The sequence below is a fragment of the Nymphaea colorata genome, chromosome 1 (genome assembly GCF_008831285.2).
Source record: "Nymphaea colorata isolate Beijing-Zhang1983 chromosome 1, ASM883128v2, whole genome shotgun sequence".
Classification (NCBI taxonomy): domain Eukaryota; kingdom Viridiplantae; phylum Streptophyta; class Magnoliopsida; order Nymphaeales; family Nymphaeaceae; genus Nymphaea; species Nymphaea colorata.
In genome coordinates, this window is record NC_045138.2 from 11,197,730 (window position 1) to 11,269,818 (window position 72,089).

The 72,089-nt window shown below is 39.5% G+C and overlaps 2 protein-coding genes across 15 annotated transcripts; one reads left to right on the top strand and one right to left on the bottom strand.

Moving 5' to 3' along the window:
• Nucleotides 1-4,865: 4,865 nt before the first annotated feature.
• Nucleotides 4,866-13,993, top strand: LOC116261613 (pentatricopeptide repeat-containing protein At1g77405). Of its 7 annotated transcripts, none has more exons than XR_007574079.1 (3): nucleotides 4,866-6,692; nucleotides 12,996-13,092; nucleotides 13,352-13,992. XR_007574079.1 is itself a non-coding variant. In XM_031640447.2 (2 exons), the coding sequence occupies exon 1, from the start codon at nucleotides 5,205-5,207 to the stop codon at nucleotides 6,675-6,677; it is 1,473 nt and encodes a 490-aa protein (XP_031496307.1). In that variant the 5' UTR covers nucleotides 4,866-5,204; the 3' UTR covers nucleotides 6,678-6,692; nucleotides 12,996-13,993. The 7 variants fall into 7 exon arrangements, 2 of the variants coding, with proteins under 2 accessions (XP_031496307.1, XP_031496308.1); XR_004174348.2 differs by having other exon boundaries at nucleotides 12,996-13,070; XR_004174320.2 differs by having other exon boundaries at nucleotides 4,868-6,732; nucleotides 13,352-13,991.
• Nucleotides 13,994-18,748: 4,755 nt separating this feature from the next.
• On the bottom strand, nucleotides 18,749-45,977 carry LOC116253178 (nuclear transcription factor Y subunit A-1-like). Of its 8 annotated transcripts, none has more exons than XM_050076900.1 (8): nucleotides 45,604-45,744; nucleotides 38,735-38,811; nucleotides 37,941-38,114; nucleotides 24,451-24,794; nucleotides 21,682-21,797; nucleotides 21,445-21,510; nucleotides 20,688-20,852; nucleotides 18,749-19,457 (listed from the first exon to the last, which is right to left on the bottom strand). In XM_050076900.1, exons 4-8 carry the CDS (start codon nucleotides 24,731-24,733, stop codon nucleotides 19,035-19,037), a joined length of 1,053 nt encoding a protein of 350 aa, XP_049932857.1. In that variant the 5' UTR covers nucleotides 24,734-24,794; nucleotides 37,941-38,114; nucleotides 38,735-38,811; nucleotides 45,604-45,744; the 3' UTR covers nucleotides 18,749-19,034. The 8 variants fall into 8 exon arrangements, with proteins under 8 accessions (XP_049932857.1, XP_049932861.1, XP_031483812.1 ...); XM_050076904.1 differs by having other exon boundaries at nucleotides 38,735-38,816; nucleotides 45,604-45,743; XM_031627952.2 differs by lacking the exon at nucleotides 37,941-38,114.
• Between the last annotated feature and the right edge of the window lie 26,112 nt (nucleotides 45,978-72,089).

A 72,089-nucleotide genomic window follows, 5' to 3' on the forward strand; every position in this document is an offset into this window, starting at 1 on the left:
GCGAAATCTGTAGCAATCGTGGGTGTGTTTCACTCTCAGGGATATCTCAGTAGCGTCGCCCAAATCTCAGCAACCTCCCCACCAAGTTTTAGGCGAATCCAACCAGCCATCTCGGAGAAATCACTCCCAGTCAGAATTCAGCTTGCTATCGCTGGAAAACAGATCGCTGCCATTTTTCCGATCAGTTTCCGGTCAAGCCCGATCAATTCCGTTAATTCCTAAATTGCCCATGTTCAGTTTGATTCGTTATTAAAGTTATATTTAATTGGCAAGGGTAGTCCAGTCAATTGGGCTTTAATTCGAGATAAGGATAGGGCGCGGGGGTTACAATTCCTCAAGGTGTCATCCTTCTCAACCGTTCATCCTCCACGTGGCATCCATCCAGCACGCCAACGCCACCTCATCTCCAATGCATGAGCGCACCTCCTTCACTTCATTGCGCACACCACTTAACCATCATTGAGAGTTAAGGAAGTAAGTCCCCCACTCTCGTAGCTAGGAGCCTTTCGCATACCTTTACTCATTCAACTCTCGTAACTGACCCTAGCTCATTAATTCTAGCCTTAACCTCACTTACTCCCTCCACCTCGTCATTACCTATTCCCCTCGCCATTAGTGAACCCCTTCATTCGCATGACCCTTAGCTTATCCTATAGCCGTAACTGCTCCTGATCATTAGTAAGCCACCTCCCCTCATTAGTTAGCCAACTCCCTCGCACAACCCTTCACCTAGCTCTAAACCATAACCGATCCTCTAGTCATTAATCCTCCTCCCCCAAATTACCCAACCTAATCCAATACCGTTGTACCTTGATCGAGTCCATCCAAGCTCACAACTCCGACCGAGCTCGCCTAACCCACCTAGTCTATGTGGGTTCCTCACCAACTGTGAGAGAATCCAAAATAAGAAGGCCATGGAACAGACCCCAACCCTTCCAACTAGACCTAGCTCACTTACCTAACCCGAGCCTACCTAAACCTACCTCGAGCTCATCTCCTCATCCCGAGCTCGACCTTGGAGTCTAATTGCTAGGAACTTCTCCAAGGTCTTGTACGTGATCAGTCCATCGTTTCCCCTTCGGCTTCGACATCATCTTGCGGCCAGTTCTGCCGCCACTCCTGCCTACCGTAGTTGACCAGCAGCAGCAGGCGCCAAGGCGACCTCGGCCAGGCAGGCCGAGCCCCTGCCAACCACCTGAGCGCCCTTCTCACCGCTGCCCCAGCACCTGGCCAACCGAGGCCAGCCGTTTCCACCTCCTCCTGGGCGACGCGACCTTCACCTCCAGCGCTGTCGCCCCGTCCTGCCGAGACTTCTACTCGGCCTACCAGCTATCTTCATCGGCGTCCTAGTCCCGCATCGCCGAATCCTCTTCGGCCAGCACTTACTAGACGACCAAGCATCCTAGGCCAGGCGGGCCTAGCCAGCACTCCTCCTCCTTGCTGTGATATCCGAGAGTCGCTTAGCCACCAGTATTCTCTTGGATCCTTTTGTTGATTAAGTCGAATTCTCGTCGGCTAGGTAACTTCTCAACATTCTATAGAACGGGGTTACGGGTGTAATTGCTTTCTAAACTAGGCTCTAGTCATTTGCTATTGTCGGTAGTCCATTCAAGGCACCTCGCCAAGGACTTGGTTGCGAGTAGCTAGACCATCTAAGGAAAAGGGCATGGTTTGGCTGTTCTTAGGGACTGTATGAATGGTTTGTGAATGAATGCTGAGTGAGTTGTGAGAGCAAAATTTGTATCGCTCACGTTTGTACAAGTCTTGATCCCCTCGGTGTTGTAGTAGGAATTAAATGTTGGGTTCGGGGAAAACATTCTTGTATCCTTGTCCTAGGGTAATATTAAGCTGGGGTTGCTGTCCGGCGAAGGTAAGTTCTGTAAATATAATTTGTTTTTTGTTAGTCTTGGCTCCCACGAGTGATCCTGGCTTCGGGGTCTGTACTCGGGTGCGAATTTGTCAAGCCGGGTCTAGAGGTTCCCCACCAGCCCCCCTCTTGGGTGGGGTCCACTTAAAAAAACTTAAAACTTATCTTAAAATGTATATTTTGAAGGGCAAAATAATATTTTGTAAAAAGGGTTTAGTTTTAATTTGGGAGGTTCAGCACGTTTTAGACCTAGATTGAGTTTACTCTCGAAAGCGTTGTGATCAATGCCCAAGGCTCAGTTCAAGAGTTAGATGAGTGTGTTGGGCTTAAAGCATTTTTTTTTTTATTTTGAAGCAAGTTTGAGACGAAAAACAAATAGGAGACTTGTGCGTGTGTGTGCGCGTGCAGCGCTAAATAGGGTTTGAATTTATTATTTTGATCTTTACTTGGGATTTTTGAGTTGAAATTATTGATTTAGATCCAAACTTTGTTTTTAGATTTAATTTGGTCCCAAAAATGGTTTTATGGATCCATTTTCTTAATTTGGACTCGATTTCTCCCGGTAGGTTTGATTTTGACCTGTATTTCTGCTCGAGGTATGAATTTTGGATCTAGTACTTGGATTTGGATCGAGTAGGTCTGAAGTTGGATTTTGGATTTAGACCATGTATTTGGATTTGGATATGGTTTTCTAGAGGTCCATTTTGGATCTGTGTCGAGGTTTAAATTTAGATACGGATCTAGAGGGCTATTTTGGATCTAGAGTCGGGATTTGGACTTAGATACAGATCTAAAGGCCTATTTTGGGGCGAGCATGGGTCTAGTGCCCAAAGTTAAATGCAAATTGCTGTAAAAAATTATTGAAATTACTGATGTTATATTTGAATATCTGAAGTATAATCTTTCTGAAAAAATTTGGAGCGATAACAAAAGATTCAAACGTTTGTTTTGCAGTTATTTCTAATTGTTGGATTGGTTTTCTAGTTATTTCTAACTGTTGGATTGGTTCAATCCGGTCGAGTCCTCCCAAAGTGCTGATGTCTTTGAAACTTTGACATTTTGTATTACTCCTCTATCCTCCTGATTCCCTCAAAGCTTTACCGGAAGCACTTTTATGTTTGGTATGATGAAATTTGTAGATTTTTATCTAAGTCACTCGGACTTTTTTATTTTACTGTCGCACCTGAGTCGCATCGAGTCGGGTGCGCACCGGATATGAGTGCGGCTCTGACTCACACCTGAGCCTAATTAAAATGTCATATTACTAAATTACTTATATAATATATATTGTTTTGATATTTTATTATCCAATACAATTATTCAAGTATGTTATATATATTAATAACTAAATTGTAATAATAATATATACATGTTTATTCTGTTAGAATAATAATAACAAAATACTCTCACCGCCGCAGCGCGGCACTTAAATTTTTTAAGATGTGCTGCTCCAACACCCGCACTCGGGTAAAATAGATTTTCATGCTGGCCAGATGGCAGTACAAAATGAAGGATAAGCAGCTCGTTTGTGTTTGGCATCGACATTTTAAGCATGATCGTCCATGCCTTTAACGACCACGTTCACCGTCGACAGTGCTTTGCCCCACACCCAAACGCCAAGTGAGTGATGCTTTGTCTTGTGGGTTCTTTCTCACAACCAATTTTACCGTCAGCATTGCAAGTATTGACCGTGACGATCTACCGACTGTCAATAGAAATCCATTGGGGGATACTGCATGTTGTTTGTATGTTTTTTCCATATGTTAGAGTAACATTGAACTTTATAGAGTGTGAAAGCGCTTATTCAATTTCTTCAAAGATCCATCCATCAAAACAAAATTATAACAAAACACATAGGTATTATGAAAATAGAATGCTCAACCTCATTCCAAGAATAACATATATTCACTTTTTCCTTGCTCATGGTTTTATTTCTCATTCACTAGCTTATTTCTTTCTTCCAACTTGACGACCAGTTTTCTTCAACTTAAGTTGTTTGTTATAAGCCTAAAATTAAGATAGGAAAATACATGTTTGCGTTCTTGCACGAAAATGATATTTAAGTCAAAGCTATAACTTCTTCGTGATAATTATAAATAACATTAGAATATAATTTGTGGGCCCCATAGGTTTATGAAAATTTAGTTGCTAAAGCTGGTTATATACATCACTACTTCCGTTGAAGTGCTTCATTTTAATTATGATAAAAAAGAACTCATTATTAATAAAATAAACTTTTTGTATGGATAAAAGCAAAAACCACAAAAAAAAAAACGTTACATTTTTTTTTGTCTTACTTATATTGTTATTTTATTATCTCATAAATATTTTATTATCTCATACTTATGTTTAGCATTGTTTCATACATCCTTCTATTGTCTCATTGTCTCATAAATATGCTATTACTTCATAAACAATATTTTATACTTATGTTTAGTTATCTCATTATTTCATAAATTTTTTATTATCTCATAAACATTATCTCATATTTATGTTTAGCTTTTTCTTATATATGTATGTTTGTTATCTCATTGTTTCGTAAATATTATCTTATATTTATTTATTATTGTATACCTATTTATTATTTTATATTTATTTATTATTTTATATTTATTTGTAATCTCATATATGTATATGTAATATTTAAAAAATATATATATATATATATATATATATATATATATATATATAATAATGTTCAAAACCGACTTATGCTCATTGCCTATCGCCTACTTAAGAGCGACGGTGGGTCTCGTCTGCCCTGCAAGGCAACGCCATCGTCTCTCGCCGTTCAGCCGGATGATGGCCTTTTTGTTTCTTTACATATATTTTTCTGTAATGGTTCAACTGATGATGACGGCGATGTCCTGGAAGGACGACGTCATCATCCCTCACAGAGGGCGATTTTGTGTTATTCTTTTGTAATTTACTGTCTAGAAAACTTCAATATTAAGAAGCACTTTTGGTACTCAAGCGTCCCATTTTCACGCTTCCCGCTAGCAGGCCGCTGTTTGAGAATTAAGTGAAATAGTGGGCGGCGATCTGTTAATCTCTCAATTTTTGAGCGGTGTGCTGCTATTTGGTATCTTTTTCTCAATGGGTTAGATCTTGTTTCTGGTTTTCGACTTTTCGGCATTTTTGCCGCGACCTGCGTTTGACAGTATGAAGGTCTGAGTCTTTTCCCGACTTCAGACCGGGAACATTTTGAAGGTTGTTTATGAGAACTCGATTTTCTTTGTTTTGGTGTCTTAGTTGGTAGCGATGGCGTGGGTTAGCCTAGACTTTTAGGGAGATCGTTCGTTCGTACGGGGGATTTGAGTCAAACAACTGAAGTTTGATGTTGTGGAGATGCAGAGCCCAATGCCGAACCACCCATTTCATCTTCTCCGTCAGTTTCCTCAGAAGCATGACGACTTCGTGCCGGCCAATTCATACGTGTGAATCTGAAGCAGGAAGCGGTTACGGCGACTTGACACGCACCTTTCTTACAGCTCCTTCGGATTCTTGCATTTTCTCGAGGAAACTAGAGGATGTAATGGCCGTTATTGTTGATAACAAGGGTTTTGAGGGTATTAGGGCTTCCAATCTATGGAACGAGGATTTGGTTGCAGCATGTTTGCGGTCCTTTCCGAGGATTTACTTTCAGAGCGAAAGGTCGGTTGGATGCCAGAAGGGCTTCAGGAGAAGGTCTCCTTTGAAACAGAGGAATCTGTGGCAAGAATATAAGGATTCAAGCAATGGAGTTAGAATTTATGGTCCTGCTGCCTATAGAGATCAGCGGAGAGTACTCGAGGGCGTGAATAAAGCGTTGAACTTCTACACTTGGGTTGAATCAGGGGGAGGTTTCACCCACACTGACATCACTTGCAGAGAGATGGCCTACGTCTTGGCCAAAGCGAACTGCTTGAAGAAGCTGTGGCAATTTCTTCACGAAATGAGCAGAAGGGGTGCCCCAAACGAGCTGGTGAAGACGGCTACTATAACTGCTGTCATCAAGGTGCTGGGGGAGGAAGGCCTGGTGAAGGAAGCGTTGATGGCATTCTACAGAATGAAGCAATTCTGGTGCAAACCGGATGTGGTTGCATACAACACTGTGATTGTAGCACTATGCAGAATAGGAGACTTCAAGAAGGCGAAGTTTCTTGTTGATAAAATGGGGGTTCCTGGGTCTAGATGTCCGCCTGATGCATTTACTTACACAATTTTGATTGGTTCTTACTGCAAGCATAGCATGAAAACTGGTTGCCTGAAGGCGATTAAGCGGAGGCTATGGGAAGCTAACCATCTGTTCAGGATCATGCTGTCCAAAGGGCTTAAACCTGACACAGTTACCTACAATTGCTTGATTGATGGACTCTGCAAAAATTATAGGATAGGAAGGGCACTTGAACTCTTGGATTCAATGATCACTAGCGGATGTTCTCCGAATAGAGTGACCTATAACTCATTCATTAGGTACTATAGTACTGTTAATGAGATTGACAAAGCAATAGAAATGTTAGTCCTTATGACCACGAGGAACCATGGTGTACCCACTTCAAGTTCTTATACCCCAATCATCCATGCGTTATGTGAGAGTGGTCGGGTATGTGAGGCACGTGAGTTCCTGGTGAAGATGGTTAAGGGTGGATCAGTTCCTAGGGTGTATACCTATAATCTGGTAATAGATTCATTGCACTCAGCTGGTGAATCTGGATTGCCAGATGAAGTTCGTCGTACAATTGAAGATCAGATTGATATTAGATTCAGGACTATAAAGAATATAAAGCCAATAACATCAGACTACACACACTTCCAGAGGGATTCATAGAGATAATTTAGTTAGGTAGGTTGGCCGGCTTCACACCACTCCCCTTGTTTTTATGGTAGGTTCTCTTTGTCGTCTCTGTTAATATTTTCAGTTGTATTCTGTATATGTTGGTTCGATAGTTTTTATTGATGTAGCAACTGCTACGCCATGTTTGAGTTTCACTGTTTTACCTTTTCCTTTCAACACGATTGTGGCTTCAGAAATTTATTTTGTTGAAGAAAAGAATCTTGTATTCAGAATATACTTTTACACGCATTAGCTCATGGCTGTGCATATGTGCATGTGTGGATGCACATACGCAGGTGTATGTGTGCGGCATTTCCTATCATCCTATCTGATTAATTTGTCTGCCATAGAGGTTCTTGTACGCAATGACTTCAGAGGTTTTAACTTTTGTTTTATGGATATGGATGCGCCTGTATGTTATGAAATAGAACGTCAGCTTTGTTATTTAGTTTGTAAGACTCTTCTTAAGTTGTATTCGATGTTCCGCACAGAAGCTCTGATAATTTGATTTGAGAATTTCACTCGAGTGATAGAAATGCTGAGAAAATGTGTCTGTTTCTGAGTTTTCGGAGGATCCCATTGATGGCATATTGGCATTACATCATCAGTTAGCTGATTCTTTCTGGTTTGTTTATTTGGTTGCTTACACATGCATTACTAACCACCATTTTTTATTACCTGTTAGATGTTTTTATTGAAGAATTTCTCTATGTTGGAATAGTCAATGGAAATGAAAAGCATGGATTTGGTTAGCCCCTGTAATTGCCTAGCTCTTTAGTGTGAGCATTAGGGTATCTTGAGCCAGGAGTTCAGTTCCTCCTATGTGCAGACATGCAGTGGCAGTGGAGCCTTTACTTGCGATGGCATACTATGAGGGCGCATGTTGAAAGCTTTGTTACTGTTTTACAGAGCTGCGTTACATTTAATTTTGCCTGATCTGCTCGCCTGTCCTAGTTGTGTTGTAGCTCTTCTAGTTAGAAGGGCATATAATTGTGAGAATCTTCAGAAGTTCGTGTCTCTCCGAGTGAAAACAAGAATGATTGAGAAGAGATGATAGAGAAGAAGTTGATGGAGGCAAAGGTGCAGCCGGCGCTTAGTGGCCCTACAATCCTTAAACACTATTATAACATTAACCTAATCTGAATACAACAGATTGTACACAAAAGTGTAAAAAATTACAAGTGTGCCACCGCCTAGTACATTTGGGCGTGTGGATTATAAAAGAATTGGATCGGGTCTGGACAGACCCGATCCCATGCACACAAACTTAACAGCCCCCCTCAAGTTGTGCATGAGATTTGATCATGCATAACTTGTTCTTCAATTCCTAGAAGTGCTGCCCTGTGAGTCCTTTGGTGAAGAGATCAGCTATTTGTTCACTGGTGGATATATACGTAGGCAAGATCTCAGCTTCTGCAACCTTCTGACGGATGAAGTGTTGATCAATCTCTATGTGTTTGGTGCGATTATGTAGAACTGGGTTGAAGGCAATCTTTATTGCACTTTGGTTGTCACATAGTAACGATGATTGAACAATAGGAAGAGTGAGCTCGCCAAGCAAATGTCATAACCATGACGCTTCAGCTGTCCCGGCAGCCATTGCTCTATATTCTGCCTCAGTGCTCGATCTAAGGCAGAAACCTGAAACTGAGCGTCGGTCATCAGGATCTCCTGCCCAGTCTGCATCAGTATAAGTATATATGCTATGTCCAAGAGAAACATTGGGACACTTTGTATAGATCAATCCATCCCCAAGTGTAGCTTTGAGATACCGTAAGATCCGCTTAGCGGCATCCATATGTCCTTCCGTGGGTGCATGCATAAATTGAGAGATCTGATTTACAGCATAGACTATGTCTGGGCGGGTAAAGGTAAGGTATTGTAACATACCAACAATGCTGCGATAGAAGGTAGGATTTGAATAGGCAGCGGTTCCATCAGAGGCAGCCAATTTAGTGTTTAGAACACTAGGAGTAGTTATGGGTTTGCAATTAATCATACCTGCCTTGTCCAAAATATCAAGAGTATACTTATGCTGCGTAAGAGTCAATCGATCATTTGCCCTGTCAAGTTCAACACCGAAGAAGTACCGAAGTTCGCCGAGATCTTTCATCTTGAATTCTTGTTGCAACAGATCCTTAACATAAGATATATGAGAAGAAGAATTCCCAGTTATAACAATATCATCTACATAGATAAGTAACCAAGTAGTAGCTTCTTCGGTATGATACATAAACAAGGAATGATCTAGAGAGCTTCGTAGAAAACCAACTTGTTGTATATGATGAGAAAACTGATCGAACCATGATCTAGAAGCTTGCTTCAGTCCATATAAAGACTTGTGTAACTTACAAACCCATTTTTGAGGATCATGAGTATTGTAGCCGGGAGGTTGCTCCATGTATACCTCTTCCTTAAGAATCCCATGAAGAAAAGCATTTTTGACATCTAACTGATAAAGAGGCCACCCATATGAGACTGCAAGAGAAATAATCACACGTATTATGCCCATCTTGATAACCAGACTGAATGTTTCATCATAATCTTCCCCATATTGCTGTGTGAAACCGCGCGCCACAAGACGTGCTTTATGTCGATCAATGCTACCATCTGGCTTATATTTCAGTTTGTAGACCCATTTGGAGCCCACAACATTCTTATCAGTTGGACGAGGGACAATCTGCCAAGTCTGACACTCATGCAAGGCTGCCATTTCCTCATTCATAACTTCAACCCAACATTTTTCCTTACTTGCATGGTGATAGGATTTTGGTTCGACCTTCTTGCTGACTTTTGTCATAAACAATTGAAAATCTAAAGAAAAGTTGTTATAACTTACCCACCGATCAATGGGATGTCGCACACGTTGGGACTGACGTGGGGCTGCAGTAGGAGCTAATCGCCTAGAGTACACAAGGCTTGAGAACCGACTATGTATAGATGAATCATGGGGTTGTGAGGATGAGGGCATGCTGTCCAAGGAATCGCTCACAAGTGTCTCAGGCTCATTAACATCTTGCTCCTCGTGCTCAGTCAAACGGTTAGCCCCTTGTCTTAGGATTTCAGCATGCAGCCAAGTATCATAAACCTCATTTTTATCCTTGATTGAGTGTCATGCAAGTAGCCTTGGGATCTTGTAACATGTTTTCATCAAAAACAACATGCCGTGAAATATGAACACGCTCAGTTTTAGGGTTGTAATATCTATAACCCTTGTAGTTTTCTGCATACCCTATAAATCTGCACAAAATAGCACGATCCTGAAACTTGTTACGTAAGGAAACATCAACATGCACATAGCAAACACATCCAAAAACACGCAATTCCTCATAGCGTGGCTGCTCTTGATGTAATAAAAAATATGGGGATTTGCCATCAAGCAAAGCCAATGGCAGTTGATTTATAACATGGACAGCCGTATGAAAAGCCTCAGTCCACAATGTCATGGGTAAGTCTGTGTCATGCATCATGCTGAGCGCGCTTTCAACAATATGTCTATGTTTCCGTTCAACAATTCCATTTTGCTGAGGAGTATGTGGGCATGAAATCTGTCTAGTGATCCCATTATCTAGTAGATACTCAGTAAATTCATTAGAAATAAATTCACCACCATCATCACATTGAAAATGCACAATATTACTAGAGTATTTATTTCGAACCAAGGCATGGAATTGAGTAAACAAACGGAAAACTTCAGATTTGTGTTTCATGAAGTGTATCCAAGTATGTCGGGAATATGAATCTATAAAAATGACATAGTACCTACTCCCAGAAGAAGAGGGAATTGGAGCAGGCCCCCAAACATCAGAATATATGGTGTCAAAAATCCTTGAAGCTCTTTTATTAATTGACTGAAAAGGAAGGGCATGGCTTTTACAAAGATGACAACTCGAGCACATGCTGGACTCACTGACTGAACTCAGACTGGACTTATCTAAGAGTCCGTCTGCAACAAGACTTCGAACAAAAGACTGACTACAATGAGCTAACCGACCATGCCAAATGGATGGCTTATTATACTCTGCGACATTGACTTCCATTATGACTTGAAGAACATGAATCTGGAGGGTGAGGTTTGGACAGCTTTGGAGCTTCTTCAAGGACATACATATCTCATTTGCGAGTGCCCTCAGCGAATGTCTTCTTGGTTTGAGCATCCTTGACATAAACAGAAGATGGTGTGAATTCAACAGAGGAGTGTGTATCATCAATAAGTTTGGACACTGAGATAATATTTTTCTTGACACTTGGAACAACAAGGACATTCTTTAATGGAATGGAAGAAGAACCCATGGATATTTGTGCATTTCCAATGTGCGATATTGTGTGATGGGAACCATCTCCCGTGACTACTGAGCCTTGATCTAAATAAGGGGAAACACTAGAGAGATTACCTGTGTCACCAGTAACGTGGGCTGCTGCTCCGGAGTCCACATACCACTCTCCTTGCTCATTTTGCTTCAAGTTAAGTTTGGATAAGACTGTCATTAGAAGTTGTTGCACGTCTGCTGAAACCTTTGAAGTTGGATTTGATCTAGATGAGGATAGAGCTGACCCCACTGCTGTCCTGTTCTCGCGCCTGACCTGACTATTCTTGTTCTGAGGATTGTGCCAACATTCTGATTTTACATGCCCCTTCTTGTTGCAATAGAAGCATGTCGGAATTCTTCTAGATGTGGCAGAGGTAGTATTCATGTTTGGCGGTGTTGGGAGAATCCCTCTTCCCATGCCTGCCTGAGGAGTCCAAGAACGAGTGCGATTTCCTTGCAGTGCGTGAGTTCCTGTGATCAGTACATTGTGGCTGTTGGAAGGAATCATATTATGTCGTTGAACTCGACTAGCTTCATGTTGAAAAAGCTTAGCCTTTAGATCTTCAAAAGATGGGAGAACAGGTAAGACTTCCAAGGCTGTGCAAAAAATATCAAATTCTGTTCCCAATCCACCTAAGGCTTGTTGGACTTTGTCCTTGTCGCTGACGGGATGTCCAATTGCAGCAAGCTGATCACTAACACTCTTGATTTCATTCAAATACTCCAAAACTGTATGTGTCCCACGCTTGATATGCTGAAATTGCCTTCTTAATTGTAGAAAACGTGCTTCCGAGACTTGAGAATATGTTGTGGCAAGGGTAGACCACAACTCTAGGGCAGTTAAATCATCATCAATACCTCCCAATACCTCTTCAGGTAGAAGTGATATAAGCAACAAGAGACTGGTCGTGAGCCAGCCAAACTTCATATTCGGGATTGCTCTCAGGAAGAGTTTCATATTCAAAACTGATTTCACTTCCAACCGATGACCCAACACCTTTATCTCCTACGACTGTCTTCTTTACTTCACGGTTAACATACTTTGGAGGTGCTGGAGTAGTCCCATCGATGTGCCCATACAGTCTATGGCTCTTAATAAATAGGACAATTTGACGTTTCCAAGTCAAATAATTACTATGGTTCAGTTTTTGAGAGATGAGTTGTGAGAGAAAACTAGAGATAGAAGAGAGGGAGCTGGCTGGTCCATGATTGAAAGAGAGGATTAGAGCAGATGGTTTGGGCAGAAATTTTAAAGGTCACGACAGAAATTAGGGCAAACCGTGTGATTTAGGGCAAAAAACAGAATTTAGGGCAAATCGTGGGATTAAGGGCAGAAACAGAGTTTGGGGATAACCACGGCAGAAAATAAGATTTAGGGCAGAATACTCCAAGCTGAAATCACTCACCGGAGGACGATGTAACCTGGTTCTGATACCATGTGAGAATCTTCAAAAGTTCGTGTCTCTCCGGGTGAAAACAAGAATGATTGAGAAGAGAGGATAGATAAGAAGTTGATGGACGCAAAGGTGCAGCCGGCGCTTAGTGGCCCTGCAATCCTTAAACACTATTATAACATTAACCTAATCTGAATACAACAGATTGTACACAAAAGTGTAAAAAATTACAAGTGTGCCACCGCCTAGTACATTTGGGCGTGTGGATTATAAAAGAATTGGATCGGGTCTGGACAGACCCGATCCCATGCACACAAACTTAACAATAATTATTTGATGTATGCACAAGCTTTTCCAGTCGGTGCAAATGCTCATATTTTCATTATTCTCATTTTCCAATCTGTCTTTGCTTAAGAATGATGCTTTAGTTTTCATTTTGTTTCATGGTGTTTGCTTCGATCTAAAAAGAAATGCTTTCATGTCTTCAAACTGTTTCTCAATTTCCTTTATTTGGTTGATAATTTTCTAAGGAATCGTGAAGTGTGTTTTTTGATGTAAGTAACATGGGATCAGCCTGGTAATTGTATCATGTGATTTGTTCCTACTAGGTTGGATGAATAATCATGGCTGCTAACCTGCCTTATCAAGCCTCATCCGGATGACATATTAATGGCCCCTGCAAAGTAAGCAAATCATTGGTTCAAGGTAGTCCCAGGATTGATGTGCTGACCATTCTCATGTTATAACTATTGCACAACAGTTTTGTGTTTCATCAAAAGTTGAGAAAGTATGGAGGTTGTGATTTATCAATCATGGATTCTTTAAAAAACTTATTTGTTACAGGGTACATTGCAAATATCCAACGACTAGAATATTCCGCTATTTCTGTAAAATTTAAATTGTCGTTTCAAACTATGAACTTTGTGTGATCATACATACAATGCTGTCTGAATCTTTTATGCAGCAAGCTGTTTCTGCTGTCAACAGAAAAGAGTCATTTTCCAAGCCCGTCACATTGTTGTGAAGGAAAACCTGCATAGTAGCTCATTTGCAGAGGGAGCCATCAAGTTGTTATGTCTTAATCAGAAGAAGGAGTTGAGGGGAAAGCTAATGTCCTTCCATGCACGTTTAAGGTTTATGGGCTGTCTTCCTCGTAATTAGCTGGAGTCTAGGGTTTATGATGTTCATACACTAAAGGAATTACTGTGGGGCCAAACATAATTGGTGTTGCAGGCTTTCTATATCTGGCATCTGTAACATGATCATGTCTGTGTTTCAGTTTCTGGTGGTCTTATTTGTCGAATATGACATAACTTGTTGGTGCTAGCCTTGTTTTGATGCTGTCCTACACGAGCTGTTATGAAAACCTATTATACTATTCAAAATTTGAAAAGGATGTGCTAGGCCCACACTTGATCATGATTAGCTCTCTGTGGATATGCACGAACATGGATCCACATTGGTGCTCTGAATTTCTTATTGGGGTCCAGCTGTTTCATCATGAAGATTATGTAAGCTACGGTTTGGACATCTGACCTACTCTTTGCTGCCTATTTAAGTTTGTTTCCAGTGGACGAGTTTGATTCTTCACCTGATTAATTTCGTACATAATGTTTGATTTTTGTATTAGTGTCATACATCTGATTCTAAATTCAAGTGTCATATTTGTGGAACCGTCGGTTATGCAATTCCTTCTTATTTCGAGCGTGGATCTGATTATGCCAATGTGCTTATATTGGAAACTAGATTTGCTGGTTCACCTTAACTTATACCAATTGTCTAAGCCTAATCCATTAATGTTTCTCTAATTGACTGTTGAAGGTAAACCAAGTAATGATTCTACATCTTTCTGAATAGGTGGCCTATGGTGTCCCAGGTAACACATTTCATGTTCAAATGCTGTGCATGCAAATAATTATGTTTTGGCGCAAAACATTGTAAGCCTTGTGGTCTACAGAACTTAGAAATCTTTAAGTAGATTCGCCAACCCTAGGTTCACAATATTACTGTTTGAAGTGGATGTTTGGTCTGAAATGCGACTGAGGTTTGGACGTAAGGAACTGATGGTGTTAACCATTTTCGATTGGTCACATTCAGAAATCCAAAACAGCAATTTGACTTGAATCAGGTTGAGGTTCTTTGCACCAGATCTATGGATGCTCATTTTGGGGATCTTCAGAACTCTGTGTAAATAATCCAATTTGAGACTTCATGCTCTCTCCCTTTAAATGCGAAGCTGACTATTTCCAGTAAACAACTTACTAGTTGGCTGTACCAGCGTCTGGATTCGGCTCAAGTCCAATCAATATATCTCCCAAGATTATGGCCTTCTTGATGCCATATCAGGATTAACAGTTCGAAGGAGATTCTGATTCAATAAATTAACATGTTGGAAATCTCTTCCTGGCGAAAAAATGACGCAAGAAACAATTCTTTTGGATATCATTATAGTTATATGGAAATTACGGCTGGTAAACAAGCTGAATCGTAGGGTCCTTAACCTTGCCTTACTTTGATGATGGTCGAAACGACCTAGGGAAAACAAAAATCTTTTACAAGGTCAAGCCCAGAAGGGCTCTCCGTACCTGACTAGGTGGGTGATGTTAAAGCCTACAAATATTGGGGCACTGAACTCAATGTTTAAGATGCATTTTTTTTGTTATGTCCCTAAATCAATGAGGAAATTTCCCGTGGACCATCGTGGACTAACCATAGCTTCTATGCTGATAAGGGTCAACTAAAATATGCTATTTATAAATGGTCCCTTCGTTGATTCCATGATCTTCTGTACATCAAAAAAAAAATTGGAGATTTCAATTGCAAGTGCTTAATTAACTCAGTAGACAAGAAGCGTATTTCGAAGTTACTATTGTTGAGATGAAACTAACTTTGCGATTGTTGGGTTGCTAGTCAAGCCATCAATAACCAAATTCAACCGACCTCATAACTGATCTTGGCCACGTGCATTGTGAATCACATAACTTTCACAAATTTCCTTAAATTTATCCAGCATGTTTTCGCGCAGTCTCACCTTCTAGCCATGCCCAGTAACGTAGATCATATGATTTTCCTAAATATGCTGACAACCGTGGGAGGCTTGTACGTTCTTTGCGGACAACTCTCAAGAAAATGCACTAAATTTCTTTTGTGATGATGAAAGGCAGCCTAAACTTTAATAAAAAAAAAAACAAAGTGATCTGTCCATTTGTCTTGGGTTATCTTCAATCCAAATTAAATTAGCTAGGAAAAAAGAGTCATATACTTTGAATTCATTTGTGCGATATTGGATTAGTAACTAGTTTTTCAGTCTTCCCATGAGCTAGATGAGGCCCGAAGGTCTCCTCATTCCCCTTACCTTGGGATCTTGTGGTAGCATCAGCAAGGGTAATTTTGTACCCTTCAACTTACACACTGCACTCTGCCACCCATAGGACCATATTGGGCACAAGGATTGAACTAAAATTCTGCTTTCTAACAGGTCCCTACCCCAACTAGCTACTCTATGCCCCTTGAGGCACCTAGTTCTCGAGTTTACTATTTTCCTTCGACCTTTTTTTTATACACAACTCTGCTGCCCTTGTATTGGTATTTTCTAAACTTTGCCAATGCTAAATAAGTGTTTCTTTAACAATCTCATGTCACCGATGTTTTTGGTGAATATCCCTTTTTTTTTTTTCGTTTAGCAGTTAAGTAGGTTTATTTCCATAAGGACCATGTTTTACAAAATGATACCTTTGCTGTGGACTACATTTTAAAGTACTCCCCGCCTTATGTTATCTTGCAAATTTGTGCCTACAGTTATTTTCTTAATTCATTGTACTATATCCATAAATTTATGGACCTAAGAAACAGCTCCCACTCCAAAAAATATGACGTGGTAAATAGCTAATGAATGTATAGGTCGGCTTTTTTATTGTTTCCAAGTAAAATACTCCCCCTCCCCCCTTGGGGATCTCAAACCCTATATCGTGTAGGGTTAAACTGTAGCTTCTTTGAAGCATATGTTTGTCATACAGCTTTCTTGTATTACTTTTGGTGTGCTTCGATGCACATCAAGTCTTTCGCAGTATTTATGAACTTTATGACTCTCTTAATGAGATTTGAGTTGTTTTGGTATGGGTTTTATCGATCTGCAAATTTACAAAAATGTGACCCTCCTTCCTTGGAGGTACTTGGGAGTTTCCTTCTCGTAGGAGTTTTCAAAACCAAGTGTTACAAATGTTATAGAGCCAGATGCAATGGTGGTCTAACAATGTATCTTTTTCGGGCGACTTAGTTTTAGTTGCTACAGTTCAGATAGTCTTCCCAGCTATTAGATGTGGAGATCCTTACTTTGGCAGGTCACAGCAAGGAAGATGGAAGCAATCATGGAGAATCCTTGTAGTTTTGACCCTCTAGACAACATTACTCACTTGATAGGAAACAGGCATGTTTACAAAAAGGAAGAAGCATGGGTCTCATTGTTCGAGAGAATTCAATGTTCCTTTTTTGGCAAAACGACACTGGAAGGTGGTGGGGAGATTCTAGTCACGACAGGTTCGGTTGATAAACCAAAAAATTGAGCAATCATGTAAAAATTCTTGCGTTTCCATCATCCAAATAACGTACTTCCACTTGATAAGTTGGAAACAAGCATGTTTAGCAAAAGTAGGAGCTTTCCGGATGAGTGGGAAACTAATCCCACCTTGCGAATGAGAGCCGAAGCTCGTTTTTTCTCCTTGCCTGCATGGTCCAGGACTCTATCAGTAAGCGGGGGGCCGATGTGCTTTAACTCACATGTAGTGTTTCTATCCCTTTACAGCACAAGGGCATAGCACCCATTGGAGATGAATTGGAGAATCACCATCTACACGCCCCGCCCATTTGCACGAGGAAGCTTTAAGTCTAATAGTTTGAGAGAGATAAATGTTAGTTTTCGGGTGAAATAGGCTTACACGGTGATTTCAAGGCAGAAGTCACCTAGGGTTCAATTGATGAAGTGAAAAGCTATGCAATCGATCCTTATAATAAGTGGAATTGAAGAACACCAGTCCACACCTCAAGAAAGTATGTCGTAGGTACTACGTATGGTCTTCTTAGACGATTGCAAATAGTAGCTCAAGGACAGGTCACAGAACTTTGGAGGGCAAGCAACACCCCTCTCATCTCCTTTTTCCCAAAAGCGATAGAACGGTAGCGAACTGGTGCAAGTACAGCAAAGGATGGCTTGAACAGGTTCTCTAAAATTCAACAAAATTCCTTAACTATAGGTTCGAGTAATCAGATCTCACGCATGAAGTCGAATATTTTTTTTCACAAGAAAAAAAAATAAAACAGCCAAAATCACTCTGCCAGCAAACCGACACATAAACTAGTTTGTTTGTATGCATGAACGAATCCATTAATCCTAAAGCACCGCAAGCAGACCATTAAAGCACCGCAAGCAGACCATGTACCTACAAGAACAAGAGATAAAGTTTTAACTCTCTTCTCAACGCTGAGATGAAATACTCCTACTCCCCAAAAAAAAGATGGTTGTATTCTTCACTCCCATCATTGAAGATTTGGAGATTTTATCGAGTTATTACTAAGACATAAAAGTCAAAATTATATTAGTCACAAACTAAACGTTTGGTATCATGCCGTACTCGTAACCTGGCGAATGCGCCACAGTGTTTGCCAACACCACCCTGAAAGACGTCTTAGAACATTCCACTATTGGCTCATAATATCCTCAGATTACCGAAGGCTACATAACACGTAAAATTCACAGATACTCCCACACGACCCTGAAGTTAAAGGAAAATACGCCAACATAGCACACACCGAACTCCAACAACCCAAACAAGATATTTTAGCTCAGGCTGACAAAAAGACTCGAATTAAATCCTCACACAAAGCCATAGTGACCCCAAGCAAGCACAAGAAGCTTTGAGCAATTTGCACACGGTACACAGCTGTTGAAAAAGTCATCAGAAAGCAGACGCCTACGGGTATCATCTCTTCCAATTTGCATGCATTGGTTCTCATGTCCAAACCCCTAAGCATATAGGCAGAAACCTTGAGAGCAAAACATATTAAGGAATGGCAGGAGTTATAGAACCCAAAGCCTACTCGGCCAAGCTCAAAAGCATCGCTTTAAAGTCATCATATCCTCTATAATAAAAAAACTATTGGTTATAGAATCAAACACTTGAAAGTCTTAAATATTTGTCCCAATCCAACCTGACCCAATTGGATGTGTGGTGGCATTCAAACCCAAGTTGCATCTAACACAAAATGGACTAATAATTGCTAAGATCTTGGATGACCCCGCCTAAACAATCAAACAAGATTATTTATCAAGACAAAACCCAGAATCAAAAGCAAACTCAACAAGGCGAAATGCAAAAGTGGCATTTCCTTGAAAGCAAACATTCACATTCACTTCCTCCTAAAGCATACATCCACTTAAACACTACGGTCTTTGCAAAGACTAAAAATGAAAAGAAATGGGGCCACAAAGAGTAGTAGAATGTCCATGCCGTGGCCCACTTACCAACCAGTTTTGCATAGCACAAACAAAACCATACAAGCCAAGAATGAATTGCCTTTTGAAACACCAGACAACCAACGTCACAAGATAGTTGCCTTTTGTTCCTAATCCCACCCAGAACCATGTGCCAAGGTCACTGGATTGCAAGAACCTGTTGGCGAGCCATGTTCGAAAGGATTCCACCCCTCTGCACTGAGCAGTCTCCTTCATCAGCCCTCTCACCTGGAACTGAATGGAATGCTGAGTAGTGGAAACCCGTGTTCTTGTAACACCCATTGCAGTTGGAGTATGCATGCTGCTCACAAATGCCACGAACAGCTACTTGTTTGACTTCCTGCCCAGAAGAACAATTCAGATCTCCAGGTTTAGAAACCAAAAGCTCAGCACTTGATGAACCCAATGACTGCGGCAAAGTAGAAGATGCTAACGGCTCATCTTTGTTTTCAGGCTTAGAAGAAAGAGAACTTGTGTCTTGCTTCTTGGTATTAAGAAAACGACCACCACAGCCCCTCGCTCTTCTCAGTGCATGCCGATGACGTGATTCATGAAGGTAGGGCTGCAATCAAGCAACAAAAGGGGCAAGAGGTTTCACACGGCATGAAAAGACTCAAAATTCTTCAAAAATATAAACAAATGAAACTGAAACTCAGAAGGAAACATATCATGCTCAAGTGTTTTTTCTTGTACAGTTGTACTAAATCATCCAGAAAGGCAGAAACAGTTATGAAAAATTTTAGATCAGCAGATGCAACCGCATAACCCGTCTTCTGTCTAAAGCATCCTACTTCAGAATTTCACAGTGCAGAAGGCTCGATCACAAACTCCCACCCAATTACAGGCTATCAGCAGAACATGTTCAAGAGAAACCCAGACTTGCACCTGACAGCCACACTCCATCACACCATGCCAATCCATTTGTTTTATGTTAAACAAACTTAAAGAATCATTTCTAAAAAAGAGCCAGGGGCAATTTGATGCACATTGAAAAAATTCCATGACGCACTTCTCTCCAGATTTTTACCCTTTTTCCTGTGCATCAAATGCAGATAAATTTTTAATTGAATTCAGAGTTGATTCGGGAAAAGAAAAATATGGAAAAATGTCAGACGCTTCCAACAGCCACTAGTCATCAGCATTCATTTAGAAATGTGGCACCTAATAATGATTTTCTCTTGATCCACAGTTGGCTACTAATTGGAATCGATTAGAAAGGATAACCCAGTACAAAGTAATCATTCATTTGGCAAGCAAGATACATCAACTCAGAGGGTTTTAAGGACTTCCAGCCAGCTTTCCTGGTTTGAAATGAAAAGGCCTAATAGGTACTAGTATTGGAGACAACCACAGAGAGCAATAAAACAGTACTTCATAGTGATGTCTATAGTATGACGACAATAAAAATGATAAGAGATAGAAAGATGCTCAACGATGTGTGTAGGATTTCGATCACTTGAAAGTTGGAACTTGGGCAAATAAAATGAAGAAATTACTCGATGCTAATGGTTCTCATGATTCAAGCATAAGTTTCGCAAGTCGAATAGGCTTTGAAAATACATAATCAGGAGCTAACAGAATATATAACATAACAACCCCAATATCAGAAACTGTTGCAGTAGCTTGTTGCTGAATCAAGAAGACGGAAATATTAAAGGCTTAGAAATTGATTGAAAAGTGGAGCAGCCCATGAAAATTTACCTTTTTAAACATTACAAACATCATACATGTCTTATAGCCTATTGAAAAACATCAGTATCTACCGACGCAACGTATTAAAAGCCAAATCTACCTTTCGAACTTTGATCACTTTCTTGTCCAGTTCAGCCTTGGCACGTGATTGTCTTCGCCTAAGAATCCCATGATATTGCTTTGCATTGACATACACAGGCTCTTCAGCCATTTCCACTGGCAGCAGCATGCGATTCTGATGCAAACTCAGCAACTGGGGATGAACCTGAAATGGCAGAGGACAAGACAGTGCAAAGCTATTAATCATGGTCATCCTAATAATCATGCACATACATGACAGGAGGAAATATATGCAAATGTTACAATCAAGAATCTTAATGAGAACACACAATACAATGTACAATTAATGCATATGTGAGTGCAAATGTGAAAATGATTAAATAAAATAAGAAGGCATCTAACAGATATGTGCAGGCAGACCCCAAAAAAGAACTACGCAAAAACCAGGGGGTAGACTGAGTAATTTCGTGAAGTAGCCTAAGAAAAACAAACTAAATAAGCGCAACTAAAGAGAGGCAAGAGGAATCTTGAGGTGTTGAAATTCCCCTAGCACAACCACCACAACTAACATTTCTGTTTGGACCACTTAGCTGCCTTGCCCTAGGCACCTAGGTAGCCACCTGCCCATCCAGGCCCATAGCTTACCACAGAATTTGGCTAGTAAGACTAGTAATTGTATATCCTAGAAATGAAGCAACCACCTAATACAATTTGGATTAAAACATCTAAAGATCTACTAAGAAGTTCAAAGGTCCATATTATTACAAATAAGTCAACATTAAGGAACAAATACTAACCAAAGCCTGATGTCCATAAGCTGCATATACCCCTCCATAATAAGGATCATGGTATGGATAAGCTGCCTGGAAAAAATGGAGTAAAAAAAAATGATAAATTTAAAGGCTCTTAATAAATAACAGGCCTCTATCCCTTTCTATAGGGAGGAGCAATTTCCACAAAAAAAGAAGAAAGTAAAAGCTGCATTACTTGAGTGGCGATGACCTGGAAAACAATTTACTTCTTAGTAAACATACCACAGAATGACCAAGTTCCAGCTGAGTGTGTGGGGTGATGTATTCTGTTATCACTGGAGGAACTGGAGCAACGACATTCTGCAGGTGTTGCTCATGAGCAACGTTGCCATTGGAACCTGAAGGCAAATGTCGAGAGGTAAGCATATCAAAGTTGCAGGTGTAAGATGGCATGCATGCATGTACAAACACACACACAAAATATGAATATATTGAGTGTGGAGCACATGTAAAAGCTTGAAACATTTATCAGAAACAAACTCTGTAAGCCTGACAATATCTAAACAGTTAAAAAGTAGCTTGCACTTTTTCTATTCTGATATGTAGGTGGCCCCTTCAGAAGGCCTGCTGCATCCATCACAAGCATGGTAATTCAGATTAGTGATACTGGGTCCATCTCTGTGCCATCATGTAAACAAAACCAATTGTGATCTGGCTAATTTCAATTCCCCATATATATATATGTGTGTGTGTGTGTGTGTGTGTGTGTGTGTGTAATTTACAGTACATTTACACATTGTCACAAAAAACGTGTACGGGTATTATACGGTGAAGAAAAAAACGGTATAATATGGCATAGTTGTATATCTCGGGAATAAAACGGAAAAAAGACGGCATATTTTTAAAAAATAAATAAATAATCTTGATAATTATATAAAAAGAAAGTAAATGAGAAATTAAACTACACAAGATAACACACCACACATGTACAAACTACAAACTACAAACATAATACAAACTACAAAATGGAGTCAAAGACTTCACAAAGATGATGACAAGTAATTTATACTTTATAGCTATGCCTACATAGAATCTTCAGAACAAAGAACTAACATAATCCAATAAAGAAGCCAAACAACAGAACTCAAGTCTCCAATTGTCACTTCGACTAATATTTCATCTAAGCATGCATATATAAAGAACTACAGTAAAATAACAAGAGTAAGACAATCGAAGGAAGTAGAATGCCCTCCTCTTCAGCCGAATGAGAACGAGAAGGACCGCCGGTGGAGTTGAGAGAAGCCCTCGCTTGCAGAAGCACCGCCACAGGGAGGCAACTGGTTGTAATGAGATTCCGGCTGGTGGAGATCGTCTCCCCAGTCGGGCAGTGGTCCAACACTGTCGCCCGACGACAGAGAGTCGGCCTGACCGCCTGAGTACTGGGGTGGTCGGTGGTTTTCAGTGGCGCCGCCTCCTTTCAGCCGAATGAGAAAGACAAACTGAGGAAGGAAGTCAAAGACTCGAGTCTTGAATGCCATCGATTTGGTGCAAAAATTTTAACCTAGTGGTCCTAGCCCCTTTCCTATCTGAAAATACTTTTTGCCACTAAAAGGGGCGAACAAGTTTTAAAACAAACTTTTTAAACAATTTACACGCTGTGCCATTTTCGGTCGCACCTTAAAAGAAAATGGCGAGAAACACACGTTTTATACGCGTTTTTTAATTTTTTGTCGTTTTTTTGAATAAAACGCGTCTTATTCTCGTTTTATTCGCTAGAGTCATTTGGCGTATAATATGCGTTTTTTTTTTAAAAACACCGTTTTTTACGATAGAACGTATAGGTTGGCCCGACCGATAGGCGATATGATACACCTTTTACAACATTGATGTAAACAAAAAGGTGTCAGTGTTCAGTCACTACACACACACACACACACACACACACACACACACACACACACACATATATATATATATATATATATTAAAGTGTGTAAGATAAGTTGTATGCACCAGGCCAATAGTTAAATCATAATGTAAAGTTAAAAAATTCATACATTTATTTTATGAATATTGAGAAATATGCAAAAAGTCCAAAAATCTTTAGAAAATGAAGAAAAATATTCTTACTATGAAAAACATATCTTACATAAACATATAGATGAACATTCATCAGTTTAACATGCATAAGTCATATAATCAATCAAGAGATAAAGTTATTGACTCTTATACACCACGAACCAAACTTTCTACGATAATGAACATGAATAACTTTTATTCCTCAACATGGCAAGAACTCTCTCATAAAAGTCCTAAGGGTTTGCAGGAGTCTAGTATGAGAGGATTTTCATACTTAGTAAATGGGGGATGGAGGAGGCATGGATCACTTAAATTTTCCACCAAGCTTGTATCGTTAAATGCAGGCCATAACACACCATGTCACATGGTATGAGCTTCATAATGTATAAACACCCTTATACCCAAGTTTCTCAAAAAACTGCCACTCCAGAACACAAAGTGACACGGTATCCTAACTATCACAAACCACAAATATATATAAAAAATAACATTTCATAAAATTTTCTTTTGGTAGAAAGTATTTTCAATCCTCAAATTATCTATATGCATCATATTAGATTGTCACCGGCTTCTTTTCTTGTGTCACAATTCTGATACTCTTTACCAATCACACACCCAATATGATGAGAGTCAACCAAAAGATAGAATGAAACAAATTCATAGTCGTTGTTAAACCAACAGAAGATGATCAAGAAAGCAGATTCCTTTTCAAGTAAGACTTGCATTATGAATACAACATGGCAGGTACCAGCTAAATAGCAGGCCAACTCAAGAACCAAACAAATATGACTTCCTGGGATCAAAGCTCCATAAATAGAAATAACATCAAATCCCATATTCAAGGAAATGATCAAAGTAGATGTTAATATGGAAAGATAAGGTTAAAGATGATTGATTTAATCACACCAAACAAACAAGAAAAAGCATGCCAGCTTGCAGCAACCAAGACAAATGTTGGAAAAAGAGTTACACCTGTTTGTGGTTCCACCTGTTGAACTTCCCTTGCAGTACCACTCCATTCATTTAAGTTATTCAATGGGGAAGGTAGGGAATCACTGGGTGCTAACCGACTATTCCCTGACCCACCATCTGAATATTTTAAAGACGATGAATTTGTAGGGTTCTCTTGAAACCCTTCAGAAGGCGTATCAAAAACCCCAAACGTTCGCCACCATGGCTTTGGGCTAATCCTAGATCCAGGTACGGCATCTGACCCCCGCTCTACTACATTTGCACTGTCAGATTTTGACTGCATAATTTCTGTATATCTTCTCAGGAAATGACCGCCGACATAGATTTGTCAAATCCCCTACAAACTGCAAAATTGAACTCATAAAAAAAGGTATAAAATTAACAAAAAAATTACAATCACAAAAAACTTAAAGGAAAGAAATTCCAAAGAAGGGGATCTAATTTAAAACTCTGACAAAATATATGAAAAATCAAAAGAGATATGAGTTGAAGCAGAATCATGTTCTAAAATAAAAGATACCCCCCTCCTCCCAATATATATGATTAGCAGCATGCTTTCTATTAGCAAAAAGGAGAATCCTGCCCAACTACAAGTAACATATAAATCAAGCAATGAGCGAGAAAGCTTCCACCCTCATGGAAGGCAATGAAACCAAAAACAAGCGGACAATAACAAAAAAGGAGATCGAAAATATCCATGCCAAAAAACCTGATCAAACAAAGAGAGAAGGGATGCAAACAGTAACAACAATCAAAACCTAACCTTACTTTAGAGCAAAAGACCTCCACTTGGAGCAACAATCTCAAGTATAAAAGGCAAATTCACATATATCAGAAGGAGAAAGGAACAATGCATGGAAAAAATAATTGGAAGAACCAAAAAATCACCATGAAGATCTTCCAGAGACAACCAACTGAAATAAAAAAGGACAAATTGCATTTATCAACAAAACAAAAAAGGAAACTTGACATAATTATTGAAGTGAAAAATATAAAAAAGGAAAGTGCTATGTCACATACGTATGGCTAACTGGTGCCAGTAGAGGTACAGATGTGGAACAATTTCAAAAAACTTGAGTACGAGGATACAGCTGGGGAAAGCAGCCAATCACCAGAGAAGGTTGCCAGATGTTATAAATTGATGATAGCTTGGGCGCTAGAGGTTTCTGCATGCAGCATCCTGCAATAGAAGAGCCTTTGACTTCGGTCAAAGGCTGTTTACCATGTATATACACAATGGAGAAAGCCATAAATTTTGGATTATATAGACCTAATGGAAATTGTCCAGATTCCAAATTTTGACAGTTTTGGTCTATTTATGTTACTTTTTTGCTGGTTTCATTTAATTTGAACCGCAACTGCCATGATGTGTTTCTTAAAGTCCTAAATTTATATATGTTTTTTTAGTATATTTACGTTGTTTGTTTATTTTAATGATGTGATGATATGAATTTTGTTTTTATTTTATTTTTTGGAATTAAATATATATAATTATCGCCATACCGCCGTACCTGTACCCGCTTCCCCCATACCTACCCTGCCTTTTTGCAAGTGTCCATGTTACATGGGGCATCCGTGTAAGTGGGGATCATGAAAGACCTTCAGAAGAAAATAAAAAAAACCCCAAAAAAGATCATTTGAAGACCATAAAAACGCGTATATGATCGCAAAAAAAAAAGAGAGCATGAGAAACCTTGCAATTCTTTTAGGTTTGCCCTTCTTCAAATCTACTTCACTGAATTATAAGAACTAAATGAAATTTGTCAACAAGTCAAGTTAGAAGATGAAAAAGGATAATTATAGGTCCACCTTTCTCACCGACTGAAAAGGAAAAAAGTTCAATGGTTTAAAGCAAAATGAGGATTTTGATTACCTCATTTAAGACTTTTTGACAAGAATACCTAGCTCGATCTTAAACAATGACAATCACGCCCAGATTTTTCCACATTGGGTGAAAGCAGTGTCGTACGTTTCGTACGATACGAGCCCGTATCGTACGATACGTATTGAAAATACGGTACGATACACCCCCCGGGGTGTATCGTTCCTGTATCGCACGTATCGTGCGATACAGGGCCCGTATCGTACGATACAGGCTGATTTCACATAAACTCGCCCGCGACCTACTTATTCGACTTCTTTTTGAAAAATACCCTCCTTTCTTCATTTCTCACACTCAGATACTGCCGTCAAGGAGGGCGATCGTCCATTTTCATTATCAAAAAGTTGATTTTCACCGTGAAATCGAAGATTAAGGGGCCGATTTGTACGTGGGTGGTTGATTTTCGTTGGGAGGAAAGGGGTTTTCTTCATTTTTTCTTCGTAAGGTATGAAATCTCATGTTTTTACCATATATTCATATTTTTTTACCGTACAATCGTAGATTGAAAGATTTTGAATGTTTTTCATTAAGTTTACCATAGGATTTCGTTTTTTTTTTTGAAGATATGGATCCTACATGGCAATGGTGCGAAAGGGTGAAGGAGAATAACCGTTTAAAACTCAATTGTAGCTTTTGTGGGAATACATTTTCAGATTTGGCAGGAACCTCCAAAGATGCATGTCCTTGTGTTGGAGGACCAAACAAACCTTTGCCTCCATTTGTGCGTCAACAATGTTTAGATATGCTTCATGCTTTACATCAAAAGAGGATACGAAAAGAAATTAAAAAGGCAGATGTAGGCTATAATGAGCCTTTGGAAGATGAAGAAGAAGAGGAAGAAGCTTATGAATGTGATGATGATGATAGCAGCAATGTTATCCGTATCGTACGATACAGACGCGTATCGTACGATACGTATCGTATAGGTCAAGAAAACCTATACGATACGTGATTGAAACACGATACGCGTCCGTATCGTATGCGTATCGTCCGTATCGTACGATACGGGGGCCGTATCGTACGATACGAGCGATACACCCCCGTATCGTACGATACGGGAGAAAACACATATTTCTTTATTTTTTAAAAGTTTAAACACTCCTCCCCCTCTCTCTTCTTGTATTTAAAGACTCCAATAAACGTAGGAGGGAGAAATTTTGCTCATTTTCATAAAAAATAACCAAAGATTCATCAATTTGGAAGATATTATCATTGAATCAGGAAAGATGATAACTATATATTTTGAACTTATAAAATTGTGATGTAATCTAAGTCCTAAAACTCCAAGTCCTAAGACTCTAAGTCCTAAGATTCTATAAAATTTTCAAGTTTAAAATCGTGATGGATGCTTATATGTTATTCTTGAAAATTTGATTTCTTATTTTTGAATGTATCGTTAATACACATGAATGTTCCTTATGTATGATGATCTTTTTTATATTTGAATACATTTTTCTTAATTTCTGATTTTTTGTTCTTTTTTTTCAGATTTTTAATGATTTTTCTCTATTTTTTATGATTTTTAAATATTTTTTAAAATTAAAAAATTAATTTTACGATACGCTACGCTACATTTGCGATACGTTACGATACGGCGTATAGGTCAGCCCGACGGATACACGATACGCTACACCTTTTATAACATTGGATAGCAGTCTAAGAACAGATTTGGAGACCTCAAGAGGTAGAGATTGTAGAGGAAAAGGGATCATGTATGTAGGAGGTCGATCTGGCATAACGGGAAGAAAAAAAAAGGCACAGCAGATATTAGGGTCAGGCGTGGTATGCGACCACCTAGTGGTAGAGTTCCTACTGGTAGGTCTAGTGTTGGTTCTATTGAGAGTTTTTTCCGTTCATATACTAGCCCAGGTGGTCAGCCGCAGATTCGTGTTGCTATGACATCTAAAGATATGCTATATCATGCACAAAAGATGGTAGGGAAATGGTTTTATGATGCATGTAATATTTAATGCAGCTAATTCTTCTCAATTCCAAGCCATGGTAGATGCAATTGCTTCTATAGGCCCCAGATTCAAAATGTCATCATATCATCAGTTGAGGGGCAAAATTCTTCAGGATACGGTCAAAGAAGTGTATGAACATTGTGATGAGTTGAAATTATGTTGGAAGGAAACAGGTTGCTCCATTATGTTAGATGGATGGATTGATTCATGGTCAAGAACACTTGTAAATTTTCTTGTTTATTGCCCTAAAGGTACAATGTTCTTGAAATCTCTTGACTTGTCTGATGTTACTAAGACTACTGAGATTTTGTTCAATATTTTTTATAATGTCGTACAAGAAGTTGAACCTGCAAACATTGTACAGTTTAGTATATATAATGCTGCAAATTATAGAGCTGCATGAGATTTGTTATTTCAAAAGTATATAACATTTATTTGGAGTCCATGTGTCACTCATTGTATTAATCTAATGCTCCAAGATCTTAATGAGATGTATGATATGAAATCAGCCATTGACCAATGTCAAGAGGTAACAAAATTTATCTATAATCATGCATATGTATTGAGTTTGATGAGAAAGTTTACAAAACGAGTTGAATTAATACGACCGACACAAACTAGATTTGCCACAAATGTATTGACTGTGCAGAGTGTGGTGAAACAAAGAACTCCTTTGAGGCAGATGTTCGCTAGTGAAGAATGGGCTTGCATATCCCCATGCTCATAAAAGAAATGCTTCTTTAGTTGTGGATATTGTATTCAATAACGAATTTTGAGAATCATGTGTGAAGCTATTGAAGGTTTGTGTTCCATTAATTAAAGTTCTCAGGTTAGCTAACAGCGAGGATAGACCTTCCATAGGGTACTTATATGAGGCTATGGATAAAGCAAAAGAGGCAATTCGAGAAAACTTGAAAAGAAAGAAAAAGTTATATATGCTCATATGGAAGATTATAGATAAAAGGTGGACTGCACAACTTCATCAACCTCTATATGCAGCAACTTACTATCTAAATCCTGCAATTAGATTTTCTCCTACATTTAAGGACAGAGAAGTCTTAGGTGGTTTGTTGGATTGTATTAACGTGTTAGTGGCAGATTCTAAAGAACAAGATGTTGTGCACAATGAGTTGGATCTATATGATACTTGTTTTCGAAACATGGGACAACCTGTCGCCATTCGAGTCAGGACAACCATGCGTCCCGTTAAATACATAGAAATTTTTAATTTACTTTGCATTTGTTACATTTAATTCTTTTAAAACTTTCACATTGATTTGTTATATTTTCGTTTAGATTTGTGGTTGAATAGGTATGGGTTTGATTGTCCAAACCTAGCACGTTTTGCAATCAAATCCTCAGCCAGACATGCAGTGCTAGTGGATGCGAAAGGAACTGGAGTGTGTTTCAACATATCCATAGCAAAAAAAGGAATAGACTCGAATATAAAAGGTTGAATGACCTTGTCTTTGTTCGATATAATATGAAGTTGAAACAAAGGTATTACAGGCATATAGCATAATGTTTACATTTTTTGTACAATATATTTGTATGAAATTATATATTAACAAGTTTTCTCTTATTTAACGTAGAGAATTAGAAAAATCATTAGCAAGGAAGCACACATCTCAGTTCGATCCTATCAGCTTGGAAAATTTTGAAGATCTAGAGCCATGGATTGAGGAAGAACCAGCTACAATATTTGATGATGAAGATCTTGAATGCTTCAACCTTGAAGCTAAAGCAACAAAAGGCTTTGTTGATGAAGGAGAGTCTGCTACTGGCACTGCTGGTGCTCAATATGTTGGTGAGGATCTTCCAATTCTTGACGATGAAGATGAAGATGATGAAGATTATGAATGATGAATCATGAATGAGAGTCAAGTCAAGAGTGCTTTCATTTTATATGTATCGAACGACTTAAGAGTTATGAATCTATGGTTGTTGAACACTTAAATGTTTTATCACTTCATGACTTATCCTTTGTTGAATGATATTGTTATGAATTTTGATGTCTATGAATGATGAACGCGTAAGTTTATAGCAATAATAAGTCTATCATTATCTCAAACATGTTTTCTACAAAGAATTTATTATTTTTAATTTTTTCTGATTTTTTATGAATTTTCCGATTTTTTTAAATTTTTTCTGATTTATTAATAATTTTTTAAAAAAATTTACGATACGGTTACGATACGTTACGATATTTTACGATACGACGTATCTTAAAGCCCGACCGATACGGCTTACGATGCGCGTTTTACAACATTGGGTGAAAGATATTACTAGTTAAACATACAAAACTGAAGTTTTTATGAAAATGGCATTAAATTTTAGGTTGTCCTTAGATGACACCCTCAAAAGACAAAGTTTCATGAAACCAGGTTTTATAAATATCTAATTTTTTAACTATAGTTTGTGTTTTTGGGTGAAAATACCAAAATGACATTTTTGTATAAATAGAACGGTTATTCATTTCCTTCTGAAAACATCATTTTGTCAAAACTAGGTTTTCCAGAAACCCAGTTCAACAATCATCCAAACATGCCTTAAATGCTTTGTCACATCGGTACTGTAATAAAGGCAGCATACCCGTACCGGTCAACTTTGATCGAGTCCTAAATTGAATGCATACAGTTATGGGTACGTTGACCGTATCCGATACTGTTTGACCAGTACCCAAGAGGTACTCAGGAGGATTTCAGTTTTGTTCTTTACACCATTTACACTTAAGAAACACATATAGAGCTGTGTTTTCATATTTTGTTCTATAGTTTCTTCTTTAGAAACTATAAATTTGGAATAATGGATGTGTTATTTTGTTTGAATTCTTATTTTATGTTATATATATAACATAAAATAGGGGATGAGAGAGAGAAGAGAGAAAGATAGGAGAAGGAAAAAATGAAAAATAACACGAGAAAAGAAGAATGGGTGCGGTCAATAGCACCCGATTCGGTTTGACCAAGTCGGGTGCCATGTTTGGCTGCACCCAAGCCGATGCGAGTGCGCCACCATATTTGGCACACCCATGTGATTTAAATTTGAAGGCATTTTTGTACATTTTGAAAATTTGAATAGTGTATGCTTAACTGATTACTATCTGAAGTGCACCCTTATATATGTTAACTCACACCCCACACCCATGTGATAGCTTTAAATGCATTTGATCAAATGGAAGCATGTAGGAGGACTCATTACCAAAATATCTAAATTTTCACCATACCAAGCAAACTTGCTACATGAAGGCCTTGTTTTAGGCAGAAAATAAACTATTTGTGAACATAAACAAGCAGTCTCATGATGGACATTGGGTACGGCAGTATAGTATCTAATATTTGCAACAGTGTCCACGCATCAAAGTTTTGTTTTCCTAGACCATATACATGGGAAATAAAAGCATTTCAGTGGCAGTTCACTCTGAAAGTCAACAGCCATACAAGATTAATCTAATAAAGCCTTAAATTTAGTTAATTCTTAGAATAGTTTTGAAAAAAACGCACATGAAAAAAGAAAAAAAAAAATCTTTCTCATCATCTCTATGGCCAAATCTAGCTTCACTAAATTCATGATGCATTAAGTCAGAGCTCAGCCCACAAATGATCAATTACCAAAGGATCTGTTGAAATAGATTGTAATGGGGAACCGGGTCCAATTCTGGACACGGTCCCATGGGGCACGGGTACCGAGGCTGGCTCGGTACCCTAGGTGGCACTCTTTCTCTCCCTCCTATATAATCTTCACTTAAGTGTAATTGTTGAATTAAGTGAATAGATTTTCTCTCTCCTAGGGTTGCGGTGTGCAACTAGGTTAGAGCTTCCCGTGGTTTTTTTCCTCTTTCTGAGGTTTTTCCACGTATACCGTGTGTTCCTTTCTTCTTCCTTCGTGTGTTGCATGTTTCTACATGGTATCAGAGCCACGTTCGTGAGATCGTTCGGCTTCGTCTCGTGTTTCCGCCGTCGCCCCTGCGCCGCTGCTGCCTGCGCCGCTGCTGCCTGCGCCGTTGGAGTTTTCCGTGCCGCCGCCTTTGGGATCTTCTGCGCCGCCGCCGTCGGACGATCCACCGCCGCCGCCGCCATCAGACGATCCAGCGCCGCCGCCGGTTGCCGTTTGTAGCTTCCGCTGCCGTGGGTGTCTCCTGTTCCGCCGTCGAACGATCCAGCGCTGTCACGCCTCTGCGCCGCCGCCGTAGGGCGATCCAGCGCGCCGTCGCCGACACCTAGGGTTCCGTGTGGTGCTGGTGTTTCAGCTGCCGCTATGTTGTCTTGTTGCTGCTTGGTGTTGCGTCTGACTTGACTGCTTGTGATGGCGGAAGAGATCGCACCTAAAAGTGATGTGGCTTTTGACGCGGGCAGCGCTCCCAAGAGCGAGATCTTGCCGGTCCAGGTCACGCCCATTCGTCTGACTAAAGAAAACTATCTCTCCTGGTCTGCTGCTCTCGAGATTGGGATAACAAGCCGTGGTCGTCTTTCCTATATCACAGGCGACAAACCGGCGCCCAGCAAAACTGATCCTCAATGGGCGACGTGGGTGTTGGAAGACAGTCAGGTTAAGGTGTGGATCATCAGCTCTGTGTCCGCTAATATTCAGCCTCTTATTCTGCGGAAGCCGACTTCGTTTGATATGTGGACTGTGCTTGCGAGGATGTATGGTCGCAAGAAAAGGGTTCTGCGTACGTACCAGATTAAACGCAGTATTTATTCTCTGAAACAGGGTGACCTGTCTGTTGCCTCCTTCTATGCATCCCTGAAAACTAAGTGGGAGGAACTTGATTATCATGTGAATGATAACTGAGACTGTGGTTCTGATCATGCCCGGTACTGGGAAAAGGAATGGATGGACCGGACGTTCCTTTTCCTTGGAGGCTTGCGTGATGAGTTTGAATCCATTCAGAGTCAAATTCTAAACTGTGATGAGATTCCTGGAATAGAAGATGTTTATGCCAGAGTGGAATCCGAGGAACGAAGACGCCAAGTGATGCAGATTGACCCCAGTCATGGGAATGGTCCCTCGGCCTTTGTTAGCCGTTCTTCTGTGTCTGGCCAGCGCCCTGTTAGGCGATGTACACATTGTCACAAGTCAGGACATTCTGTTGACTTTTGTTGGGATCTCCACCCTGAGAAGAGACTTGTTCGTGGTCGCCCTCCGTCTAGTCGGCGAGGTTCTCTTGTGCAGGACTCAAATCAAAGTGGTTCTTCTAGTGGTGAAAAGTCGAGGCTTTCCCCGGATCAAATCAAGGAACTACAAGCTTACATCAGTCGCCTTTCTACTACGTCAGAGGACACATCTACGTCTGATGGAGCTAAGTTAGCTCAGGCTCTTGTTGCTACTAGTGATCAAGGTAATTCCCCTCCCGGTGATTGGATTGTTGACAGTGGGGCTACTCATCATATGACCGGGGACCCTAAGATGTTTCAAGAATACAAGTTGACTTCTGGGCAGCAGCGTGCATTTATGGCTGATGGTTCTTCTATTTCTGTGGCTGGAAAAGGGAGTTTATCATTACTGAACAAATATTGTCTTCATAATGCCCTGCATGTTCCTAATATTCCCGTAAATTTGTTATCTGTTAGCAGTATTACCAAAGAGCTAAACTGTAATCTAATATTCTCTGTTGATCGTTGTTTACTGCAGGACTTGGGGACGGGGCAGAAGATTGGGATTGGTTCGGCTATTGATGGGCTCTACAGAATGCCAGTACAGGTTGCCTCTGCTTTGATTTCAGCCACCAGTGGACAGTTGCCTGGCGTGGAGGACAGATCCGTTATTATGCGCTGGCACGAGAGACTTGGTCATCTTCCTTTTCAGTTGATTAAACAGTTGTTTCCTAAGATGTTTTAGTCTGTTTCTTTGGACACCTTCGCCTGTGAAGTGTGTCAGTTGTCTAAGCATGTTAGGGCCTCGTACCCTATTTCGTTCAATAAAACCAGCCGTGCATTTGCTTTGGTTCACTCTGATGTTTGGGGTCCTTCGGGAGTACCCACCTGTCGTGGTTTTCATTATTTCATGACTCTTATCGATGATTACTCTCGGTGTATGTTCGTGTATTTGTTGAAAGAACGTAGTGAAGTTCCCGGCATTGTAAAAAACTTCGTTGCATTTGTTGAAACTCAATTCCAGACCCCTGTTCAGACCCTTCGTACTGACAATGCTCGAGAGTATGTCTCCCAATCCCTTGATGACTTCTTGCGAAGCAAGGGTATTATACATGAAACATCTTGTAGCTACACACCTCCTCAGAATGGCGTGGCTAAAAGAAAGAACCGTCATTTGTTAAATGTCACCCGGGCCATCATGTTTCAACGTCATGTCCCTAAGCGGTACTGGGGTGATGCACTTGTCACTAGTGCTCATCTCATTAACCGTATGCCTAATCGTGTGTTGAATGGTCATTCCCCATATTCTGTTTTGTGGCCTACTCAGAATCCCGGGTCTTTGACCCCTCGGGTGTTTGGGTGTGTTTGCTTATGATCATAGTCCCACTCTCAAGAAACTTGATCCTCGATCCATCAAAGCGGTCTTTTTGGGGTATTCCTCCACCCATAAGGGATACAAGTGTGTTCACCCTAGCACTTCCAGAGTGTATGTCTCCAGGGATGTTACCTTTCATGAACATGAGGCATACTTTCCTGCGAATCATCTTCAGGGGGAGTGTCTAGGTGAGAGAGTGGACGAGTATTCTTCGCATCAGTTGATTCAGTTCATAGATTTCTTGGATTACACGGCTAGTTCTCCGAGTGTGAGTGTGGTAGACACAGTCAGTGAAGACAGAGACAGTCAGATGGAGGGGGCCCTGTGGAAGAACAGTCCCGTGATCATTTGTTTGGTTAGGTTTACAACAGGAAGAAGAAGGATGTGATGGAGGTTGTTGATGTTACCAATCCCGATCTTGTGAGCTCCCCGGATGATCCAAGTCCGATGAATGAAGATCTTCCTATAGCCCTACGCAAAGGCACCAGGTCATGTATTTCTCATCCTATTCAGAGATTTGTTTCGTATGCTAAACTCAGTAAAGACTATAAGTGCTTTATTACCTCTTTATCTATGGTTGTTATTCCCAGGTCAGTGGAGGATGCCAGGGAGGATCCCAAATGGCTACAGGCCATGACAGAGGAGATGGACGCCCTGGCAAAGAACAATACGTGGGAGGTTGTTGATATTCCTAATGGAACTCACTTAGTTGGTTCCAAGTGGGTGTTTACTGTGAAGTACAAACCTGATGGCACTGTTGAACGCTATAAAGCTCGTCTTGTTGCAAAGGGGTTTAGCCAGAAATATGGGATTGACTATCTTGAGACGTTCGCTCCCGTTGCTAAACTGAAGACAGTAAGGGTCATCTTAGCTCTGGCAGTACAAAAGAAGTGGAGCATGGACCAACTTGATGTCAAGAACGCCTTCTTGAATGGTCACCTTGAGGAAGAAGTCTATATGAGCATGCCGCCTGGATATGCGCAGAAAGGAAAGTGTTGTTATCTCAAGAAAGCATTGTATGGCCTCAAGCAGTCTCCTAAAGCGTGGTTTGAAAGACTAAGGGTTGTGATGAAGACTAATGGATATAAACAGGGAAATGGTCATCACACCCTCTTCATCAAGCAGAGAAATGGTCTGGTGAGCCTTCTACTAGTATATGTTGATGATATGATTGTCACAGGTGATGACGAAGAAGAAAAAAAGAAGATGAAAGAAACGTTAGCTGCTGAATTTGATCTCAAAGATCTGGGTAAATTGAGGTATTTTTTAGGAATTGAGATCGCTAGATCTGAGACTGGTCTTGTTATGAGCCAAAGGAAATAAACTTTGGATCTTCTAAAAGAGACAGGTAAACTGGGATGCAGGCCCTTTCTTACTCCAATGGAGTCTGGCACAAGGATAAGTATCAAAACTGGGACGATCTTGGATGAGGAAGGAAAAGGGAGGTATCAGCGGCTGGTTGGTAAATTCATTTATCTCACTCTTACTCCCCCGGATATTACGTATGCTGTGGGTGTGTTAAGTCAGTTTATGCATGCCCCTACTGATTGTCATTGGAAAAGTGCTGAAAGAGTATTGGGATACTTAAAGAATGACCCAGGGAAAGGACTGCTCTATACTCGACAAGGTCAACTCAGCATTAAAGGATACTCTGACGCCGACTGGGCAGGTTGCACAGATACTAGAAGGTCTACCACAGGATACTGCATCTTTCTTGGAGGTAACCTGGTGGTATGGAGAAGTAAAAGACAAGAAGTTTGTTCCAGGTCTAGTGCTGAGGCTGAATACAGGGCGGTTGCTATGGGGGTTACAGAAATGTCATGGCTCAAAATTCTGTTAGCATATATTGGGGTGAAAATGGAAGAGAAGATGAGGATGTATTGTGACAACAAGTCGGCTATTAACTTGGCAAACAATCCAGTCCTGCACGACAGAACCAAACATGTGGAGATCGATCGCCACTTCATACGAGAACGCATAGATTCTAAGGAGTTGATCCTGCCCTATATGAAGTGTGAAGATCAAGTTGCTGATGTCTTAACTAAGTCTTTATGTACATCTCAATTTGAGAAAAATGTTAGCAAGCTTGGCATGTTTGACATGTATGCCAAGCTTGAGGGGGAGTGTTGAAATAGATTGTAATGGGGAACCGGGTCCAATTTTGGACCCGGTCCCATGGGGCATGGGTACCGAGGCTGGCTCGGTACCCTAGGCGGCACTCTTTCTCTCCCTCCTATATAATCTTCACTTAAGTGTAATTGTTGAATTAAGTGAATAGATTTTCTCTCTCCTAGGGTTGCGGTGTGCACCTAGGTTAGAGCTTCCCGTGGTTTTTTTCCTTTCTGAGGTTTTTCCACGTATACCGTGTGTTCCTTTCTTCTTCCTTCGTGTGTTGCATGTTTCTACAGGATCTAACATAGGTTTCTCAAAATAACCTGGCAGAATTAGAAATGCCAAATAACCTTTGAGTTTTAACACCTCCAAACGATCGAGCTTTTCTACTGACGAAGCATATCTTTCTATACAAGGGAGTCTAAGAGCTATGTCACATAGGTACGGGTACTGGTGCGGGTACGGACCATTTTTAAAAAACTTGGGTGCGAGGGTACGGCCGTACACACATGCATATATATATATATATATATATATATATATATATATATATACACACACAAAATTTCAAACAGAATAACATATTCACATATATATATATCAAAAAATTACAAATAAAACCCCATATACATATTCAGCCATTACAACTTATATCTAAAGCACCTAGCAAGACAAAACCAAAAGACGAGAATGAGAATGTTAAATAAAATGCAGATTTAAGTGGTCATGATAAAGGTCAGAACCATGCCAAAGCACAAATATGCACTAAGCAGCACAGGGATAAAATGTCATGTAATCAAATGCCACAATCACAACACAAAGATTCACATAGATGGACTTGCAGAGAGGGACATCTAAAGGGTCTATTAGCAAATGTAACCATACACCAAGACAGCGAAAGGGGAAACAAGACAGCGAAAGAAAAATGGATAGTGGAACAAGGGAACAACAAATAGAGAACCAATATTATCGTTAAATCTTTTTTGCGACAATATGTCATGATAAAGCCAGGACGATGAAAGAAAAATGGACAGCGGCATGCCAATCAAAAGAAAATTCACCACAACGAGAAAGGGGCGAACGCCAGTAGAGAAACGCCTCCAATCGACCCCACAAACTTCTTCTTCTTCTTCTTTTTCTTCTTCTTCTTCTTCTTCCTTCTCTGAAACTCAGTTCGTCGTCTTCCCTTCGCCGCTCACCGTACACCGTTCGCTGCCTGTCGTCGCCGCTGCCGCCTGCCAGTCTTTCGGTGAAGGTTGAAGACCGAGGTGAAGGGAAGACGAAGAACGATGGTAGTTTAACTTTAAGGGTTAATAATTTTAACGTGAAATATTTAAAAAATGTTAAAAAGTAAAAAACGATAAAATTCAAAATCGGATAGATTTAGACTCGGTCAACTTTGACCGAGCCTAAAAAAGGTCGAACATGACCTTGGGTGCGTTGACCGAACCCAGTGCGGTCAACACAGCACCCATGCCGCACCCATGGGCATACCGGTACCGGTGTCGTACCGGTACCGTGCGGATCCCGTGTGACTTAGTCTAAGAGAAAGCAAAAGCCTGATATGAATCAACTCAAGTGAAAACATCAATATTTAGTTTTCACATAAGTTAACAACATAGTACGTACGCAGTATCATCTGGCAAATTGTTTTCATCAGCAATATCATGAGCAACTACAAAAAATTTCACCTACCAACAGATGTGGAATAAATCTGTGTTCCTTCAAGGAAGAGAAGGCAGTAGTCAATCTTAAACACTATTGCTACAACGACAAAGGTGCTTACTTTGATTCCAAAAAAAAAAATCCGCAAATTTGCGACCAAAAATTTTACATAGTAAAGCAACTAACTTACATAAACATCAATATCTGAACTTTCAGCTTATGAGGATCGGCTCTGTTGTTTTCCATTAGCAATTTGTCCAGCATAATCTATTCTTCAACAAGATCATCAACCATGAGATCAAGAATATCCACAACCCTAGATGAGTGCAGTAATGACATGTTTAACCCACACTATAAGATATAGTAAACAAACTCTTAAGATGACAAGTTCACAAGCTCTAAAACATGCCTACATTGCCAACATAATAAGACTCATATACAAACAATTAAAATAGATAATCACGTGTAACCATAGAGAAATGATACATGACCTCCATCTCCATGCCATTGGAAACAATCAAAGTTATCAAACTGTGCCTCCAAAATGAAGGGACTACTGAATGTGACAGCCACACTTTTCTGGGCTTAACTCTGTAGCGCAAACATGATGATTTATGATCCACTAGTTTTACTTTCATTAAAAATGAATTTTATTAGTAAATTTTAATGATGAACATTTTCCTTTGAGCTGCCTTCGTTTAGTTTCTTATTGGGAGGAGGGAGTGAACCAGGAGGCTAAACCTATCAAGTGTACTAGATTAGAATATATCTTCCAAACTATGTTGTTAAGGCGTCGTCTAGGAGACGCCTAGTTGTGGACTAGGTGCCAGTCCACACCCGTCACCTAGGTCCATCACTTAGGATGGGTATGGCGATGGCGCCAAGGATGGACTAGCACCAGCACACCTAGTCAATGGGAAGGTATATACCTGTGGTTTTATTGTATATACTATGTAGTATGTACAATCTGTTATAATGTATAATATATGTACAATCTGAAATAATGTATATTTACATATTGTATATTAATGTGTTATATATCTACATTAGTACAATCTGAAGCAACTTTTAAAGTGGTTCCATCTGCAGTTGAATCTGTTACGATGTATATTGTATGTATTGATTTGTACAATCTGTTATGATGTATATTAATGTACTGATTTGATACAATTTTTGTTTGAAATGATTCAAATGAAATAGTCTATCAGGTCTATAACTGAAATAGTCTATAAGAAATGCAAGCATTGTGTCCAATATGTAAACAATAATGACGTCTTCTTTTGTGTATCCAACAAAGGCATAAGATAGAACAGAACAGCACAGTTTTCCAGTATGTAAACAAGATGGAAATGTACTGTTGGTCTGTCATGTAAACAAGAACATAACAGTTTTCATGTTTCACTTTTTGGCTTACAAAGTGTAATCGTTCAATTAGAACAGAACGGAACAGTTTTTCAAGTTTTACTTAGAATAGAAGCTTACAAAAGGTGAAGGTGTTGCTGGATTATGGAATCTTAAGGAGGTGAATACGGCCAGTTTGGTATCCATCGCATGTAGGTGTCCTAGACCTCTTACTATAAGAATTGATCTGATACTAAAAGTATATCATGTATTCATGCAAGTAAATGATTTTTCTCTTGTTGTGTGAACCAAAGTCTCCTTTAAATGCTTTTAAGCATATAATCACAACAATCAAGAGAATTCACAAGGTTCATATTCACCAAAAAAAAGTATCATGAAACATATGTAATATCCAATAGCATAACAAAATATTTAAAAAATCTAAACATAATCATACCAATAACGATGTCTATAAATTATTATAACGAAATGAACTCAGATTATTCATATTTAGTATTGTTGTCAATAGACTTAATTTGAACTCACCACTCATGAGTTGCACAAAGTAGGGGCACATAGAAGCACGACCTACCTTAAAAATTTTACACTGTGGAACCTTCTATAATAGGTAAAAGTCTAAATCCAAAAGGTCTTTATTACAACATTTTATACAATAAGAAATAAGCATAGGAACTATCAACCAACTCTCTTCTGACAACTTATGGTCATCCTATATGAGACAAAAATATTTAAACATTGAAGCCTTTGCGCCTCTAACTAAGTCCAGCATTGCTCCTTCTATCTGCCAAGCTATCTTTGCAGCCAAAAAAAGCATCAAAGATGTGGTTTTATGGCAGCTCAAAGATGATAACAGAATTAAATTCTGGTATGTTTGAACTGGGTTGGTCCGCCTCCAGCCACTGCTCCCTGCTGTTCATCAATATACTGGCAAGATGAATGCACAGGTCTCTATTGATCAGGTGATACTCAAAACTGATTCCCGATTGCTAAATTTTCTCCATTGTATTAGACCAGAGTCACGCTCTCCGGTTATAACTAAGAACCAACCCGATCCCTTGATTTGGTCTGACTTATGAGCAACCCCATATACGGTTTCAAGGAACTCAAATTGGGAGATGATTAGGAGTAAAGGAGTTGCATAAAGATGGAGAAGTAAAATCTGGTTATTGAATAGGTATTTGTGCAGTTTGGACCCCGTCATCCCTTATATATGGTCCGGACACAAATTGCTGACAAATGCTAGGCTCAAGCCCATGGAACACCAGAATTTAAGTCCAACAATATCAAATTTGCAAACTCTATATGAAAAATTTGAAAAAAAAAAACAATGGGACTTTAGGGACAACACTGTACATACTCATTCAGCTCATTGTGAGAATAAACAATGTAACTGTGAGAAAAATCAATGTCGTTACATCAGTATGTCTGTTGTTTCACTTTTCTTGATTTTGGAAAGAAGATAAGCACGCCAAAAAAACAATGTAGTGACTTCTTAATGATAAATTCGAAAGCCTTTACCAAAAGCAGTCAGTTGGTAATCCATAAGGTAGTGTTTGCCGAGCAGGAAATATCCTGTAGCAGAGGAATAAAAATTCAAAATTTTAAAAAAATTCTGTTTATCAAACACGGAATTAATTTTGTAGCCGTTAAACCCGTTTCCGAAATAATATTTCCGGAAACATGTTTCCACCACGAGGGGTGGAAACATATTTCCTGGATTATTTTTTTGCCCGTTAGGGCTCGCGTTTTCCTCCTGCCGCAGCCTCTCGCGTCTTCCTCCTGCCGCTGCCTCTCGTGTCTTGCTCTTGCCGCTGCTTCATCCTACTACTGCGCTGCTGCTGCTTCAATCCCCTGCTTTCTGAGGAAGTTCCTCACTGCTATAGCCTTCTTCCTGCTGCCGCGACCCCACTCGAAGGATTCCCTCGTCAAGCTCCTTAACAAGGTGAGCGTTTCAACATTCTTACTGGACTCTTTGTCGTTCTAGATCTAAACGGAAGGGATAATCTCAGGCAGGGGGTTGTTCCTTTTGGTTGAATGGGTGTTGGCTCCTTTTTGGTCGTGGGGAAGGGGAGAGAAAGAGGGGTGAGGTGGGGAGCTGGTTTTTCTTTCTTTTCCTAGTCTCTTTGTCGTTGCTTTTCTTTTTCCTTTTCTGGGTTGTTGTGTGTTGTGCGAATTTGATTTGTTAAATGTGGCAATGGCAGTGATTTTGAGCTGGATGTTGTGTTTCTAGTTTGCCTCTGAGTCCTATGTCTCTCTCGCTCGCCTGTTGGGGATTCCCCTTTTTGTAGGTTTCTGCTGCGTTGGAGTTCCTTTTCTCATTTTGGCTTCCCTGTCTCTCTTTCCGTGGTTGTCCCTCTGTAGCCTTGAGCTGTTTCTGAGTTTTTCTTTCCTTTACTATTCTCTCTCTCTGGTTTATGATCCTGTTTCTTTGAAGGGTAACACCAGAACCCTGTTTCCTTTGTCTATAGATTTGATGCAAGAGCTCCTGCGGGAATGGCGAGGTTTTCGCTTATTTCTCAAGGGTCTGTTAACAAATAACATAGTGTTCCGACATAAGTGCCTTATTAAAATTACATTATGGTGTATGAGTTAAATAAGTTCAGATCGCCATCCTTTTTACCTTATTAAGTGACCTGACAACAGTTCTTGATCTGGTTGAGTTGTGGTCCAAGTTACTGGGTGACAAACTGGTGATGACTTGATCTGAGTTCATGTCAGACAGGAACTGCCTATGCGCATCTCAAGCCAGTACTGCTGTAAAGCAGCAATTTCAGCATTTTGTCTAGCTTTACTTGTTTTTTGCAGTTCTCTCGCTCTGTTTTTTTTTTTTTGGAGGTATGGCTATTGATGTCTCGGTTGGTTGCCGAGAGATTCTGCTGTTATTTATTTTTTTAGCCGATTGAGTTTCACCTCTCTTATTTGCTGCTTATCCACAATGGGTATTAATATTCCATTGATTGAGCTCATATCATAAACAAAGAGGCATGCTTTGGACGGTCAGTCTGCTTGCCCTTATTCAAGTCATGCCATGTCCAACTATCAAGAACCTGCATCTCAGCGTCTCTTGGCTTGATTTTACATATTGGAGTCTGGATAAACATATGGTTATTGCTGTTCTGTATGATCTCCATTAACATTCTAATTTGAACCTGAATTTACTTGCAGTTTTTCAGAAACAATAAAAACATTGCATTTTTGTGAAACAAGTGAGGAATCGAACTATTTGAATGCACGTTCAAATCTAATGTTGCCGATGTCCCTAATTGAGATGAAAGTTACATCTTTACCTGCATATTGTAGTTTTATTTCATTTATTTTGAGCTAGAAATCTCTACAATGCAGCAAGATAGTATATATTTCCTGTAATGTAGCTATCTGTAATGTAGCTATATCTTATATAGCATATCTTCATCCTATTAGTAATTGGTTGTGGATTTTCTTGTGGAAGCCTACTACTTGAATGTGTATTCAAATCTAATGTTGGGGACATCCATAATTGAGATGAAGGCTACATCATAATCTGAATATCATACTTCTTGATGAGGTTTTTTCTGGGATTTCTTTTCTTCTGAAGTTTTTACCTACTGCTGAATGTCAAAATTTGGAATTTGGTAGAATCTAGTAATCTACCTATCATGTGGGCGTGATATGTGTAGGTTGGACATGTGGAACTCATACAGAAATGGAACTTGTGAAATGAGCTCAATAGAAGAAGAGATTCAATACAATCATGTGTGACATTCATGGTTCCACGAGTTCAACTGTGCCACTTGTAAATTATTACTGGCAAGTTATTACTGAAAGTAGGCTGCATTAACAACTAATCAAACACATATATAACAGGATTGTTAACGAACTTGATGAAGGTGCATCTGACGATGCAAATGAGAGTACATCATTCGTCAACGAACTTGAAAGTGCGACACAAAGTATTCATCGAGGATCAAATAATGACCTGCGCAGTTCAATAACATCTCAAATGTTTATGGATTTTGAAAATCGTAGGTGCATAGGAACTTATGACACATGGAAACAATTGTGTTGATGATTATTAGTTATTCATATGTTTAGTTTGTTTATGTTTTACTTTTCTTAGTTATTGTATGTTATGACTTGATCACGCTAATCTTTATGTTTATGTTCATAGGTAATCGGAGTTGAAGCGCTGACATAAGTATTATGCCATGTTCGTGTCGTTCAAGGGACATATATGAAGAAATACAATCACCATATGTTGGAAGAACCTTTTAAACAAACACAGAAATATATTTCTGGAAACATAATTCTTAGTTATCACACACATATCAAAATGAGAATCAGAAATATTTTTCTCATTCTTCTATTCCAGGAAATATATTTCCAATTCCTAAATCCCTAACCATCAAACACTACCTAAAGAAAATAATAGTACAACCGACATAACATCTCAGATTCTCAAAACTATCTGATAGAATTAAAATCCTTAATCCTCCATTGCATTCTTCCTCAAACATATCATAAATAGATATGCTAATAGGTATGTTATTCAGTTACAAGGTAGGTTCATCAGTTCAGGTTATCATTATCCAATCATTTTTGAACCACAGAAACGCTTCTTTTTGTTCAGTTCTTTACTAATTTTCTTTGCCAATTGCATTGTAGATCAGCAATTACTTAATTTGGTGGATTTTGAAATATACCTTTACATTTTCTCTTTGGTTTGTAATTAAGCTTTTCACAACAAAACAAAGTTTTAGTTCATCTCCAATTTAGGGAAAATGTTTTTTGAAAAATTCAACGCAATAGTCAATTTTAACAACATAGGTCCTCGAAACAGCCTAGACAAAGCTAGTCAATTACATCCTACCAGCCCATAAGAATAGTCATATTCGAACTTTTTCCTACCAATCTATAAAGTACTACATAAGTTCGAACCAAAGATGTTAAAAAATTGGCAGCAAGACCACCAGGTCACCTCGATTTGAAAGCAAGAGCACTGCTAATTCAAAATGCCAAAAACATTGTGTTACTGGCCTGCGTCAACCACTTCATATATTCAAATGAAGAGAACGATGGAAAAATGTTTCTAAGCCTGGAGATATCAACCAGTTCTTGGAAAATTAGAGTTATATTTTTTTTCACAAACTTAAATGAGAGTACTGAAGGAACAAACAGAAGAAGTCGATGATCCTATACCATCCACAAGAATCATAAACCACCAGAACTTAAAAAGAGAAAACTAGATTACCTCACCTTACAGTGGAGAATAAGAACGCCAATTTTCCGATCCAATTATACGGAAGAATTAACACATCAAAGAAGTAATCCCTAATTGTCTATGTTGCAATCAGCACAAGCCAGTCGGCCCCGTCAATCATACACTCAAAAAATCATAAGAAAAAGATCTAAAACGAAAAAGGAAGTTTTCTGTATGTAAATTTCTAGTTCAGCACAAGTTCCAATATAATATATCGGCACACCAAATGCTCAAAACAGACCATAACTGCATCTCTAAAACAGCAACCAAGTGGGAGAGGCCCCACCTGGGACTCAGAGAGAGAGAGAGAGAGAGAGAGAGAGAGAGAGAGAGAGATTGCTAGCTTCTTCCTATCTGAAGTACTATAATACATGGATCAAATTAACATTCCCACTGTGCGCAAGGAACAGAAAGTTTCACAACCCCATCTTGGCATTTATAGAGAGACAGAGTATGTGTACCAAAAAGAGGTGAAGCACATCGACAGGCGGCAAACAGATACAGAGCAAGGGCAGGCGGAGAGACCACAGCGGCACGTGGAGAGGGTATTTTTCTTCTGTTGCTCGCAGTTTTGCAGAGAGAAAGAGCAAGAGAGCGGAGAGGCAGGGAGAGAGAAAAAGCGCAGCCGAAGACGGCGGGAGGCAGGTGGAGGCAATAGGGGGCGCAGCGACAGCGGCAGGCAGGTTCGTGGACGGCGGCGAGAGAGGGTTCGTCGGCGGCAGGCGTGTAGCAGACTTGCAGGGAGAAGGAGAGAGAAAACAGGGAGAACGAGAAACGGGAAACGTGAAGACGAGCCCTAATCATACAGTAGGTATGGATCCGGGTTTCCTCTTATTTGAATATGAATATGCACTATTCGTACCCGGATCCCTTCGACCTTAATCGAGTTGAGATTATAAAACTCGAATTTCGACTCGATCAAGTACTCGGGTCCCGACTTTATTTGAGTGAATGCACGAATAGCTAGGCTCGATGCTCGGACCTTAAATTTGAACTTGCTTATTTTCATAATAACCAAAGTTTCTTTTCATAAAATTTTTCACCATTTTTCCAGCATATTTTTTTGGAAGAGAGAAATTATCCCACCACCCAAATGAGGAATGAGGGAGCCCAGCTTTTTATCCTTCCTTTCCTTTGACTTCAGGGTCCAGAGCTATATCGGTATCAAAATAGCGGCAACTTGCATGTAAAACATTGTGAACAAGAACTTCGCAACACACCTAAGATACACGTAAATCAATAATGCCTATGCAGATTCTTTTATATACTTGAAAGATTAATCAGAGGTAACTGGGGTGCGAAGAGCTTTCATCTAAATGGAATGCATCACATTCTTACAAGTACAATTCTTGAAAGCTTGGCAGTTGGTTTAAAGATGAGAAAACTTGGGAAACTCGTTTCTCATTTATTAAAAGTTTGTTTGCGTTTAAAAATGGAAATCTAATTTCTTTATTAATGTATTTCCATTTCTTTATTTATTTCATTATTTCTCTACATTTTATCCTTGTCCTTAATGTGTTATGGATTGGGTCAACTCTTCATTAACTTTTATCTGGCGTTTTGCTGATTTTCATATTCTTTATTTATTTAATAATTATTGTACTAGCATCTTCACTTGTAACCCTTTTTTGTTTATATCATTGCTCTACAAACACAATTGCCTTCTTGCTTCATGGCACTTTTTAAGCATAGCAAGTTAGATGTTAGGTAGATAATATAGAGCAAGTTAACTATATTAATGCTGTGCCTCTAAATCAGTTCTCATTTGAACTGGTGAGCCCATTGATAAGAAGGCATGGATGCCTTTCAGTAATAAGACAGTGATGTCCTCTACCTGAATACTATATCCTTCTCAGACACGTTGTAGCCGCCATTACAAAGACATAAATGCACTTGAATAAATAGACATTAAACAGTTTGTGAATCCATGGGAAGATTTAATTGTCCTTCAACATAGAGACACAATTATGACCCTTTCAAGAACCCTGGGAAATTCTGAATCCTTGGACAAATTCCTCATAAAACCCCAAATAACAGATGCCTTGAGCTTTCACTAAAGTCGAAGAATTGTTAGTGCAGGTGTACCTCAAACAACCAAGTAGCATCTTGGTGTTCACTCTCGCTTACTACTTTTTGCTTACTTCGACTATTTGAGCATGTATCTTCTATTTCCAAGGTGTCTTCTTACTGCTCAACTACTCTCACAATTCTGGTAAGTTTTATTTATGACCTATAGTATCTTTCTACTCTTGTTGTAGGAATAGTTTCATTTATTGTAATATGTTAGAAATTTGTCATCCTGCAATTTCATCAAGTTATCATGTAACAAAGAACATAGCTACGCAAAAAAGCTCAATTAATACATCGCTATGTGACAGAGTGAATTTTGAATTAGCAAAAACCAAAGTGTATGTGTTGAATGATATGCACACTTAAGTTGACATAATATATTTTAGCATGTCAGAACCCAGCTTGTCAGTCTTGCTCCTTAAGCAAGTTTGTTTTTGGTATATAGACTAGCAGCTCACTGGACAATATATAAAATCAATGTAAATTGTTACTTTTTAGACAATGTCTATTGAACAACGCGTACTTCTCACCGTGCATACATTTTATAAAATCGATTCCAGTCTTGTGAGAACATGTTTGTTTTTTGTATGTATGACAGTAAATCACCAAACAATATTTGATCCCTTTAGTGCTTCACTACTTGACAAGATTGACTCTATAGAAAACATATTGAGTGCATTAGTATGTTCAACCATATAAATTTAACCTTTTCCATTTGTCAAGATTGTAGCAGCCAACTTGTCGTTCTTATTGTCAGATTTTTTGGCTAATTGCTTAACTTTCAGGTTCAATCATTCTTTATAAATGCAAAGTTTGTCACTATTGGTACACAAGTTAATCATTGTATTATACATATAGCATTGCTCCAGTCAAAAAGGCACAAACATTACATCTATGGCCACAACCAAGATGCCTTCCATGCCACTTCTACTTTGGCACGAGATTGGCAATGGATGATATGTGTGATTTATATTATGTTATGTATGGAATTCAAAGGCCAGCTGAAACTAGAAGAGTAAAAAAGAGAGGATTGAACAAGTGAGGGTTAAAGAAACAATGGTTCAACAAGTGAAGATGGAAGAAGACAACTAAGAGTAGAGAGGACAAGGGGAGAAATTTGTGAAACCTGGTAGACAAAGAATAGAAAAGGAGAGAGGATGAAAAATTGCGGTGATAGAAGTGAGGGTCGAAGAAGTGAGAGTTTTAGAAGAGAGGACTCAAGAAGTGAGTGTGAAAGAACATAGACCTAAGAGTAGGGGAAAAGAGGAGGAGGATGTGAGAAACTTGAGAGGAGAAGATGAAAATCAAGAGGATGAAATTAAAACTTGAAGTAATCAAGATTGAAGAAGCAAAGTTGAGAAAAGATTGATTAGGTGATGCTTACAAAGGTAAATATAGAAGAATACATATCTAATAGTATAGGGAAGAGTGTCTTTTTTTTTGGTGTTAGGGTAGTTGTGGGGGGTGGGGGGGTGGGGAGAGACGTGGGGAACCTAAAAGAAGGGGAAGAGAGAAGAAGCTAAGAGGAGAGGAGAGAAAGCAATGATGAGATCAAAGCAAGCAAGTGGAGAAAATAAAAGAGGATTGAACTATAAAAGAATGAATAATATGCTGAGAAGAGAGAAGGAGATAAGATTAATTTTGAGAGCATAGAAAATGAAGTTGAGAGTCAAACAAAGGGAGGGGTCCAGTGAGAGAGTGGAGGTGAGAAGAAGAGGTGATTATCTGAGAAATGGGATATAAGAGAGACGTGAAGCAAGGAAGGAAGAAGAAGCAAAGAGGAAAGTAGAGAGCGTAGCACTCTAGAGGAAAGAAGAGCAAGTCAAAAGGTGAGCAAAAGAGAGATCAACATCAACAATAAAGAGAAGTTGAAATTAGAGAAAATATTATTTAGCTCAAGAAAGAAGACAGTGTTACTGAGAAACATATGAGTGAAGAAGAGGTGGTTGTGGGGAGAGAGGGATAGAAGATGGATGTTTGAGGAGAACTTTTTTTTTTTTTTGGTGGCCGGTGGTGGGGGGGGTGTGGGGCGCGGGGTGTGGCTGTCGTTGTTGTGGGAAGAGGAAGGTGAAAGAGAAAAGAAGAGAAGGTGTAACTAATGCCCTATTTGGTTGGAAGGAAAGGGAAGGAAAGAACAACCAATCCGTTGTTTGGTTGATTAATTAAAAAGAAGGGAAAGGAAAGGAAACTCTAATGTAAATCCAATCCCTCCAAAATTGGAGGGATTGGGAAGGAAAGGAAAAGTCTATCTCCTTTTACCGTGTATACTATCGCCTACGGAAGAGATATCAACTGACCTTGTGTGGCTCTTTATCTCCCTCCTCGCCGCTGGTAAGACTCTGAGAGGCGCTCGGTCTGCCTCTCTATCCCTTTCTACCACTGCTCGAGACTTGGATGGTATTTCACAATGACCTTTTTACCAAAATCAAGTTTTTGTGATTTTTATGTCATCCAATTAATGCACCTGAAAATGGTGCTTTGTTTGATTCATATAAATTTTTATCATATTTATTACTATAGACAGAAATGTTGAGTGTAAGTGTGGTTCCTCTTTTATTGAATCAGGAAATCAAATTAAATTTTTTTTATTTGAATGATAAATTTTTTAATGTTAGGGGTATTATTGTAAATTATTATAAATTCTATCATTTCCTTTCCTTTCTATCCAAACAAGGTTTGTAATCACCTCTTTCCTTTCCTTTCCATTCCATTCCTTTTTCATTCCCTTTCCCTCCCTTTCCTTTCCATCCATCCCTTTCCCTCCATCCAAACAAAACGTAAAGAAAAAAGAATAATAGGTTAAGAGAAGATAAATTGAAGTCAAGAACATAGAAGAGGAGGTTGAGAGTATGGAAGAAACAGTAGAACTCAAGAGAGGGTACATCTCCCAAGGGGGGAAGCGTGTGTGGTGGAAGGGAAGGGGAGAGGGTTGGAGTAGAGCGAAAAGAGCAAGCTGAGAAGAAAGAAGAGCAGATAATTGAAATCAAGAGCATTGAGGAGGAGGAAATGGATAACAAAAGAAAGCTTGTGGTAGGAAAGAGAGAAGATGAATACCAAGAGAAAAGAGGAAGGGTCAAATGATGAGAAAGATGATGAGAAAGAGAAGAAGATGGATCATATACAAAGGTTTAGGGTAAGTTGGAGAAATTGATATGCATGAAGCAATTTTACTTTGTGGTTACATCTATATGCAATTATTACTTAAAAGATAGAACTAGTATATAAATTGTTTGACTAACTTGTTCATGTATTGCATAATATATTGGAGCTATAAAATTTAATGAGTGTAATACAACAACTGAAAAGAAAGGACCTTCACAACATAAGCATTTCTCTATAGTGATCCATTGTAGAAGAGACTCAAAACAATTTATTTTTGTATCTCAATATGGGCTACATTTTCAATTATGTTCAACATGAAGACATCGTCTTAACATGTGATTAACAATTTTATTATAGATTATGTAGTTCAAAATCAATTATTGTGTTCAAAGTGAAACTTTTTGGGCAATTTTTGTGAAATTAAATTCTCAATTGGTACAATTAGTTGAGCATTTTTTGGAAGGGGCAACTGAGGAGCATGCACTTCTGTAGAGATTATGAATACTGGTTATGACAAGTATGTTTATCAAGAAGTGGAACTCTTAGATAAAACACAATCCAATTTGGAGACAGTCACTATAATATTGGAAGATTTATAAGAATTATGAGACTGCAGTGCCATGGAAGTTGCGCTTGGAAGCTAAAGCTACAATGGAAGCGACAAATGTAACTTCCTAGGTTTGACATTAAAATAATAGGGCAATTATTTTTTAAATTGAGGCAATTCTATGATGATGAAGGTTCTCTCATCTACGATAGAAATGGGTCAGATGGTAATGTAATATCCCATTAGTAGCAGCAAATCAAAGGATTAGAAGTTTCACTATTTATTTTGTTTTGGTTTGTGTTTGTTTAGTGGTCATTCTGGTTGTCCAATAAGTTCAAGGTATATATCATTTATCAAAGACATTAAACAAGTGGACTCATACATTTGGAGCTACTATGCTTGCCCTTGTACACCCTACTCCACTGCATGATGGTGGGTATTGATCAATTGAGAGTTTTGACCATTTAGATATGTAAAACATATAATTTAAGCTATATTGTATTGATTTAGTTATACCATTGTGAGATGACAAAATTTAATATATGTCATTTTTTGTAGGTCTATCAGTAGGAGTATGTACCAATCATGAGTCTAGTTGGTTGTGCTTTAATGAGCGGATTCCCAAAGACTGCCATGTGGGGACTGGTGAAGCACAAGATTTATGTGGAACTTTATATTATCATTATAAATGATATATGGCCACATGAAGTACTTCAATTAAATTTGTTTTCTAGTGTTTTGTATAAGGTAAATACAATTTTTGTTGAACCATAATCTTTATATATAGGTAAAGTGAATACCATATTTGGAAGGGGGCATGAACATAGAGAGGCAGACATTAGGTCACAAAGTCGGCCTTGACTATTGGTAGAGTCACGTTATACAAAATTTTCTTGATTTACGCACAAATACTTTATTAGTTGTAATTTTTTTTACAAGTGAATGCCCTTTAAAATTTGAATTTTAAATTAATGGTGCCCCTTAGCAAAAATTTTTTGGCTCCACCACTAGCCTTAGCTGTTGTGCATGAATGAAGTAGAGATGCAACATGCTAGACCCAGCCTTAGAAGAAATGAAGAATAGTGCACATGGGTACAAAGGGATGGTATTCCATATTTGAATCAGTTGGAGAATTGGATCCAAGGAGGTGTCATGATTCCTTACTATGCCAACTAGTAGCAGAAATTGCATCATGGTACTGAAAGCAATGGTAGGATACAACTCCTACACATGCACCAAAAATGTGTATCTCGAGTCCTTTTGATGCAGATTCCCTCAGGGAAAAAGGGCAGATAACATAGTAGAGTAAAACATGTGTCTCCCACCATGATATCAACACATCACAACCACTTATGTTGACCACTATCCCGAACTTATCACCACATTCCCCAATGGCCACAACATACTATCGTCATCCTTCCCAATGGCCTTAACATACCATCTCCATCCCACCCCCACTCTCCCCTTCAGTGTCCTATCCATCACAATGGTTTCAACATTATTATCCCCTTCCTGCCAACCCCAGCCCCCCAAAAGAAAGCCTGAGTGGCCTCGTCATACTTTGGTTGAACTTCAAGATCCTTGACACACAAAAATAGACTAGGAGGAGTTGTCAAACCACCTTCCATTGTTGGATAATGCAATGGTTAAACTGGCTGACATCATTTGCCATCTAAAAATGGTGGAAAAAAGAAAGAAAGACATTTACATAATAGAAAATACTTCTTTGTAACATTTCAATTGATTCTTCCATAATATGAATTATTAATTCTTTATGCCACTAAGTTTTTGTTTCAGTTCCTTGCATCAATTCTATTGCAATGTGAACTACAAGTGCAAATTTTATACACATCACCAATACTATAGATACTTGTATTGAGAGAAATTCAACTGAGTTAATGGAAAATTGCAAGCAAAGTGCATGCAGGTTGACATAAATCACCAACTTGGTTAATGCAAGCAGCTGTTTTATTCTTATCTGACCCTATTTAAAGAAAGCAGAAATTGAAAGCAACTATAGTATGTTGCATATTGTATTCTAGAATGCATTGCATTTTGTTGTATATTGTATATTTTCTATTACATTGTGTATTATATATTGTACTTTTTTGTAATGTATTAAATTGAGTATATTATATATTGTATTACATGAATTGTATTATATTGCATATTCTATATTGTATTGTATTGTATATTGCATTAGATTGTATTGTAAATTGTAAAGTGTATGGAACTAAATATATTGTATATCATATTATACGTGCATTGTGTATTGAATTGTATTGTATATTATATGTACTATATTGTGTTGTGTCTTGTGTATTGTACTATATATTTTGTTGTGTGAGTCCTGACCTTTCAAAACAGTCCTGACCTTTCCATAACATTCAAGAAATCGTCAAAAGTGCTTTCATTGGTCTGAAATTCATGCCACGCAAGAAGGTTCTTTTGTTGTTCCTTAATTCCCCTCCGGGGAGGAAGCATGCATTGTATTGTTAACGCACAATCTGATGACAGTTACACAAAGGATGGAGAAGATCATGATGGAATTGGCAAATCAATTCAGCCAAATCCTAACAAAAAGGAAACTACATTCGTTGGACCTGAATTGATAAATCAAGAAAATCTTGACAAAAACCGTGGCAAGGACACCTTATTGAGAATGAGAGAAACAGTTACAGAGAATAGAGATTTAAGGAAGGTTTGTTCAAAATTCAAACAAACTTGTAAAATTCACTCCAGAAATCTTGTATAAATATTGGAATCAAGGGAACCTCACACCATTAAGTTTACAGTGTGAGAGATAGTGAACGTAGGATTTTATTCGAACCACTTAAAATTCCTTTTCTTTGTCTTGCTTATTTCATTTCATGGTATCAGAGCTATATTCGTGAGGAATTTTTTTTTTAGTTATCTTCTTCATGGCTTCTCCGATGTCTTCTTCTTCCATAATGGCAGCTAAGTATCCATATCCTTCCATGGCTAATGTTGCAAATTTTATCTCTATCAAAATTTCTCATAAGAATTACCTAATTTGGAAAAGCCAAATTCTTGGACGTATTGAAATCCAACACATGATGGGATTTATTGATGGACAAGTTTCCAAGCCGACCTCCACCATTGAACTCGTTGAAAATGGTGAGGCCTACTTTGTTCCAAATCTAGAATTCTTTGCCTAGAAAAAAATCAGACCGACTTCTTAGAGGGTGGATTACCAGATCACTTTATAAGAAGTACTAGGTCTTGTGGTTGGACTCCAAAGCTTTGCCGATGTTTGGAATACCCTTATAAAGGTCTTTGCTAGAGAATCAAATGACAGAGAGTTTCTTTTAAACATAAAATTATAGACGTTTCAAAAGCAAGACAAAACTATCACTGAGTATATAACATGTTTCAAAACCATATGTGATGAGTTCACAATGCCTTACGTGTTCCTCACCTTCCCTTAAACCAAGTCAGTTAGCAAGATTATGAGAGAGTTGAATTGCGAACTTATTTTTTCTACTAATCATTGTGTCTTGCAGGACTTGCTAATGGAGAAGATGATTGGGATTTGTTTGGTTTCTGAGTGGTTATATCAGTTACCCATGCATGCTGCCACAACTCTCATGATGCAGTTAACAAAACAAAGAAGAGTAGAGAGGACTTCCTTAAGCTAGTCTTGCGATGGCATGAGCACCTTGGGCATCTTTCTTTTGGAATACTTATACTGCTATTTTTTTATTTAATGTTCCAGTCTAGATGTGATTATGTTATCTTGTGATGTGTGTCATTTGGCTAAACATGTTAGGGCTTCGTACCATGTATCTACAAGTTATTTTAATGAAGTTTTTGCTTTGATCCATTCTGATGTGTGGAGAGCTTTGAGAATTTCTTCTTCTCATGGTTTTCAGTACTTTACAACTTTTATAGATGATTGCTCTCATAACTCCTTCATGTACTTGTTGAAGGTTCGTAGTGAAGTGCTTAAGGTCATAGAGGGACTTTCATCATTCTTGTGGAAACTCAGTTTGGAACTTCGGTTAAGACTTTGCTCAGACAATGTACATGATACATATGTCACTCTATTGATAGTTTCATTCGACAAAGGCAAATTGTTCATGAGACATCCTGTAGTTATACCTCTCCTCAAAATGGGACTGTTGAACGATGGAATCGTGGGTTGCTAAATGTCACTAGGGCCCTTTTATTCTAACGACATCTTCCAAAGCAGTATTGGGGGGATGTTGTGCTCACCAGTGCGTATTTGATCAATCGTATCCCTAGTCATGTGTTGAATGGGTGAATGCCTCATTCTATGTTAGCACGGAGTCATCAACCTTTTTCTCTTCCACCTCGAGTCTTTGGTTGTGTCTGTTTCATTCACAATCACAATCCTCATATTAAAAAACTTGATTCGAGGTCGATTAAGGGAGTGTTTATAGGTTATTTCCCTACAAAAAAAGGATATAAGTGTTTATACCCATCCACTGATTGTGTCTATGTTACCAAAGATTTCATCTTCCTATAACATATTTCCTATTTTAGTGAGAATTCTCTTCAGGGGGAAAGATCCATAAGAAGAGAAGAGTATTCTCCAAATCAAGAGATTTAGTTCATAGACTTGCTAGAGTACAAAAAGAAAGAGACTTCATTTATAGACCTTCTTGAGCACAACAAGCACAACAAGGATGAGGGTTGCTCAACTGGGAATGAGGAGGAACATGACTGCTTGTTTGGGCAGGTTTACTCTAGGAGAAGATTAACTGCAATAGAGCTCACTGGTGAGCTGAATGGTGACAAGAATTTCAATCTCAATCATAATGTCACACCTTCACTATCCAAGTCGTGCTTTGGAGATGCTAGTCGAAGGTACTCAGATAGAAGCTGGAAATGAAGAGTTACTCATTGATCTTAGAAAGGGTATCAGGTCTCACACCCTATTAGTAATTTCATATCATAGTCTAAACGGAGCAAAAACTACAAATGTTTCATATTGCATCTTTCTATAGCTACGATTCTCAAGACTATTATTGAGGCTCATAGCAATTCCAAGTGGGCACATGCGATGAAAAAAAAAATGGAAGCACTGAATAAAAACAGAACGTGTGAGGTGGTAAATATCCCTAAAGCAGCTCATCTGGTAGGATCCAAGTGGGTCTACACCATTAAATATAAGTCAGATGGGAGTGTGGACAGATACAAAGCTCGCTTGGTTGCCAAGGGGTTTAGTCAGAAATATGAGATTGACTACTTGAAAACGTTTTCTCTTGTTGCAAAGATGAAGGCAATCAGAGTTATCATCTCTCAGTAGTAATAAAGGAGTGGAAGATGTACCAACTTGATGTTAAGAACACATTTCTTAATAGATATCTCAAAGAGGAAGTGTATATGTGCATGCCTCCAGGATATGAGGAACCTGAAAAATAATGCATGTCAAAGAAAGCTTTGTTTGGGCTCATGCAATCTCCCCAAGCATGGTTTTAGACTTGTAATGAGACAACATAGATATTATCAAGGAAATGGAGATCGCACTCTCTTTGTAAAGAAAAAAGAGAATAATGTTATTCTTTTGTTGGTATATGTTGATGATATGATTGTCACAGGTAATGATGAAGATGAAATAACAAAGTTAAATGAACTATTGGCTATTGAGTTCAACCTCAAGGACCTTGGCAAGTTGAAATATTTTCTTGTTATTGAAATTGCTAGGTCAAACACAAGTCTTGTGTTAAAACAATGGAAATACACTATAGATTTATTAAAGGAGATTAGGAAACTTGGGTGTAGACCTGTTTTTACTCCTTTAGATGTTGGACGCAAGCTTAGTCTTAGAGATGGGGAACCTCTTTGTGAAGAAGCCAACTGAAGATATTAACGTCTTATTGGAAAATTGATTTATCTTACTCTCACTGACCTAATATTACTTTTGCTATAAATATGATGATTCATGCATGCTCCCACGGATGTTCACTTGAAGGCTGTCAACAAGATTTTATGTTACTTGAAGATGAGTCTTGGTAAGGGCCTCTTGTATGTTAACCAAGACTCTCTTGAGATTGAAGGTTACTCAGATGCTGACTGGGCAGGATGTGTTGATACTAAGAGATCCACCTCAAACTATTGTATTTACTTAGGAGGTAAGCTCGTAGTGTAGAGAAGACAGGACGTTTGCTCTCGCTCTAGTGCTGAGGCTGAATGTAGAGCTGTGGCCATGGGAGTCTCCGAGTTGTTATGGCTGATAGTGCTATTGGCCGACATCAGAATAAAAACTTAGGGACTTATGTAGATGTATTGCAATAACAAGTAAGCAATCAACTTGGCCAACAATCTAGTATTACATGATAGAACGAAGCATGTGGAGATTGAATGTCATTTCATTCAAGAGAGAATTGATGTTAAAGAACTTGTTCTACCTTACATGAAGTCCGAAGACCAAACAACTGATGTTATGCATTTGAGAGAAATGTATCCAAATTGGGCATGTTTGATTTGTATGCCTAACTTGAGGGGGAGTATTGACGTGTTTGTATGTTTGGGTCCGGGTCTAGACCCTATTTGACCCGTTGTTCATGTTGAGTTCTATTAGAGCATTTGTAATCCTATTTTCTATAAGTGAACGAGAATTAAGAGAGAGAGAGACCAGCAGCTAGTGAGCACTAGAATCCTCCTCTAATTATGGTTTTTTCCTCATGTTGAGGTTTTTCCATGCTATGATTGTGTTTATTGTGATTTTTCGTATTCAACAGTTACATATAATTGTCTACTGAGTGTTATGCGAGCCATTCTTGCTAGACGATGATATCATGCACGCATCTAGCCTCTCGCTGAAGTATGAAGTACAACATTCCCATCCTGGTAGGACCCTAGAGCAAGTAACCCCCAAATAATTAGCTCACCAATAAGGAAGATCTCTTGCGGTGCAAGTACTGGAATCTGGTGTGTGAACAATCCAATGAAAGACAGTGAGATAGAAATCAAGGATGTGAGAGGACCCACTCGGCTAGGCCAAGTGGATACCATGGTTGGGCACAGGAAGAGTCAGGCTTGGCAGCTAGGAACCTAGAGTGATAGGTTGGTCCTGAGGTTGAAGCCTTCCATTTTGGGTGCACTAAGTGTAGGAGGCTCAGCCAAAGGCGAGCTAGGTTCGTGGATTGATCGACAGCTTGGCTGCAATTGAGGAGGCTATGCTCGGTTGGTGAGGGAGACAACAGCCAATTGGTGGCTGGTGCAAGGAATGTGGCCCTGCGACTAGCACCATGATGACCTGGAGTGACTGGGCCTTGAGCTAAGGAGACTAGAGGGACAAAGGATGGCACGCTAAGGCACATGCAACAATAGTTGGTAGAATCTGACGAAGGGTTGCCAGTTGTGCTTCAACAAGTGGCTATGCGAGGGTGGTTGAGGCCTAGCATGGGGTGTAGACCTAATGCATAGGCTGTGACTGAGGTTTGGTGAAGGCCGAGAGTCAGCCGAACGAAGGCAAATTGTTGTTGGGGATGCATGAGCGTTCTCGGTGGTGGTTGATCGATGGATCTAGGTCGGGCATGAGTGCTAGGGCCTTGGTCTCAACGTCAAAGGTTAGGTGTTGAGAAGTGTGGAAGAGATAGAGAGCATGGGCAAAGCAAACCAATCAAACCATGGACTGAGAGAAGTCGGATTTACCTTTGCACTAGGGACTGATTCATGATGGTTTGTCTCCACGGTTCACCCACAGCTAGATGGTACCAGAGAATTTTGCTCTCGACTGACAAGTTGGTCGAGGCATTGGATTAGCCAAATATGATGAAGGATGCACAGATCAGCCTATATCACATGATCCCATGGGAGAGCTCTACATCTGGGGTGGAGTTGTCGAGAGGTGACCATGCGGGTTCCACGCGTGTTGGAGTGCTTTGCATCTAAGAAGAGTTGCGACAGGTGAACCACAGAAGGACACTAGTGGATTGCTGAAGAGCTAGAGTGGGACTGAGACAGAAAGAAAGATAAAGTGATGGTGCCCATAAGGTTGTTTCAGCAAGGGTATCCACTATAGATGTTGCACAACAACAGGGGAGTTGGTGCTAGGCAATGACGAATGGCTAGGAGAGAGAGAGAGAGAGAGAGACTATTCGGTTTACAAAAGCTCTAACTCAAAATTCCACTGATGCTGAATGAATAATCCCAAAACAATCCACAATAGTTTTTGTTGTGCGCTTTATAGAAAAGGAAAAAATTTGCTATTGGCTGATTTTTAGATCTATGCTTCATATTGGGGGATCTGGGCTAGGCAACACAAAATATGGGAACTTTTTGTTTTTTGTATTCTTGCACAAGGAAGTGTGATCTGAAGGAGAGGCTCGTGTGCTGTGCTGGCACTCTATTGATGCAAATCTAGCATTTATGTGGCAACGCTCTCATGAGCTATCATACTCAATAGGCAAGTTTGTCTGGGCCCATGTGAAACTACATGTGGAAAGCATGTGGCCTGCAATTGGAAAGGGTGTGGTGAGTTGAGAAAGGCAAGTCATTGGCTGGTTTGGTGTGACCAAGATGGAAAGCTTGTACAATGCATTGTAGCTAACACGGCTCCTATGTGGACATGGCTTAGCACATAGGAGGATGTTGGCTGCTGACTGTGGATGTCTACTGAGTGGGTTGAGTATGTGCCAAGTGTGCACCAGTTATATGCTTGGTTGGTTCCAGTCCAGCTTGAGTGGACTCAAGGTGGGTGTGCTCGCTCGGGTTGGTCCCCCGCTCCACAACTCTATGTGGCTGATGACTTTGAGAAGCTAGTGCTAGAAGACTAGCCTCCTCTTGAGATCATGGTGCAGGGTACTACTGAAGGATGCAAGCAATGGATAGAAAAGGGTGCGCGCTCTTACTGAGGTTCGCACCAGTCGGGTCATGCTAAAGGATGCATGCAATGGGTCGAGAAAGGCATGGACCCTTACTGAGGTCCACATCACTGAGTACAAAATAGTTTTTCATGAAGGAATCCATCCTTGCTACACCATAGAAATTGCTCACACTTTGGAATTGATGCATCAATTGTTTATGGTAATCACTCGTGGATGAGTGTCTTTTTTTGGAAATATATATTGGTAATATAATTTTCTTTAATGATGGATACTTAAAACCAATGCAAATAAAAGAAAGTGATTTACATGTATTACATTAAGTGTGTAGGATCTTCATAAAATGTTGCACAACAAGTGGGCATTGTAAGGATGCTCGATTTGAATTTACAAAGATGTGCAATTCACACAATATAGATCTAAGATGGGAGAAAGAGCAATTGGAGAAAAACAATTCAATAAATCACCAAATGCAAAAGTGCTCTTGGGTCAATGGAAGCATGTGGTGAGGGTATTTGTTAGAGCCATGGTTGTAAGATTTTGGGTATCGAACTATAACACATGATTAGTTTCAACAAAGGAAAGGTTAAGAGAGAGAACAATAAAAGAGACATGAGGAAGGGAGGTGAGGTTCTACATTTTCACGCAGCCCATTTATGTAATGATCCCTCTACACAATTTACAAGAATCTAGAATGAAGCAATCACAATAATCTAGAATGTAGAGTAAAGCAACACAATAATCTAGAGTCTAATAAAACAATTATAGAAATTACAATAATATCCCTACCTAAATAGATGTGATCAGACATAGTTAAACGTGGATCTGATCAATAGATGTGTTGGATCTGGATCAGATTAGATCCAACAACTTATCAACCTCCTTCAAGTTGTATATGGTTTTGGACCATGTACAACTTGCCTTTTAGAAACCAGAATCGTTGCTTCGTTAGTTCTTTTGTAAATAAGTCTACAACTTGTCTATATGAACACAAATAGGCTGAATCTCATTGTCTTCCACCTTTTGTTTAATAAAGTGTTGATCAATCTCAATGTGCTTTGTTCGACTATGTTGTATGGGATTAAAGGTAATGTTAATAGCGCTTTGATTATCGCATATTAACATTGATATTTTAATCTTTTCTCCAATGTCTTCTAGCAAATGTCTAACCCATGTAACTTCAGTAGTACCTGGAGCCATACATCTGTATTCAACTTCAGTGTTAGATCTTGCCACTGCCTTTTGCTTTCTACAACTCCAAAACACAAGATTACATCCAATGAAAATACAAAACCAAAAATAGACTTTCTTGGATCGGTATCTTCAGCTCAATCTGTATTTGTGAATGTCATAAGTTGATTTCCAATAGTTATAATTCCACTCTTACCATAAACTAAGTCATCTCCTACTGTCCCTTTAAGATATCTTAATATTCTTTTGACAGCATCCATATGAGTATCTTTAGGTGCATGTATAAATTGAGATACTTGATTCACAACATATTGAAGTGCCCCAACAATGCTTTGGTATTGTGTAGGATCTTCATATAAGTCCTTGTCCTAAGCACTTAATTTTTTATTTAGAACATTAGGTGTTCCAACAGGCTTACAATCAAACATGCTTGTCTTTTTCAGCAGATTCAATGTGTATTTCTATTGTGCCAATGTGAGGCAATCATTGTGCCTATCAATCTCCACTCCAAGAAAGAATCGTAAATCACCAAGCTCTTTCATTTTGAATTTTTGCATTATCAAAGCTTTAGTGTCTTCTATATGTGTTTTTCAGAATTGCCTGTGATAACAATATCATCAACATATATAAGTAAAGAAAATATGTTTTCCTTTTCATAAATGAAAAGAGAGTGATCTAGAGGACATCTCCAAAAGCTACATTCTTGAATCTGGCATGAGAAACTGTCAAACCATGAGCATGAGGCTTGTTTGAGTCCATAAATAGATTTTCTTAGTGTTGACATGTATTAGTGAATGAGTTTTCTATTCGAGTATGGGTCTGGACCTGGTCCAGTGTGTGTTCTTGTTAAGGCTTTACTTAGTCATTGTAATCCCTAATTTCAGTGTGAATGAAAATATTTTAGAGAGAGAGAGAGAGTCTGGTTGCTAGTGGGCATCAACTCTCCTCTATCGTGGTTTTTTTACCTCAAGTTGAGGGGTTTTTCAAGTTACACCCGTCTTCAGTTACTGTTCTATCCTTTTTTTTGTTTCAACATGGTATCAGAGCCGACACGGTTTTGAGTTTTTGATTCATGTGTACGCCTGTTTTCATGCTGCCACCATTGTTTTGGCCAAGTCACACGAGCTCCCGTCAACCGTCTTAGCCATGAAGTTTAGGTAAGTCAACTATGTGCCCTACCGTGCTCCGCATGAGGATCGCCCGTCGCTTCTGCGTTTTTGGCAGGCACAAATCCATCTCAGCCCGCTGCTCCCTGCCGCTGCTCTATGCTGTCACTACTCCTTGCCGCAGCCCTTTGTAGTGGCACAAGGTTTTGTATCGCCTATTCCTCGAGTGCCCTACTCTGATCGAGAGTAACCTACTCTGTCGACAACAACGTCTTCCCTGCTCTGGTCAATGGTAGGTCTCCTACTCGCTCCGTAGCTTCCGCCTGCTGCATGGCTTCTTGTCATCGTCCACCGCCTGAGCTACCTATGCCTAAGAACATCACACGACTTCAGTGGTGCCTGTCTTGCTACGTTGCCCGACTTCTATCTACAGTCATACGACATAGTTGTTGTGTCGCCTCCCTGTCCTCGTTTCAGCAAGTAACCTCTTTCAGTATTATCTTTTGTTACAATTGTTGTTTGTTTATTGCTGCACCACTTCATGTCCCAGGCATTTCTCTTTGTCCTTGTCTGTTAATTCACTGCATTGGGATGGCAGAATCAACCTCTTCTACTGTTAATATTGACCAGGCATTTGTTGGGGTCTCTAGAACTGAAAATATACTTGTTAACGTTACCACTATTCGTCTTACTAAGGATAATTATCTTCAATGGTCCGTTGCTATCACTATGGAGATTGTTGGTCAGGGATGAATTTCCTATGTCAATGGGAAGAAGGTTGAACCACCTGAGACTAACCCAACATGGGATACATGGTTTCTTAAAGACAATCTAGTAAAAACTTGGATTATTAACTTTGTATCTTTTGATATTCTTCCTCTTATTCTTCGTAAGAGGACTGCTAGAGACATGTGGGACATTTTAGAACAATTGTGCCCTATGACATCAGTTAATGAAGAATATTAACTTTGTATCTTTTGATATTCTTCCTCTTATTCTTCGTGTGCATCAGTTAATGAAGGAAGTCAATGCCCTATGACAAGGGGAACTTTCTGTGGCTGATTTTTATGCGATATTTGAAATCAAAATGGGAAGAGCTCGACTACTACTCGGATGATGCTTGGAGTTGTCTCCAAGACCAGCTGCATTATTGGACCAAAGAATGGAAGAATAGAGTATTTGTATTCTTAGCAGGGCTCAACGATGATTTTAAAGACATAAGGAGTCAGATTCTTAATTCAAAGGGACTTTGTAGCATTGAAGATGTCTACTCTCATGTTGAAGCTAAAGAGCCAAGATGCCTTGTTATTATTACAGGGAGAAAAGAGGCCCATATCTCAAATGCTAAGAGGTCTGCCCTTGTTAGCCAGGCTCCTGTGGGAGCCACTCGATCTTCCCGAAAATGCATTCATTGCAAGAAAATAGGTCATACCGTGGAGTTTTGCTGGGATTTGCATCCTAACAAGAAGAATGATCAGGCGAATGAACTTGGCCCACGTTATGCATGAAAATATAAGCTGAAAAAATAACAGGTCGAGCTTCTTCTATAGCGCAGAACTGTGTATGCCGCATTTGACATGCTAAAGTGTCTTCTATATTCATTTTGACCTTTGATCTCCTGAATGGTAGATTCTACATTCTATAGTTGTAATGTCTCACTCGATGGCAAATGCAGTAAAAGAGAGCAAAGAGTTTTTGTTCCTTTCTCTGTTGCTGCACTTGATATGAACATCTCATTTTATCCTTCTTCAGGAAACAATATTGGACGAGGAAGAGGTATAAAATTGGTAGCTATCCTACATCCAGTGGTCAGCCATTATCAAGGTTCTTCTACTTTCAGTGAGAGGGCAAACTTATCCAAGTCCTGCTAGCCAGTTTAGGTTAACCTTCTCAAGCTTAATATTCTTGTCATGTAAACCTTTTTTTTTTAGATCAACCATTTCCAGTCATTCATGTAAATCTTCATTTGATGCCTTCTATTTTTTTAGTTTGTCAACATCCTCTGTGCGGCAGCAAGAGGCACCGGCAGCAGCAAGGGGCACAGATAACAGGGAACAGGTGGCAGAGCTGATCGACGACGCTGGTGGCAACAAAAGAGAAACAGAGAGCGTCGGGGAAGGCAGCGATGGCAAGACCAGGATTCAAACTGGTCAGCGACAGCAGGGCAACACCCGAGCAGCAAGGAGCATCGGGGAAGGCAGCGATGGCAAGACCAAGATTCAGACTGGTCAGCGACAGCAGGGCAACACCCGAGCAGCAAGGAGCATCGGGGGCAACAGAGGCATGATGGCAGGGAGCAGCGGTGGCGATGGGCGATAGAGAGGCGTCTGGTTGGAACTATCGGGTGATGGGCAATGAACAGTGACGACACGAGCCCTCCTCCAACATGAACACAATGGAAGCAAAAAAACAAACTAGTTAAGCCAGAACTTCACGGCTCTAATACCAAGTTGAAACAATATAAACACGAGAAATAAAGATCGAACACGGATGTAATGTGGAAAACCCTCAATGAGAGGGAGAAAAAACCACAGGTGAGGAGGTCTGGTGCCCACTAGCCGCCAGACTCTCTCTCTCTTAAAACTTCATTAACTCAAAAGATTAGAGTTTACAATGATATAAGTAGTCCCCAAACCAGAGCTCACTGGATCGGGTCCAGACCCAAACCTGAATACTAAAAACCTTCAACAAAGGCGATGACATGCCTCAATGATTGTATTTTCAAATTTGTATAAATTGTAACGTGCAACGAGTAGAGAACTTATCGCTTGATTGTGGTTGCAGGTACACTGGGCACGTCAAGTAGACCTTGAGCAATGCAATTTGAAGCTCAAGGCATTTTGGGTGTTTTGTGGACGCGCGACTGGTATGGCAGCATTCCAGGCAAATCCCTACCTGGGGCCAACTTTGAATGTGTGTTTCCAGGATCGTTGGATCATGTGATTGTGATGTGCTTGAATGATTGTGATGTGATAGAATGAATGCATACATGGAAATTGAATGCTTATGTGATTAGTTTTGTTTTTAAAATTACTATGCAATTGCATTTGCATGCTAGCAATGTTAACTACTTAGGATAATTGAGGTGGGGTATCGAGTTGAGTATCTCTTCGACTCCGATTATGCATTAGAAAGCATACTAGAATGATAACTGCATAGGACGAGCCAATCACGGATCGAGACTACTCTTCATGGTTTGGCTAAATTTTGAAAGATATGATTGATGTATTTGATTAATGTCAATGTTGTGATATGTTGCATATGCTTTGTTGTGGGCAATAATGCAATTGAACAGTAGTTATACCCGTATTGTCGTGAATATGCAATTATAATGATAAGAAAGAAAGAATAAGAGATTGGAGGCCAGTGGGTTGTGGCAATGTGTTTGGGAGTTGTCTTGCCTTCTCCACTGGTCTCGCCTATTCGGAGCGCAGGTGGTGCAAGGCCCCAGGGTACCGTTGTGTGATGTGCTTAGAGCGTTGGGCTCCCACCTTCCCAAACTGGATGTCCTAGGGAAGGCTGAGTATCTCTTATTGGAATTCACACACCCAGGGATGAGTACTCTTCCGTTGCGGTGTGAATGGATCCATATTATTTCGGGCCACCACGAGGGTTGACTCCTGGCTGTAAGTTACCCGTGGTGTGCACGTGCCTGCGTTTGCACCCACAGGAACTGTCAATTCAATAAAGTTAATGTAAATGAAAAGAATGTGAATGAAGCGAATGAGAATTATATGTTTATGCATGAGTTGCATGTGATTTGTTATTATGTTGTCTGGGGCCATTGAGTGGCCTTTGTATGTCGTGTTATATGTGAGGGGCCTTCTTGTCTAGTCGTGTGACTGCATGCCCTCTCACGACATGATAGTAAATGACTTTCATATTGGTTATATCTCATATTTGAGCACCCTAGAGGGTTAAGGATTTATCAGGCTTGTTGCCATACTGCGAAGGCTAAGCCTTCTGTTGTTTTATTTTTCATGTTTTGGCGGGCTCGGGGCAGCAGGTTGATCAGATGGCGCTACTCACATCCTACTGGGGAGGTTTTGGGGTCAATTGTAGTGTCGACGCGTCTTCTTTTGGTCTTATTGATGCCTTGTTTTTGTTAGGCCAATGTCATGGTTTTGGGGCATTTTTGTCATATGTGTTATTGAGAAATGTGAAGAAATTTTGTATGAATGAAATTTATTATCTAATGGAAAGTTTGGTCCATTGTTTTGAATTGCATGGCTCATTTCCTTTTGAATTGTTGTATCGTCACACCTCAATGTTTTATGTTTAGAAAAAAAAATTATTTGAGGGTCAAAAGTGTTGGGGTGTGACGGTATCAGAGCTATGCAAAACCCCACTATGGCCCAGGTACGTGCTGTTTGAGTTAGCTTTTATTGAAGTTTTAATTTTATTATGATATATACATATGTGATGGATTGATGTTTGGATGATTGTGATGCATCTTTACAAATGAGACTTGTAAAAGTGCCTCAGACTTTGTAATGAGAATGAAAGTTCTAGTTTGTACAGATAGAGTACCAACGTAGGGGTGAGAAGCGACATGGGCCAGCTACAGAGGCACAAAGAGAGACAAATTTGGCCCATTCAGATGCGCATACCCCATTGGATGATAGTATGTCATCACAGCCATATGCCCAAGACTAGTGTGGGTGCCCATACCCCACCAAGGCAAACTCCACCTTTGGAACAACAAACCACACTACTGACAACTTTGCATATACTGACCTCGCTAGTACAGTCGATGGTCAGTAATCAGAGGAGCCATGCATTTCCTACAGGAGACACCACCACACCACCTAAGGAGAAAGCAATAGCGGTGTCATTCAAGCAGTTATGTCGATGTAGCCGCCTGTCTTTCCTAGAGATTTGATATGTGACAGCTGTGTTGAATGAGTTAGCTAGCAGTATATGTCGATGCAGCCAACTGTGTTCATTTAGATTATGTGGATGGTTTTGTACATTGCACACACACAAATACTAGTTAAATATGTGTCATGAATTTTGGCATCAATGGTTTTTTTTTTTTTGAGGTGCCACTCCCTTGCTAGTTCTTTATCATTTGCTCATCCTGTATTGCTATCTCGATATGTCTTATTCATGCTAGTGTCCTTGCTCACTTGGTCACAAGCGAGAGGGACAGTAGGTCGACTCCATCAGTAATGTCATCATCAAAAGTAGCTAGGATTGTAGAGCCTTTGCATCTGTCAAATGTGCAAACTTGATAGATTGCTAGTCTAGCAGTTGATGATCAAACTACTTGATGCAATTAGAGGCACTAAAAACTTTGGCAGTCATAGGGCCATTCTTGGTTGCATTTCTGTTATGAGAACATGCTTCATCTATTACATTGTTGATCCTTGCAGTCGACATGTTTGGTCCAGATTTTACTGTGAGTGCTTGTTAGATTGCCCAGGCCAGCTGCTTAAGACTAGACACATAATTCATGCATGCCCCTATAGATGCACACTTGAAGGCTGTGGACATAATCTTGTGTTACTTGAAGAGGAATCTTGGCAAATGGCTCTTATATGTGAAACAAGGGCTTATTATGATCGAAGGGTATTCTGATGCAGACTGGGCAAGATGTTCTGATACTAGAAGGTATACTTCAGGTATTGTGTCGACTTGGGAGGAAACCTTATTGTTTGGAGGAGCAAGAGACAAGATGTGTGTTCCCATTCTAGTGCAGAGGCTGAGTATAAAGCTATTGCTATAGGAGTGTCAGAATTACTATGGCTGAAAATATTGCTGATTAATATTGGAATAGAGACTGAAGGACCAATGAGGATGTACTGTGATAACAAGTCTGCAATCAACTTAGCCAACAACCTTGTGCTACATGATAGAACAAAGCATGTGAAGATTGACTGTCACTTCATTCGTGAGAGGATTGATGCTAAAGAATTAATCTTACCATAAATGAAGTCTGAAGACCAAACTGCTGATGTTCTGACTAAAGCCTTGCCTTCTACTTTGTTTGAGAGAAAAGTATCCAAGTTTGGCATGTTTGATATGTATGCCCAACTTGAGGGGGAGTGTTGAAGTGTTTTAGTGTTCAGGTCTGGGTCTCGACCCAGTCCAGTGTGCTCTTGTTTAGGTACTATCTCATTGTAAACCCTAATTTCAGTGCGTGAATGAAAATCTAAGAGAGAGAGTGTTTGGATGCTTGTGGGCACCAGTCTTCCTCACGCGTGGGCTTTTCCCTCTAGTTGAGGGGTTTTCCATGTTACATATGTGTTTGTTCTTGCTCTACTCGGTTTTACCGTTTCTACATTGACAAAATCCAAAATGACCCAGTCTACTATCAATTGATCATCAGTATCTTCAACTTGTTTAAGAGGTAGCATCAAATAGTATGTTGAAGAGCTCAATTGGAATGAATCATGCTTACCCAATTGAACATAGTCATCTCTAACCTCTGACCTGTCAAGCATGAGTTTGAGGCACATTTCTTGAAATCTCCCACCCTCCACCCTCTGTCCACATTACAAAATAAGGAAATATGAAAAGGGATAAATATAAATTCATAGTCTGTTCTACCTGGAAGTGGCTTACCTCAGTTTCACTAAATGAAATTACCCCAGATGGGATAAATTTTGTTTCCACAATTCTGCCACGAGCAAGATGAAGGTCAACTTGCATATGTTCAGCTTCTTTGGGAATAGGAAGTGCCGAAAAGAGACCAAATCTTCTGTAGCACCAATCCCTTGTCCTAGGAATAAAGTTCATATGATAAAAAAGAAATGTGAGATGAGAAGCGGATCCCCTCCAGTCCATTTGAAGTGCAGAAGGTACTACTGTTTCATGAAGCTCTGCTCTGGAGAAGTCATCTACATGTAGCATTATGGTCATTCAAAAGAACCAACTAAAGTAACTAGAGAAAGAGCTTAATGGACATAAAAAGAACCTGTACCCCTAGAATTTACAAGCTTATCATGTGGATTTTCTGAAAATATTTCAATCTTCTCCTTTTGCATTGGCAAAAGATGGTCCGTCAGGGAACCTAACTCATATAGCATCTTGCATGCTAGAAGAGAAGCGGCTCTTTTTGCATCCTCTTTTGAAGCACATGATGGCCCCTCAACACAATGAATGGGGTCATTGGAAGGGAGAACCACATGACAAGTGACACCATCCAAATCATCCAAATAAATGAACTCTGGGGCAGGATTAAAGTATCTGCGCATACCAGGAAAAAGAGAGCCTGAGAAGCTAAATAAGGATCATTCAGACAGATAAGCTTGGACATACCTAGATTACAAAACATGGAGGAATTTAAAAAAGAAAAAAGCAAACCCATACTCATCATGTGGGAGTCTTGAACAATAGTGATGCAGTAAAGACACACTGCATGCAGTACTAATGGAAGCACCAGTCTTTTCGACTTTATAAATTGAATCTTCTGTGGCATCAAAAGTCTCATCAGCTGTCCGGTTCAAAATTTCATTGTTAATATGTTTTTCACCAGAAATGAAATCATTGACCAGATTTAGCTCATGGATATTGTTCCTACATCAGATGACAAAATTTATAATGTAAGCCAAAAGAAAAGAGACTTAATACAACAGAAAAAGAGAAAATTAAGGGTATGTTTTAATAGCAGTAAGAAAGGTCTCAAACAGCATATCCCAGGACCTTTTGTTATTGCTTTTCTTTGCACCCTTAAGAGTGTGACAGAAATTCTAGAAGAGGGTGCAGTGTCAGACGAGCCATAAAAGAAAAATCAGAGGAGATGGGGAAGGGTCTTTCCATGTCAAAATGTGGAGGTGATGCTCAAGACAGAAGGTTTGTCTCAGACCATTTATTCCAACATTCAGACATGCCCTAAGTTCCATGTAAGAACACTTGGATCTTGCAGGAAGAAAACAAATGGAGATTTACCTCTCTACTAGAAGAAGGTATTCAGACTCCTGCATGCAAGCACGACCTTTGGATTGTATATAGCTGGCCACTATTGATGGCAAGTCAAAGCGGATAATGCAGCATGTTTGAATATCAAGGCCTTCTTCAGCAACGTTGGTTGCAAACAACAGATTAACCTAATAGAGACCAAGCAAATGTAAGACAACAAAGAAACATAAATACAAAAAGCTGTGTTAAGAAGATGATGAAAGTCTTGATGTATTTTTTTCTCTTGAAGATGCACTCACAACCAGAATCAGTGTAACATAGTATGACCACATTTTGTTGAAGTTATTAAAACCCAAGATGTCAAAATTCGTGAGTCAGCACAGTCAATCAAGGGGCTAAAAAACACTAGCCATGACTAAACGGGATTAGTTGTTTTACTAAAATAAAATCAATAAGGTGTAGAAACACAATATTTGGTGTGCCAAAAGTAATATAAGGCAAAATATTATAATTAATCAGAAACATACCTTTCTCTGTGTGTGTGTGTGTGTGAGAGAGAGAGAGAGAGAGAGAGAGAGAGAGAGAGTGTGTGTATTGGGAAATTTGAACTTATGATAACAAAACCAAATAGATACACAGGCATGTGCATAAATCAATAAAGATAAATGCACACAGTGACACAATATCTACTTCCCAAGACAACTGATTAAAAATCAGGCCCGAAAAGACAAATACTTCAAGCAAATCAGCCTTGAAGCTTCCACCAACAAGTCAAACTCACAAGCCCTCAAACAAGAGGTGAAGAAGCACTTAAATTAATCACAATAAGAGATACATAAAGTAGGCTAAAAAGCCATGCCAAAACAAAGGAGAAGCTGCCCTATTTATAGAGGAGAGGGCCAAAGAAAAGAAGGAGGAGGCAGTCCCAACGGCTAGAAATCTAGCCGTTGGGACTAGTCTCCCTCTAGGTAAAACAGAAAAAGGAGAGGGATGAAAGGGGAAAAACGGAAAATGAACTAAAAGAAAAGATACATGAAGAAATTAAAAATTACATAAGTGTTCTAAGTACCCAAAAGATATAAAATATATATATACATATAAAGCATATATTAGATGACTAATATATGTGATATATATAAATATATATATGTATACATTTGGGATACATACATTCTAACACCCCCCCTCAAACTTACGGTGTGATAACCGAAAGTTTGCCAAGGAGAAATTTGAATCTGGCAGCAGCAAGAGCTTTAGTGAAGAATTCGCCAAGCTGATACTTTGATGGAACATAGGAGAGATCAATGTTTTTCTGTAAGAATTCTTCACGAACATAATGACAATTCATCTCTATATGCTTTGTTCTTTCGTGAAATGTGTGATTGCTAGCAATATATATTGCACTTTTGTTGTCACAACAAAGCTTGACAGGATTTGTGATACTGTTGACGGATATTGGTGTACGGGTCCAGGCCTAGACCCGATCCAGTATGTCCTAATTTGGGCATACTTATACCATTGTAACCCTTATCTTCTAGTTGAATGAAATCTTTAGAGAGAGAGAGTCTGGCGGCTAGTGGGCAACCAGCTCCTCCTCATCCGTGGTTTTTTCCCTCTTGTTGAGAGTTTTTCCACGTTACATCGTGTTTCTCATATCCTCTTTCTCTGTGCTCGTGTTTCTACATGGTATCAGAGCCGTGAAGTTCCGGCGTGACTGGTTCAAGTTTTTGTTTCTGTTGTGGCCATGTGAGAGGGAGACTCGTGTCGGTACTGTTCATTGCCCATCGCCCGACGGCTCGCTGCCCGATGTGGTCATCGCCCGACGCTGTTGGAGTTTCGGTGTCTCTTCCAGCGACGCTCTCGACGCAGTTGGAGTTCCGGTGATGCCTCGACGCCGTAGGAGTCCCTCGACGCCATCTGGAGTTCCGGCGACTCTCTGTTTCTGCCCTGCTTGCCATCACCGCCACCAACGCCACCAGCTGCGTCGCCCGCGGTTCTCTGAGTCGCCCGACGTTACTCTGTTCGGTCCTTGTTTTTGACCCGACGCCGTTGGAGTTCCAGCGTCGCCCCGTGCTGGTCCCCCGTCGTCTTCCTCCTTCTTCATCTGTTCTGCCTTGGTTGCTACCGTGAGGTCTGGTGTTCTTCCGCTGCTGGATCGCTGCCCTGCTCTTAGTCACCACTTTCGTTACCTTTCTACTGCATCGTCCGACGACGCTGCTGCCACCGCCGCCGACTCCGCCACCGGCGTCACT

Coding starts and splice junctions, on each gene's coding strand:
- LOC116261613 (XM_031640447.2), top strand. CDS start 5,205: ATGTTGTGGAGATGCAGAGCCCAATGCCGAACCACCCATTTCATCTTC.
- LOC116253178 (XM_050076893.1), bottom strand. CDS start 45,946: ATGATTAGGGCTCGTCTTCACGTTTCCCGTTTCTCGTTCTCCCTGTTT. Junction 20,853..21,444: donor CTTATGGACATCAGGCTTTG/GTTAGTATTTGT, acceptor CTGCCATTTCAG/GTTCATCCCCAGTTGCTGAG. Junction 19,458..20,687: donor AAGTGATCAAAGTTCGAAAG/GTAGATTTGGCT, acceptor GCTTGATTGCAG/CCCTACCTTCATGAATCACG.